General features: G+C 38.2%; 1 protein-coding gene and 1 pseudogene across 1 annotated transcript; one reads left to right on the forward strand and one right to left on the reverse strand.

Annotated features, from left to right (window-relative positions):
- Positions 1 to 24445: 24445 nt before the first annotated feature.
- Positions 24446 to 26516, forward strand: LOC116914618 (annotated as a pseudogene).
- Positions 26517 to 34957: 8441 nt separating this feature from the next.
- Slc10a2 (solute carrier family 10 member 2) lies at positions 34958 to 54004 on the reverse strand. Its single transcript, XM_032918974.1, has 6 exons — positions 53553 to 54004; positions 46120 to 46238; positions 42138 to 42226; positions 40874 to 41049; positions 38648 to 38805; positions 34958 to 35662 (listed from the first exon to the last, which is right to left on the reverse strand). The coding sequence occupies exons 1-6, from the start codon at positions 53927 to 53929 to the stop codon at positions 35535 to 35537; spliced, it is 1047 nt and encodes a 348-aa protein (XP_032774865.1). The 5' UTR covers positions 53930 to 54004; the 3' UTR covers positions 34958 to 35534.
- Between the last annotated feature and the right edge of the window lie 6236 nt (positions 54005 to 60240).

A 60240-nucleotide genomic window follows, 5' to 3' on the forward strand; every position in this document is an offset into this window, starting at 1 on the left:
AAGTTATTACGTATTGCTGAAAAGTAGTTGAAGCCTTCTGCACAAATTAAAGAAGGCTAACTCATCCCTCCAAGTAATTGTAAACCTACTGTGAGAACTTTTGAAAATGAAGTTTGCACCAATTTTGTCTTATTTTTCTTGGCTATTTAATGGGCTAACCTTTGAGGAATTTGGCTCAGACTGGAGATATCACACTTTTTGTGTGTCTGCCCCTTTCCTTTGACTTTTAATTTTTTGTATACATAAAAGTTTTAAAAAGTTAGATGTGGTGTTAGGTTATTAAGCTTAATGAGAGTGAAAGACAAAAGCAAAATATGGAAAAGGGCAGAATATGCTGACCTAACAACTAGACTACCAGGGACACAGAGTTTCCATTCTAGTTTAGCAGTTGAGCTGGATAATAATGGTTCATATCAACATAGAGGTTATTTGGAAGAATTCCCAAGCCTCGTCTCCACTCTAAAGATGAATGAATTAACACACATGCTTAAAAGGGCATGGCAGAGCAAGTGTTAAAGTAGGGATGAGTTGAGAGGCGCACAGGAGATAGGTACTGTAGCTAAGTCCAAAGACTACCTTTCTGTAGCTTCCTTGGGTTGAAGCTAGCAGGTTGCACGTCATTTCTGAGGAACTGGGCATTCCTAGTACTATGCATGCTTCCGGGAGACAGTATATCAAGACCAAGACAGGAATAGTTTTTAAGGTTGTTTTGCTGCTAAGATGTTTTGCAACTGTCAGCAAGTTTCCCTTGTTGTGAAGCTGCAGATTAAAACCCCTGATCACGGGGTTGGAGATTTAGCTCAGTGGTAGAGCGCTTGCCTAGGAAGCGCAAGGCCCTGGTTGATCCCCAGCTCCGGAAAAAAAAAAAAAAAAAAAAAAAAACCCTGATCACCAATGCAGTGTTGGCTGTATGGAGGCTGAAGAAAAAAATTATAACACTTGATTAACTGAGTACTTCATCAAATTGTGTAAACGAGGGCTTCCCACTTGAAATTCTTATGCATCTAACCTCAGGCCACCATCCCAATTGACCTCTTACAGACTTTCACTTATATAGAAAGATGATACTGCATGTTGGGGTGAATAAGTAAGTAATTATGTTTTTATCCCCCCCCTTTTTTTTTAGCAAGGCATATAGTTGAGAGGAATGCAAAGCCAAATAAGTTAAGATGCCATGTCATACCAACAGAATGGGAAAAGATCTTTACCAATCCTACAACTGATAGAGGGCTAACATCCAAAATATACAAAGAACTCAAGAAGTTAGACCACAGGGAGACAAATAACCCTATTAAAAAATGGGGTTCAGAGCTAAACAAAGAATTAACAGCTGAGGAATGCCGAATGGCTGAGAAACATCAAAAGAAATGTTCAATACCTTTAGTCATAAGGGAAATGCAAATCAACCCTGACATTTCACCTCACACCAGTGAGAATGGCTAAGATCAAAAACTCAGGTGACAGCAGATGCTGGGTGAGGATGTGGAGAAAGAGGAACACTCCTCCATTGTTGGTGGGATTGCAGACTGGTACAACCATTCTGGAAATCAGTCTGGAGGTTCCTCAGAAAATTGGACATTGAACTGCCTGAGGATCCAGCTATACCTCTTTGGGCATATACCCAAAAGATGCCCCAACATATAAAAAAGACACGTGCTCCACTATGTTCATCGCAGCCTTATTTATAATAGCCAGAAGCTGGAAAGAACCCAGATGCCCTTCAACAGAGGAATGGATACAGAAAATGTGGTACATCTACACAATGGAATATTACTCAGCTATCAAAAACAACGAGTTTACAGTTTATGAAATTAAGAGGCAAATGGTTGAACTGGAAAAATATCATCCTGAGTGAGGTAACCCAATCACAGAAAGACATACATGGTATGCACTCATTGATAAGTGGCTATTAGCCCAAATGCTTGAATTACCTAGATGCCTAGAACAAATGAAACTCAAGACGGATGATCAAAATGTGAATGCTTCACTCCTTCTTTAAAAAAGGAACAAGAATACCCTTGGCAGGGAAGGAGAGGCAAAGATTAAAACAGAGACTGAAGGAACACCCATTCAGAGCCTGCCCCACATGTGGCCCATACATATACAGCCACCCAATTAGACAAGATGGATGAAGCAAAGAAGTGCAGACCGACAGGAGCCGGATGTAGATCGCTCCTGAGAGACACAGCCAGAATACAGCAAATACAGAGGCGAATGCCAGCAGCAAACCACTGAACTGAGAATAGGACCCCCGTTGAAGGAATCAGAGAAAGAACTGGAAGAGCTTGAAGGGGCTCGAGACCCCATATGTACAACAATGCCAACCAACCAGAGCTTCCAGGGACTAAGCCACTACCTAAAGCCACTATACATGGACTGACCCTGGACTCTGACCTCATAGGTAGCAATGAATAGCCTAGTAAGGGCACCAGTGGAAGGGGAAGCCCTGGGTCCTGCTAAGACTGAACCCCCAGTGAACTAGACTTTTGGGGGGAGGGCGGTAAAGGGGGAGGGGTTGGGAAGGGGAACACCCATAAGGAAGGGGGGGGGGGATGTTTGCCCGCAAACCGGGAAAGGTAATAACACTTGAAATGAATATAAAAAATACTCAAGTTAATAAAAAAAAAATTAAAAAAAAAAAATGGATGAAGCAAAAAGAAGTGCAGGCTGACAGGAACCAGATATAGATCTCTCCTGAGAGACACAGCCAGAATACAGCAAATACATAGGCAAATGACATCATTAAACCACTGAACTGAGAATGGGACCTCTGTTGAAGGAATCAGAGAAAGAACTGAAAGAGCTTGAAGGGGCTTGAGACCCCATATGAACAACAATGCCAACCAACCATTGCTTCCAGGGACTAAGCCACTACCCAAAGAATATACATGGACTGACCCTGAGCTCCAATCTCATTGGTAGCAATGAATAGCCTAGTAAGAGCACCAGTGGAAGGGGAAGCCCTTGGTCCTGCCAAGACTGAACCCCCAGTGAATGTGATTGTTGGGGGGAGGGTGGTAATGGGGGGAGGATGGGGAGGGGAACACCCATATAGAAGGGGAGGGGAAAGGGTTAGGGGGATGTTGGCCCGGGAACTGGGGAGGGGAATAACAATCGAAATGTAAATAAGAAATACTCAAGTTAATAAAGAAAAAATAAGAAATACCCAAGTTAATAAAGATGAAAAAAAAAAGATGCCATGTCATAGTTCTACATGTAGGTTATGGCTGTTCTTTTCTTTTAATGTTAGAATTTCTTTTCCACTTTGCTGTTTCTAGGTGGGAAGTGGCATCCCTGACATCTTGTGATTTGATTAGTGATTTAATCCTAGGATTGAAAGCTGAGGAAAGGCTGTTTGCTGCTGTGGAACATAAGTTATGATTATGCTCTTGGAGCTTAGGAAAGGGCTCTCTAGATGTATCCATTCTAATCCTTATGCAGACTTTTCTTATCATCTTATAGCTAAAAATTATTCTCTTAAAAATTGGTTGGCAAGTTTACTTGACAGGTTCACACTGAGGTAAATGTTGGCAGGTGAACAGGCAGCTTTTGTTCCAGCTCCTGTCTGATTATGTTCCAGTTTGTTGTGGGTTTCTGGCATAATCTGAGGAGTGTCTGATGCCTCCTCCACTTCTGGCCCAGAAGGCCTCTTGTGGGCAGGGTTGGGAGGCAGTTCCATGCTGTCACTGATCTGTTTCTCCATTTCTTTGCATTGTTTAGCCTGAAAATCTGCCTTTCTTCTGTGGCATTTCTTGGAACTCTCATGTGTGATGGGAATTCCAAGAATAGAGGCTGTGATCTGTGATTTGAACATTTATAGGTTTTTGTTTATAGTTTTTTTATTTGTAGAAAGCTAGAGATTTCTTTGCTAAATGTCTTTGCTTTTAGTGTAGAACTTTAGAACTCAACTATAAAGATGCCTTTTGCTCCTCCAGCTGAGCAAGATGCCCAAAGGAAAGAAGGCCAAGGGGAATAAGGTGGCTGTGGCCCTCCCTGTCATCAAGAAACAGGAGGCCAAAAAGATGGTCAATCCTTTGTTTGAGAAAAGGCCCAAGAACTTCGGCATTGGGCAGGACATCCAGCCCAAAAGAGATCTCACGCGCTTCATCAAATGGCCCGGCTACATCAGGCTGCAGCGGCAAAGAGTCGTCCTCTATAAGTGGCTCAAAGTACCTCCTGCCATTAACCAGTTCACCCAGGCTCTGGACAGGCAAACAGCGACTCAGCTGCTTAACCTTACCCACAAGTACAGGCCAGAGGCAAAGCAAGAGAAGCAAAGGCTACTACAGGCCCGTGTTGAGAAGAAAGCTGCTGACAAAGGGGACGTCCCAACTGAGAGACCACCTGTCCTCTGAGCAGGGGTCAATACAGTCACCACCTTGGTGGAGAACAAGAAGGCTCAGCTGGTGGTGATTGCCCATGATGTAGACCCCACTGAGCTGATGGTTTTCCTGCCTGCTCTATGTCGAAAGATGGGGGTGCCCTACTGCATCATCAAGGGAAAGGCCAGGCTGGGGTGCCTGGTCCACAGGAAGCTATGCAGCACTGTTGCATTCACACATTAACTCTGACGACAAGGGTGCTCTGGCTAAGCTGGTGGAAGCTGTTAGGACCAATTGTAATGACAGATATGACGAGATCCGTCACCAGTGGGGAGGCAACTTTCTGGGTCCTAAGTCTGTGGCTCGCATTGCCAACTGAAAAAGGCAAAGGCTAAAGAACTCGCCACTAAACTGGATTAAATGTACACTGTTTTCTGTACATAAATATAATTACAAAATTATTTTCCAAAAAATAAAAGGCTCCTTTTAAGTGGATCATGCTATTAAATTACTAATTTTTTCCTTTTTCTTCTCAAACCACATGCAACCAGAAAGTAAATTTAATTCACAATTAAAATTAAACACAATTATGTACAGCATGATGTTTTGATTTTTATGTACTGTGTGAAATGATACAAATGGTATTCAACACTTGACTTTCCAGTTCAGCTCTCTTTTATCACATGTGACTTTTACATTCTACAGATGAGTGTATTCAAGTGTTGTATCAGTTTCTATGCCTGCTTGTTTCTCTTTGTCTAGTGTCCTCCAGGTTTATCCTTGTCACAAGTATGTCCATAATACACAGATACCACATTTTCCTTTCCATTGCCCTGTTGATTGACATCTAGATGGGTTTCACGTTTTAGCTGTTCTGAATAGTGTTGCAGTGCATGCAATTTGGTTTGGTTTTCTATCTAACACACCCAGCTCATTTTCTTTAAATGTATATCCTATACAGAATTGATGGGTCACATGGTAGTTCTATTTATTTTCCATGTATGTGTGTGTGTGTTGAGATATACATGTGTATGTTTAAGTATGTTATCATATGTGTAGGTGCACATGTGTGTATGTGTATATGTTGAGCCCAGTGTTGACATTGGATGTCTTATTTGATTGCTTTCCATTTTATTAAGACAAGCCCTCTTTGCTGAAACCGAGGCTCTCCAACTACACCTATTTTTTTCATTTTTATTGGATTTTTTAAATCTACATTTCAAATATTATCCCTCTTCCTGGTTTCCCCTCCAGAAATCCCCTATCCCATCTCCCCATCCCTGCCTCCATGAGGGTGCTCCCCAACTCACCCACCCACTCCCTTCTGCCTTCTTGCCCTGGCATTCCCCTACACTGGGGCATCCAGCCTCCCATTGATGCTGGACGAGGCTATCCTCTGCTACACATGTGGCTGGAGCCATGGGTTGCTTCATGAACTCTTTGGTTCATGATTTAGTTCCTGGGAGCTCTGGGGTGTATGGTTGGTTGATATTGTTCTTCCTATGGGGTTGCAAACACCCTCAGCTACCTCAGTCCTTTCTTTAACTCCTCTTTTGGGCACCTGTTCTCTCAGTACTTCTTAGAAGGGGGAACAAAATACTCACAGGAGGGAATATGGAGACAGAGTGTGGAGCAGAGACTAAAGGAAAGGCCATCCAGAGACTGCCACACATGGGGATCCATTCCACATGCAGTCACCAAACCAGTCACTCTTGGGGATGCCAAGAGGTGCATGCTGACAGGAGTCTGATAGCTGTCCCCTGAGAGGCTCTGCCACAGCCTGACAAATACAGAGGCAGATGCTCGCAGCCACTACACCTACCTTAATGAGCCTGCTTTCTCTATGAATTCCCTGTCTCTGTCTCTCCCGTAATGGGATTATAGGCACCTTCCATGACTGTCTGATACTGGGGATTTAGTTGAGAGCCCTCGCAATGTTTTCCATAATGCCTATATTAATTTATATTCTCATCAATAATGTGCAAGGGTCTTTTTGTCTACCCTCATAGGGACTTATTATTTTTTAGCTTCTTTGATGATAATCAGTCTAACTGGTATGAGATGATATCTCATTGTATATTTAGTTTGCATTATTATTAATGTTGAAAATTATTTCAAAATACTATTGACGTGTATTTTTTTTTTTGAGAAATGCTCATTCATACCTTTTGCCCATGTTAATCCACCTATTTGCCTTCTTGCTGCTGAAGTGTTTAAATATACATGATGAATAATGTACGAATATGTATTTTGGAGACTAACTTTACAATGTGTAATTTTAGATATTTTCTTTTTAAAAATTATTTATTTTTCTTTTTTTCTATTTATTTATTTACATTCCAGCCATCGACTACACACCCTGCCCTCCCCCAGTTCCTCATCCTGTTTCCCTCATCCTTGCCTCCAAGAGAGTGCTCCCCAGTGCCCTGGGGAATCCCCCTTACCTGGGGCTTCAAGCCTCTCATTAGGCACATCTTTCACTGAGGCCAGACCAGGCAGTCCTCTGCTACATGTGATGCCTGTTTGGTGTCTCAGTCTCTGGGAGCTCCCAGGGGTCCAGGTTAGCTGAGACTACTGGTCTTCCTATGGGATCACCCTCCCCTTCCGCTCCTTCAGTCCTTCCCCTAATTCCTCCATAGGGGTCTCTGACTTCAATTCAATGGTTGACTGAAAGTATCTGCATCTGTCTCAGTCACCTACTGGTAGGGCCTCTCAGAGGGCAGTCATGTTCCTGTCTGTAAGCACATACATCAGTGATAGTGTCAGGCCTTGGTGCCTCCCACCCACCAATGATGTCAAGTTGGGCTGGTCATTGGGCAGCCTTTTCTAAAGTCTTTTCTCCATTTTTATCTCTGCATTTCTATTAGGTGGATATAATTCTGGGTCAGAAATTTTGACTGTGGTTTGGTAACCCGGTTCTTCCACTTGGGGCCCTGTTTACCTACTGGAGTTGGACTCTTTGAGTTCCCTCTTCCCACTGTTGAGCATTTTGGCTAAGGTCACCCCATTGAGCCTTGGGAATCTTCCACATCCCAGGTCTCTAGGACTTTCTTAGAGGGTCTCTTCACTTCCTGCCCCCTGAAGCTGCATATTTTCACTCATTATCCTGGTCCTCTGGGCTTCTCTTCTATCCCTCTCACCTCTTACACCTCATCCTGTTCCCCATTTTCCTCTCCCCCTCCCCTTTCCCACCCAAGTTATTTTCTTATAAAATGGGTATTATGTCTTCACCTTATTGCTTTTTTTTTTAGTTTGATGTAATCTCACTTGCTAAAGTAATGTCTTGAAGACTCCCAGCTGACTTCTGTCTAATATTTTAATGTTAAGTCTTAGAATTAAGTCAGTGATCCATTTTATGTTGAGGTTTGACCTTTTGTTGTGTATTTTAATGCTGAGTGTGGACCCCTAAGACCTAGTTGCCTGAGAGACAAGAGTCTGTACATAGATCCAAATGACACTATGTTGTCTCTAAGTTATTTCTGATTGGTAAATGAAGATGCTGGACAGAAAAGACATAAATGAGTTTTAGGGTTCTTGGGCCTGGGGACTTGAGAGAGAATCATGAAGGGAAGAAGAAGGAGGAGGAAAAAGAAGCTGCTATGGATTAGGTAAGTTCATGAAAATATGGCCTTGAGGGATGGCCAACTGAAGTTAAGAGCAGCCCAGATGAAGCATAGTAAGTAATAACCCAGGGTTAATGATAGGAAGTAGATTCTAATAGCATAGAGGGTAGATATCTGCCTACTTCTTGTGCTGTTTAAGGATTATTGCAAATAATAAAAGTTGTGTATCCTATCTGGGAATTGAATGATTAAGGTGGGGTAGAAACCCTGGATTGGTATTAAATAATTTCTACAACAATTTTAAGATGATTTTTCCCTCTGAATGTATATATAGTTTATTTTTGTCGATTATATAAGGAATAATTTTAATACATATGTGATAAAGGTGTAATATTTTTCTGAGTGGACATCCTGTTCTGACACCATTTAGAGAAGAGACTGCCAGTTTCCATTGTGGATCAATCACACCCTTATTGAAAATTAACTTACAATAACGATATAATTTTAGATTTTTTTGTGTTTCTGTATGTCCTTACAGTAAGACTATAATTTTGAATTCTATAATTCTATAGTATATTTTGAAATCAAGTGATGTGATTATAGCTTTGTTCTTTTTGCTCAGTATTTCTCTGGTTACCCTAGGTTTTTTTTTGGCCTTGAATTTAAGTTTGTGTTGTTTCTTCTATTTGTGGTCCAGTTTAGGATTTTTTTAACTAAATTCTACAGGAGTTTTGATAAGGATTATGTTGATTGTGGTTTATTTATGATTCTTCAATTTCTTTCAATTCATCTTTTAAGATGATTTTTTATTGCTTAGCTAAATTTATTCCTAATCATTACAATTCTTTCCATTGTAAATGGGTTTGTTTTCTTCTTTAAGATTGTTTAAGAGTATAGAAAACCCATTGATTTTGTGCATTAGCTATGTATACTATACCTTTATGAAGTGAATTAAATAATTATAATTACTTTTGCCTAAGAAATTTATGTGCTACATACCTTATTCATTTGTTAAAATTTTTATACTTATTTGTGTGTGCATGTGCATGTGTGTGTGTGTGTGTGTGTGTGTGTGTGTGTGTGTGTGAGTGAACACCATGGCAGACATGTGGAAGTCAGGGGACAACTTGTAGGAGTTATTTCTCTCCCTCCATCATTGTGGATCCCAGGGATGGAAATCAGATTTTTAAGGCTTTACTCACCAAACCATGGCACTGGCCGTTTCTATTTTATTTACAGAGAGATCTTACTCATCTATAATTTGAATACTTTTTACTTAGTTTCTTGCCTAACTTCTCTCCTTGGACTTTCACTGCTTTTTAAACAGAAGTACGAAGCTGCCATAAGGTTTTCTCGTTATTTTCTAGGCCTTTCATTCTTTCTTCCAATTTTACTCCCTTCTTTCATGATTGAATGCTTCTTTCTATTGCTATTCCTAAATATTTTTAAACATTTTTCTGAGGCTACTATAAATTTTTTACTGCCTTTATATGAGGCTTATATAAGATAGCTTATAATTAAAATAGACTACTTTTACCTGATTAAATCTTAACTGTCTTTGAATAAAACTAATTACTTTATCTCCATACATATCTCAATAATATTGTAGTTATTATTATATTTAGCAATTTGACCTTTCACCTTTCCTTACAAACATGTAACATTCACATTAACATCACAGTATCAAATTATTTTATATTTGACTGTATACTTACAAAATTTTAAACATTATTTATAGTAAATGTACGTATAGCTGTGCATGCCACAGTTCAAATGTGAAGACTAAAGGAAAACTTGTGGGAGTCAGTTCTCTCCTTCTACCATATGAAATCTGGGGATTGAACTCATTCATCAGGCTTGGTTGAAAGTACCTGTGCCCTCTGAGCCCACTTGCTGACCCCCAAACAATTATGAATATAATGGAACCATAGACTTCTATTTGTTTCATATCAGCATCTGGTGTTCTTTTCAACTCGAACCCTCCTTGTAAATAAGATTTAGTGTCGATGAAATCTCTCAGCTTTGGTTTGGGAGAAATGTTTGTTACTCATTCAGTTCTAAAGTATAATTTTGGTAGATACTGTATTCTTGACAGCTTTCCTTCTTCTGTACTTCAAACTTGCCACTCTATTCTGGTCAACCAGTTTCTGCTGAAAATTCTGCTGCTAACACGACTGAAAGTCTCTTGTATGTGGCAATCTTTTCTCTCATTCTTACAGTTGCTACACCTATTCATTCAATCATGTGTCAAAAGTACTGAGAAAGATTACACCTATATGAAACATGTACAGACTTCTTTATTTTTTTAACCATTGCTCCTTAACAATGCAGTATAACAGCTACCAGCATAGTGTTTCTATCAGGCATTGTAAACAATCTAGAAAAGATTTGATATATTTTCTTGACCCTGTGAAGTTTTTGCAGGAGCTGCAGTCTCTCATTTGATAAGTCCCAGAAAGTACATCCCATGGGCTCAACTTCCTTAATGCTGTTAATGGAGTTTTAAATTTTGTAGTACTTTCTCTTTGTTATGGATCTGTTTGGTATGTTAAAATTTACACTGATACAGAACAATAGTAGACTGGAAAGACTTTTCATGTAGAGATGGAAAGCTAAAGGAAATTTTATGCATTCTATAGTTAATAATTCTACAGTTGCTGTGTGCAAAGTAAGTAATGACTGCATAGTTACCGAAGACATTTATATTTTAGAATGATGTAGGTCCTTTATGAAGTTGATTGGACTTCTATCTTCTATTTTGAGTGAGCATCATTATTGACATTGAGGGGTTTCTTGGGAGAGATGAATCTATTACTTGAATTTGAGGAAAATAGATTTACTTTATTAGGAACAGTATAAAGCACACTTTCTGAGGAGCAAAAAGATTGTAACAGTTTTAAAAGGCCCAATTCAAGTATGAATTTATAGCATGGACGCTTGACTAGCTAGGTTTATCTAATGCATTGTGTTCTGACTCATTAGATGATTTTGGAGAGGATCTATTGTGAACCACTGCTAGAAAATCTATGGTATAGCCTTGAATGGATAGTTCAGAGGTTGAGTTTACCTAACTCCCATTCAGGCCAATTGTAATAGATAAACCTCATTGTCAGTTGGGTGGGTTAATATTTCCCACAGAAACACACCTGGGAACCTGGGTGTTTCTATGAAAGCATTTTTAGAAAGATTTTATAGAAGAAAGAAGATTCACTGTGTGTGGGTAGTAGCATGTGTCTGACTATCTCATATTCCTGTATATGATTTCCCAGCCATGGTGGTGGATTGTATTTTTCAGATAAATTGAAAATAAATCCTTCTTCCTTAAGTTACTTTCGCTATGTATTTTCATACATACAAAAGAGTAATTAATAAATGAATCTTCTGGAGTGGCAATGATTCCCTCTTTAATTATGTTAACTAAGGATAATGAAAACTAACTATGATTTATATTGTTTTAATAAAAGTCAGTTGATCTATTTTCCATTCCTGGAGCACCCTGTTTGCCTAATAAACAGCTGATGCTCAGATGGATGAGAAGTCTAGATATGTTACCTTGTCATCATCTCAGGCATTTCTAAAAAGATTGTAGATTTATTTCTCTTTCATTGAATATTCACGTTGCAGTCTTAAATATTATTTCCAAACAATTCATAGAAATCTAGAAGCTTTTCAATATAGAAGCATCCTGGACTGTGAATATGGTATTAAAGTCTGTGTGAAATATATTCACAAAAACTGTGTTCAATTATGTCAGAATAAGAGAAAGGATTGATGATCGACAAAAGAGTGTTTTTGTGTATGTCATGTATGTGCATGCAGGTAAGATATCAGAGGAGTGTGTTGGATATCGTACTTTATCATTCTCTATTCTATTGAACTACAATCTCTCTCTGAACAAGGGTTAGGCTGCCAGCCATTCAGTTCAAGTAAGCAATCCTGTCCCCCTACCACCCAGGGCTGGGATCACTGATTCAGAGGTGCACAAATGCAGATTTTCATGTGAATTTTGGAATTTGAATTCAAATACTCATGCTTGAACATTGTACCTACATTTTGAACCATTTCTTTTGCCCCATATTGAAAATTTTTCGCCATATCCTGTTTCTTAGTTATGAAATTTGAAAATAAGAATCACATAAGCATTCAACTTTCAGTCACCAGAAGAAGGCTATCTATCACTTGGCTGCTCTGGGGTCCTTTTGGTACACCTCAGTATTATGAGCACATAAATATCAAGAGCAAGGAAATGTTATGTTAGAAATGACTAGGGATCCTTTTGAACTTTTTCCACTGCTGCAAGTGTTGCAAGTTAAAGACTTTGGCCAAGGCAGCAGTGTACCATAAAACCATCCTACAAACCAAGAATATTACTCATAACTATAAGGGGACTACTCATAAGGCTATAAGGGGACACATCAAATGTTATAAAGTAAATATCTTTGTGGTATTATTTGTGATGGGATTTAAGATAGAACATTTATATTATAAATATTTCTCTTCCTTTACTGTGTTCCCTTGTTTTCCTTTTTGAGTTTGGATGAAAAGCTTTCAAAAAAATACAGTGATAAGTGTTGATTCATTTTCTGAAGAGTGTTGAATAGAACAGTTGGAGGGTGGACCAGGAGGGGAATAAAATCTGGAGTGTAAAAAAAATAATAAAAAAATATATTTTCTTATCTTTATTAACTTGAATATTTCTTATTTACATTTCGATAGTTATTCCCCTTCCCGGTTTTCGGGCCAACATCCCCCTAACCCCTCCCCTTCCCCTTCTTATGGGCTTCCCCTCCCCATCCTTCCCCCATTACCGCCCTCCCCCCAGCAATCACATTCACTGGGGGTTCAGTCTTGGCAGGACCAAGGGCTTCCCCTTCCACTGGTGCTCTTACTAGGCTATTCATTGCTACCTATGCGGTGGGAGCCCAGGGTCAGTCCATGTATAGTCTTTGGGTAGTGGCTTAGTCCCTGGAAGCTCTGGTTGCTTGGCATTGTTCATATGGGTCTTGAGCCCCTTCAAGCTCTTCCAGTCCTTTCTCTGATTCCTTCAACGGGGTCCCATTCTCAGTTCAGTGGTTTGCTGCTGGCATTCGCCTCTGTATTTGCTGTATTCTGGCTGTGTCTCTCAGGAGATCTATATCCGGTTCCTGTCAGCCTGCACTTCTTTGCTTCATCCATCTTATCTAGTTTGGTGGCTGTATATGTATGGGCCACATGTGGGGCAGGCTCTGAATGGGTGTTCCTTCTGCCTCTGTTCTAAACTTTGCTTCCCTATTCCCTGTCAAGGGTATTCTTCTTCCCCTTTTAAAGGAGTGAAGCATTCGCATTTTGATAAAATTGTCTCTTGCCACAGACATGTCCTTCTTTTCTATAATAGATGCTTGAAAGAGACCACTAACATCATTAGTTTTACTACCGTACTGCCCATAGTTCTGGATATGTATATTCTACAGATGTGGGTGCAAGGTACATTGCTGTCATAGTTACTTTACCTATCAGTTTGATACATGTTAGAGTTACCTGAGAAGACAGTTTCTTTCTACCTATATCTACCTGCCTACATCTATATATATCATATCATATATCATATCATATCTACCATATATATATATGTTATTTTATTTGTTTACATTTCAAATGTTGTCTCCCTTTATGGCTTCCTCTCTGCAAAACCCCTATCCCGTTCCCCTTCCCTCTGCCTCTATGAGGGTACTCCCCCTACCCAGTCACTCTGACCTCACTGCTCTAGCATCCCCCATATGCTGGAGCAAAGAGCCTCCACAGAACCAAGGGCCTTCCCTCCCATTGATGCCAGATAAGGCAATCCTCTGTTACATCTGCTGGTGGAGCCACGGGGTCCCTACATGTGTATTCTTTGGTTGGTGGTTTAGTCCCTGGGAACTCTGGGGGATCTGGTTTGTTGATATTGTTGTTCTTCTTATGGGGTTGCAATCTTCTTCAGCCCCTTTGGTCCTTACCCTAAATCTTCTCTTGGGTGTCCCTGTGCTCAGTCTGATGTTTGGCTGAGCGCATCCTCATCTGTCTTGGTCAGGCACTGGCAGAGCCTCTTGGGGGACTACTATACCAGGCTTCTGTCAGCAAGTGCTTCTTGGCATCAGCTATAGTGTATGGGTTTGGTGTCTGCAGATGGGATGGAAGCCTGAGCTGGGCATTCTCTGGATAGCCTTTCCTTCAATCTCTGCTCCACTTAGTTCCTGTATTCTCTTCAGATAGAAAACAATTCTGGGTTAAAATTTTTGAGATGGGTGGGTGGGCACATCCCTCAAACAGGAGTTGTGCCTATTTACTGGATATGGTCTCTATAGGTTTTATCTTCCCTGTGTTGGGTTTTTGGCTAATATCTTCCCTGTTGGGTCCTGAAAACCTCTTGCTTCCATGACATCTGGGACTTTCTAGTGATTAGACCAAGATCCCCATCCGTTACTCCTACACACCTCCACTCAATTTCCTGACCCTCTGAACTTCTGTCTCTCCCACACCCGATCCTGTCCCCTTTTATCCTTCTCTTCCTCTTGTCCTCCCAGATCCCTCCCTCCCTAATTACTTCCTGTAATTATTTTATTCCTCCTTCTAGGTAGGATTGAAGCATCCACAATTTGGTCTTCCTTCTTGGGTCTGAGTTGTATTGTGGGTATTCCAAGTTTGTGGGCTAATATCCACTTATCAGTGAGTACATACCATGGGTGTTCTTTTGTGACTGGGTTACCTTAATCAGCGTGATATTTTCTAGTTCCATCCATTTGCCTACAAATTTCATAAAGTCATTGTTTTTGATAGCCATTGTATGAATATCACATTTTCTATATCCATTCCTCAGTTGAGGGACACTTCAACTGAGGATTTTCCTAGTTCAAATTGACTTGTGGGTAGATCTAAGGAGGGTTGTCTCTAATTGTTGACATATGGGGCTTAATACACTGTGGGTGGCACCATCATTTAGGCAGATGGTTCTGAGCTGTATAAGTACAGCTGAGCATGATAAGTGAGTCACAAAGAAACATTCTTCCATGGTTCTTGCCTTTGGTTTGGTGTATGCTTTGATTTCCTCTATTGATGGGCTCTGGTTTGGAATTATGAAATGAGATAAAGTCTTTTCTCTAAAAGTGTTTTAGGTTAGCACATTTTGTCACATCAACAGAAAGGAAACTAGAAAAATAACAAAACCAGTCACAGGAGGACATAGAAGTGGATAAACCATGATTTGGTTCCAACCTTTTCCAACTCAGATGACCACAGGTGTGCACTGAAGAGATGTTTATAAAGTTCTTTTTTTCTTCTTACTAATTGAATATGGAATAACACTGGTCACTGAGTCCTAAAATAAAAGACAATCCCCAATAGGAGAACTTGTGCTTATGTTCTCCTCAAGACGATAAGTCATTCTTAACCAAAACCTCATCAAGTTAGAGTGCTAGGGGCCTTTCCACATCAGTCATCAACTAAAACCTGTGCAGAAGTCTTGCCTGAAGACCAATCTGATGGGGGGCGTTTCCCCAAATATTGTTTTCCCAAGTTTCTATCTTGTGTTAAGTTGATACCAAACTAGCCAGCATAGTACCTAAGGAATAGCATAGCACTTCACTGCTTGTTACATCTCTGAGACCTATAACATGGACTAATGGATCAGAAAGGGACACAGCTGGTTCTGGTAAAAAAGGAACATAGAGTATGTATAAAAGGTGATTGTAAAATACTGAGTTATTTGCCTTATTAGGGAACATATTTAATGAAGAAATTGTTCAAGATAATTTAATAATCATAGTGAAAACCTCTCATGAAGAGGGAACCACACTAGGGCAAAGGGGCATTTGAAGTTCATCTTATATGTTGGCTTGAGTTAGGACTGTTCATGTAATCATGGTTTTGTCTAACATTTTTCTTCAAAAACCTCTAATTATAAAGTATCAAAGCTAAGTGAATACTGTAATAATTATGTGAAAGCAAAGCAAAATGAAACAGAGATTAAAACTTAGGAAAACATTTCCTTAACAGCCTAGTATTTCCTGTAGTTAAAAAATGTGGGCTATTTTCTTTATTTTCTTTAATATTTTTCAAACTGCCCACTAGTCTTTGGAGGATTAAAATAAACTTTTATCTTTGGCCATACTTCTTATCTTTGGAATGTATCCAATAGGAGTGCTTTCTACTTTCCCACTGCAAGAAAAAGCATTCTTAAAAAAGTTCTATGACTCATTCTTTACTACATGAATTTTATCACTGATGATTGTCTTTCTTTTGACTTACTATTACTGGATGCTTTCAAGAAACAGGTTGTGGAGAAATTTTATTCTTAAATGTATTAAAAAACCTAATAAAATAAGTCCATTAATTTTTTATATAAAATTTGGAGCAAAAAGCATGTTTTCTCTGATTGTAGCTAACTTTTAATATTTTGAGTTAGCAGTCGGTTTGAGTACATTTGTGAGGCAGGAATAGTAAAAAGAGAATAATATTCTATTTTAGATTCTAGTATTTGACTTCCCTGTCACAAATCTTGTAGCTGGAAATGTAAACACTTAGAAAGCACTGTTTCTCAAGGTCCTTGTGAGGCATGTAATCCATGTTAATTAATTGATATAGAATGTGTGGTTTTTCTCTCCTTTAAATAGTCTATTATGCACAGATATTTTTATGCCTTGAAGTTGGTTTCAGTTTTATTTCTTAAGAAACTACAGAAAGGTAAACTGAAGTATAAATTCAGTTAAAGAAATACTAAGGCATCTAAATCATTCAAGTTAGCCAAGAAAATACCTTGAGATACTGTTTAGGTCTGCTATGATTATACAGATCTCACTGATATGAAAAGATATTTGTATAAGAAATACCAAAGTGATAAGCAGATTGGAATGTCAAAATTGATTACTATTATGTGCAAAATGTTCCATAATTTAGAGAGAATGGAATCTAAGGAGGAGCAGTAGTCATTTTAGATATCTGCTAATAGAGACAATGGGGCATATCTTTTTTTTTTTTTAACTTGAGTATTTCTTATATACATTTTTTAAAGTGTTATTCCTTTCCCTGGTTTCCGGCAAACATCCCCTCCTCCTCCCTTCTTTATGGGTGTTCCCTCCCATCCTCCCCCATTGCCGCCCTCCCCCAACAATCTAGTTCACTGGGGTTCAGTCTTAGCAGGACCCAGGGCTTCCCTTCCACTGGTGCTCTTACTAGGATATTCATTGCTACCTATGAGGTCAGAGTCCAGGGTCAGTCCATGTATAGTCTTTAGGTAGTGGCTTAGTCCCTGGAAGCTCTGGTTGCTTGGCATTGTTGTTCATATGGGGTCTTGAGCCCCTTCAAGCTCTTCCAGTTCTATCTCTGATTCCTTCAACGGGGGTCCTATTCTCAATTCAGTGGTTTGCTGCTGGCATACGCCTCTGTGTTTGCTGTATTCTGGCTGTGTCATGGGGCATATCTTACAAGTGTAGAAAGAAAGGAGCATGCTTTCTAGAGGTTGTAAGCTGCAGTCTGCATTGCTTAGGGAAACTTCCTGGGACAGTATCTTAATGTGGAAATATATGGCAGAAGTTAGAGACATTGTAGACATATTTGAAGCCTGGGTTAAGACATATTAGAATCAAAGTGAATATGGAGAGCTCCATATCTAATTTACATGGTGCCATTGTTGCCTCTCAGTCATTATTTATTTCATACATTAAACAAATAGTATATGGCTCCTAATATTTGATAGACATAATGTCAAATATTGAGTGTACAAGATTATGTAAGGGACAGAAAGGGATAAGGGGAATTAGGTGGATGATGTAATTATCTTACATGAGGGCGACTGTTGGATTATAGAGAAAGAAAATTTCAACAAAAGATAACCCAGATTTTCATTCAATAAATATTATTGTTTGCCTTATACAGGTGAAGCATTTTGTTAAGTGTTAAGGTTGCATGAATGAGCCTACATGTAGGTGAATTCAAGAAAAAAGGAAATATTACTGTCTCATGTGAGATAACATTTTAACTAAATGTCAGGGCATGTTTTATGAACATTCAGAATAAACATGCAATAAAAATAATAATAAAAATATTTTAAATAGAACATTTTTTTCACTTGAGTTTATGATTCAGTAATACCAATGACAAGAAACTAGTTATAAAAAATGATATAAGGAAGTGAAGATTGTATAGAACTTTATGTTTATGACTGATATGTATCTCAACCATCATCAGATAGAATATGATTTCTTTACAAGACCATAAAATGCCTGAGACCTTGAAAAGGGCTGGTTATAGAAGGGGTGCGGCAGGGACAAGGCTTAACAAGGCTTAAGACAAGGTACTTAAGACATGCTCCCTTGAGAAATAAAGCTGTTGAGTCAGTTTTAACCACTAGTTTTGACCTCTAGTGATTTGTCAGAAAAGTGATAAACAAGGAAAACAATACGTAGGTAGCTGTATGATGTACTAAACTCATAATAGAGAAGTCTTTTCTTTTTTTATATATGCATTTTATCTCTGGAAGAACACTTAACAGGATCTTGTATATACTAACTAGACACATGAAGCACGCACCTGTGCACGTGCACGGCTATGCCTTCACAGGCACACTCACCATTCATTCATTGGTAAACAGCATCATACTTCATAGACTTTGCAAGGACTTTCCTATTCTAGAGCAGAGTCTATTATGGGTTTTATGTTATGTTTTTATAGTCCAGAAAAACTTGGCATAAACTGCAAGGATAACCATGCATGGCTTCCTGATTAAATATGTATAAAGCCAATGTATATTTTGTGTTATGTAATAATACGCTGTAAGGCTAATGATTATCTGAAAGACAAGAACCTTTTGCTGTATGTGATTGAAAAGAAATAAAGACAATTTAACTTTGAAATCTATAATTTTTAGCTAACTATAGAAATGATTTAAGAGTAGTATAAATAATTTACAACCTACGATACTTTAAAGCTGTATTTCTCAACCTGTCATCAAATGCCTTTGGGGGTTACATATCAGATATCCTGTTTATTGTATATTTACTGTATGATTTATAACAGTAGAAAATTGAAGTTACAAAATAGCAACAGAATAATTTTATGGTTGGGAGTCACCACAACATGAAGAATTGTATTAAAAGGCCACAGCATTAGGTTGAGAACTACTATTTTAAAGTATCCATTACTCAGGGACTATTTGTCAAACTTTATGACGTTTGGAAAAAGGGAGAGAAAACTAATAACACTTTGAGAAGTGTCAAAATGATTCTAAAGATAATAAAAGTTATGAGGGGTTTGGGTAGGTAGAAAATAATAGGCATCGCATTAACTTTCTCTGGGGAGACCTGAACAAACACCTTTTTAACCTAAAGAGCGTCTAGCTTGCTGAACCATTAAGTTTGCTGTGCTAACGTGTCGAACCATCATTAAGGGCTTGCTTGTGATTGCTGATGACCTCACAGTAGCTTAATCACTGAAAAGTTCCAATCCAGTGTAGGTGATGGTCCCCTCAAACTGCATTGATTTTAGATTCAGTTAATCTACATGCATATATGCCTTCCTGAAATGCTGGGCCAGCTGATAGAAAGGTGCAGAGGAAGGCAATAGCTGGAATCTTCGTGAGAAAGCTAATGACTTTCCTCATTCCTCTTCTTTATGTGAATGAATGCCAACAGGCTCTATTTTGTTAGAGTCTCATGTAGGTAACTATAGTAACTTTGATTAAGAAGTAACAACTCTGCTATGTGCAGAGGATAGTATTTCGTTACATCAGGAAATGGCTCAGTGTATATACTGTTGTTGTTGAAGATCTCAGTGGTCCCCAGCACCCATATGGTGACCCACAACCACCTGTAATTCCAGATCCAGAGGATCTGACAACCTCTTATAGTCTCTATGGTGACTGAACACATGTGCATATACAACCTCCATAATTATAAATAAAATAAGTCTTTAAAAATAAAATTGACCCCTGTGCTGTAGGGTGAAGAATTTCCTACTGCTTCAGAATCTTGAGGACCATCATTTGGCACAGTATTAAAAATCTCTGGTATAATGAACATATTACTTTGGTATTTAATAGAACTCTAATGAATCAATTTAACATGTGAGCCATTCCCAAAGACCCAGTGTAGATTCATTTGATAAATTGGATAGACTTATTGTTAATGGTCTTGTTCTGGTTGGCTGAGCTTATAATAATGAGTGCTTGAAACCTACACCTAATGCAAATTAAGTGTAGGTTTACACTCGTCCTTACAAAGTTGAAAAAAAAAACCCATGTACAGAAATTTAAAGTATTAAATGAGCATTTTAAGTTTTGAAGAAACAAATCATTGGGAATTCATCATTTTTATTTTATTTTATTTTTTGTGTTCTGTCCCATCCTCATCTAGTTGCTATTTGATAGTTACTTAATTTTCCCTATATCAAATAAATTGTGTATTTATCCTTGAAAGAAATGTGTATAGTTAGGAAAGTGGTAATTAAAGACATGATAATTGTTCTTTATCAATGTGAAATATTAGCTGTTCAGAAATACAAATTAATTCCTGTGTTAATTACCTTCAAATCTGTGTTAATTACCTTTAAGTGCAGGTCTATGAGGAGGATTGTCTTGAAAGTGGGCAGGATTTGATAATCTAATTCAAGACCAATATTCTCAATTTCACAAGTGCAATTAAACTCCTTTTGTGATAATGAGAGATAAGGCGAAATAAATGTCAATCATTGTCTTTCTGGAATTTCTCATCCTGTTCCTCAGACAAAATGTTTTATAGGAAAACTTCGTTTTCAATTACCTTCTACATTGTTTTTACTCTTGTCAGTCTTCACTGATTCTTCAAGCATTTGTGAAGGTGTATGATACTTAAGGAAACTCTGGTTATAAGAGATCAGCAGATTTTAAGTGGAATTGACTCTGGGCATCTACAACTTAAGTAAACATATGTTTAACTTGCTCTTGGGTCAATATAGTTAGAGGTAGTTACTGGTTATGATTCTATGGTGACTCATTTGGTAGGGGATATTGTTTCTGTCCCTCCCTTCTTAACCACAAGAAGGCATCAGCAAGAAACCTTTTACCTTAAAAGCAGAAGGTAGAAAGAGATCAATACTAGCATATATTGCCTTTTAATAGCATCAACACAAAGGTAGCCAAGGATGACCTTAAGCTTCATATCCTGCTGCTTTCTCTTCCTGAGTGCTGGAATTGCAAGGGTGTGCCACCATAGTTGGTTTATGTGGTACTGAAAAAGTGTTTCTTGCCTGGTAGATAAGCACTTTATCAACTGTCATCCATTCAGGAAAGAATTTCATTCTATTGCAAGCTTTGACATTTATTTGCCCGTGGATATTTCACAGTTTAGTATTTTGGTCAATCTACAGAATGCTGAGCCTGATTTATTTAGTTCAAGTTTTGTCACTTTTCAACTAAGAGATCTTAAAAATGTTGCCTAGCCTTCCTGTGCTTAAATTAACCCAACTGTAAAAGGGGATAATATGATATGGAATTATTGTGGGAACTAATTGAATTGGTCTATGCAAATAACCTAGAAGAAAGCAGGGACAGTGGTAATATTATGTTGAAATCCTCTGTTGCTGTTAGATGGTGATGTATTTTATATTTAATTAAGAGCGAATTTTGTTTACATAAAGAATTAGATGGTATGGAATGGCTTATAAAATTCTATGAACAATTTGATGGTACTTTTTTTTTTTTTACCATTTTTGCTGAAAATATTGAATTGGAGCTTTCAAATTGTTTCTCTAACTGAAGGTATTCATCACTTCAATTTCTGAGAAGTTGGCAGTCAAAGAATTTACTAGTTTTTGTTTTTAAAAATAGCTCTTAGTTCCTGCTATTTTTTACTTAGAGGCTCCAAATTTAGTATAATGTTCTTTGAAAGTGCTGGAAAAATATTGAATAAATTTTTGCTGCTGTGTCTTTGCCAATGAAGTTTTCAGTCAGTTTTATTATGGAGAAACGTATATAAAGCAAGATTCCCCAAGCTTAAAAAGTATAGTTGTTCTAGGTGGTAAGACATTATGACTGAAGATACGATATGCCTCTCCATCATGTGAAATAGAGAAATCTAGCTTTAACTATGAAATTTTCTTCTTCATGCTAGCTTTTATACCACCAAAAGGTGTTATGCAGGGTCTTGGGAAGAATTGTCACCAATACTCCTACTTAGCTGTGGACCTTGTATGCAGCATTCCTGATAGGCCAGTCAAGACGACTGCACTACTGAAACAGTGAAAAGTTATTTATTGGGTAACCGATCACATTATTATTGGATTTGAGGCTTGATTTATAGGAAGGATTCATGTCTGGAGCTATAAACTCAGTTAAAATCTCTAGATAAGGAAGGTGTAGGTCATTACTGGGGAAGCTCCTGCTAGTGTCTTGCCAAATGGGCATGATGTGCCTGTCAAATTGGCTTCAAAATAACTGTTTATGCCCACAGAATAGTGTCAATGCCAGCTTTGGACAGGGAAACTTTATTTTGCTGTGGTGGGTGGTGACTGCAGAGATTTCTAACCAGTCAAAGTTCAAAGAATAAATGACTATTGAAGGCACAGCCATAAATTGGGCATTCACGCTATTCCCTCAAAGGCCCAGAGAACATCTTGGAAGATAGTGCCAAAAGCTGAAGGAAGGGTAAGGGTGTGGTATGAAATGCTGACTTCTGGGCATGACGTAGTTGTACTCTTGAACTCACAGTAGCTGTGATTACCTACCCAAGACCTTCACAATATTGGGCCTGTCAACACCCTGTTGTAGAAGGGGGAAGAGTTCATAAGACTTATCTCCTCCCTGAAGATCCATACAGAATTAATATTTGATGAGGAAGGGAGAAACATTTTCTTTAGTGGTATTGTATTAATTAATTTTGGTTGCTGTGAAAAATGCCATGATTAAAAATGAGTTATCAAAAATTTATTTGGCTTATGATTCGATGGTGTAAGACTCCATAATAGTTGGGAGGCATGGGGTCAATGTGCTGAAATAAAAAGCTGAGAGATACCATCTCCAAATCACACAAAGAAACCAGAGAGTGAACATGAAGATGAATGAAGCTATAAATTCTCAAAGCCCATACCAAGTGATGTATGTTCTTTCTTGTTTTTGCATCTGAAAGGTTCTGTAACCTCTCTAAACAGCACCACCCTCCTGGGACCAAATTCAAATGCCTAAGCCTTTGTGGTACATTTTTCAGTCAAACCACCATGTATAGACATTGGTAAGACTCCCATATTCTTCTATACAACTATAATAGAAGGTATTGGGTTTCACACACAGAAAAGGCATGAAAGCAGATGCACTACTTGGAAGAGGAAAGATATCAGTAGAAGAAGAAAGGGAGCAAGAGAGGTTAAGGGATATACTCTGAATATATATGAAAGTAGCATAAGAATACTGATTATTATGTATAATTAAGATGTTGATAAAAATTAAAAGTACATTTTTATGAATTTGTAGTTTATATTCACTATACAGAACAATGAATATCATTGTGACATTTATATATTCCTATCATGCACTGTGCTTTGCTCATTTTCCAACCTCCTTCTCCTCCCTTGATTCTACTCACTTCAGTGAATGTCCTTTCATTCTCCCCACTTCTACCATGGCTCATTATTATTTTAAAAATATAAATTATGAGAAAACATGTAATAATTTTTCTTTCTGAAATTGGCCTATATTCTGTAACAAAATGATTGTTAGTTTTATCCATTTTCCTATAGATTACAGTCTTTTCATAAACTCTACTGCGTGGATGGATACTACATAAACTGTGACAAATACAAAACTCCTTCCAAAGTCAACATGATCTTAAATTGCTCTTTCATGTTTCCTTGCATTCAATATCTTCTATATGCCTAGAAGAGTGGATTTTTGTAATAATGTTTATTTCAGGTGATACTGCTTGATTATAAAGAGTTGAGATTGCTGGCTTGTTTTACCTTTTAAAGAAACTGCAAAGTGTTTTTTAAAGCACCACCAGGAGTCTATGAGAATAGCTGTTTGCTTCTTGTCACCTCTGTTGTCTTATCTTGCTAGCAATTTTTTTCTGGACATGCAGTGGTTCCTCACTGTGATTTAATTAATGCTTACCTAACTGTCATGGTATCTTTTCATTGTCATTATCTTCTGCTCATTGGCTCCAGTTGCCAGTATTTGATGAAATCAAAGGATCTTGTCAGAACAATTAGCCAAATTAGATCTTTCTAACAGAAAAAAAAATTGAACTCAGTCTTCAGCTGAAAAAAAATGTGTCATTGTAGAATGTTATGGAAAACATCTTAAATTTGAATGCTGAGTCTAAGAGAGATAATCTTCAGCCATTTGTTTAGTGTATTTTATAGGAAAAAAGAATCAATATGTCTTCTTTCGATGTCTCAGTGATGATCCAATGTTTTTGGAGAATTACAGCAGCTATGCTCTGGTTGACAAAAATATTTCCACTTCCACCATTAAAAATATTCCAAAATAGAGGGCTTGCCTCCACCAGCAGGTCCCAACAAGTCTCCACCATCACTGCACAGCAGACTTGCTGAGGACCCATGCAGAGCCATCAGCCAGCCAAGATGCCCAAGTCAATCAATGTCCAGTTAACCACCATGCGTGTGGAACTGAAGTTTGTCATCCAGCCAAACACCACCAGGAAGCAGGTCTTTGATCAGGTGATAAAGATTATTGGCCTCTGGGAAGTGTGGTACTTTGGCCTACAGTATGTAGACAATAAAGGATTTCCTGCCTGGTTGAAACTTGATAAAAAGGTCTCTGCATAGGAAATTCGAAAGGAGAACCCTGTCCAGTTCAAATTCTGAGCCATGCTCTACCCTGAGGGAGTAGCTGAGGAGCTCATCCAGGACATCACACAGAAGCTCTTCTTCCTGCAAGTCAAGGAAGATCTACTTTCCCCAGAGACATTCATGCTCCTGGGGTTCTATGAGGTTCAGGCCAAGTTCGGAGATTAGAACAAGGAAATGCAGAAGTCTGGGTACCTCAGGTCTGAATAACTGATCCCTTAGAGAGTCATGAGCCAGCTCAAGCTTAGCAGGGACCAGTAGGAGAACCAGATCCATGTGTGGCACATAGAACACCAAGGGATGCTCAAGAACAGTGGTATGCTAGAATATCTGAAGATTGCCCAGGACTTGGAAATGTATGGGATCAACTATTTCGAGATCAAAAACAAGAAAGGAACAGATCTTTGGCTTGGAGTTTATGTCCTTGAACTTAACATTTATGAAAAAAATGACAAGTTGATCCTAAAGATTGGCTTCCCTTGGAGTGAAATTAGGAACAAGAAGTCTGTCATCAAGTCCATTTGTCAAGAAGGCACCTTATTTTGTGTTCTATGCTCCCCACCTGAGAATGGGGAACCATGGGCTGTATATGAGCCACAGGAAGCCCGATAACATCAAGACACAGAAGAAGGCCCAGGCTTTGGAGGAGAAGCACCAAAAGTAGCTAGAGTGACAGCAGTTGGAAACCAAGAAAAGGAGAGAAATTGTAGAAAGAGAAAAGGAACAGATGCTCTAGAAGGAGGAGGAGATGATGCTTTGGTTGCAGGACTATGAGCAGAAGACCAAGAGGGCAGTGAAAGAGTTCTCTGAGCAGATTGAAAAGGTCTTTCAGAGGACTGGAAGAGCTTGAAGGGGCTCGAGGCCCCATATGAACAACAATGCCAACCAACCAGAGCTTCCAGGGACTAAGCCACTACCCAAAGACTATACATGGACTAACCCTGGGCTCCAATCTCATAGGTAGCAATGAATAGCCTAGTAAGAGCACCAGAGGAAGGGGAAACCCTTGGTCCTGCCAAGACTGAACTCCCAGTGAACATGATTGTTGGGGAGAGGGTGGTAATGGGGTGAGAATGGGGAGGAGAAGCTTGTATAGAAGGGGAGGGGGGGGGGTTAGGGGGATGTTGGCCTGGGAATAAAAATCGAAAAGTAAAAAAGAAATACTCAAGTTAATAAAGATGGAAAAGAAAAAAAAAAAAAAAAAAAAAGAAAAGGTCTTTCAGTTGGAGGAAGAAAGGAGGCAAGCTCAGGAAGAGGCTGAACATTTGGAGGCTGACCCAGGCCAAGGAAGATTTGGAGAGATAGGTACAGGATCAGATAAAGAGTCAGGAACAGCTTGCTGCAGAGCTGGCAGAGTAGAGGGCCAAGATTTCACACTGGAGGAGGCAAGGAGGTGCAAGGAGGTCAACATGGAGGAGTGGCAGAACTGGGCTAAAGCAGCCCAGAATGACCTGGTGAAGATCAAGGAGGAGCTGCAGCCATTGATGAAAACCCCCACCCTTACCACCCCCAGTGTGTGGGCCGTGATTTCCATATGCAGGAGGGACTGCAGGATGAGAGAGCAGAGACCATGGGCTACAGGGTTGAACTCTCCAGTGAGGGCATCCTAGATGACATCAAAGAGGAGAAGCAGATCACTGAGGCAGAGAAAAATGAACATTTGGAAAATTTGCAGCTGCTAATTCTGAGCAATGAGTTGTTCTAGGCCTGGGATGAGAATAAGAGAAGCCACAATGACATCATCTACAATGAGAACATGTGGAAAGGCCATGACAAGTATAAGGCGCTCTGGCAGATCAGGCAAGGAAACACCAAGCAGCACACCTGCCAGTTCAAGGCCATGTAGAGCCCAGGCTGGGACCAAAAGCATGGGGCACCTCACAGTAGGCAGGTGTCACACTTGGTTCTTAAGTCTAGAAACTCCCTTGCCAGTCTGTGCCTGGAGCTGACCTGGTGCCACAGCTCTCTGTGCCCAGATCCTGTGGGGAGAGAGCTGTTATCTCAGAGGTGTAGACTATCTGGGAGCACAGGTCAGAACACCACTTCTGCTCACATACCTGTCCCAAGAAGAACCCACCTGGAGCCCTCTGGACACAGGAACCAAGGAGCAGTCTGGGAGAGAATCCTTCTGGTTTCTGTCAGCACTGGAGCTGACCCTGTGGCACAGCTCTCTGTATCCAGATCCCACTGGAGTGCTGAAATACAGACTTACAGGAGGGTCAAACCACTGTCAGAGACAGCAAGACCAGCTCACACTAGAGATAAAAAGATGGCAGGAAGCAAGGGCAAGAACCTAAGCAACAGAAACCAAGACCACTTTGCATCATCACAACCCAGTTCTCCCACCACAGCAAGCCCTGGATACCACCAGCACACCTGAAAAGCAAGATTTGGATTTAAAAAGCACAACCCATGATGATGTTAGAGGTCTTTAAGAAGGACATAAACAACTCCCTTAAAGAAATACAGGACAATACAGGTAAGCAGGTAGAAGCCCTTAGGGAGGAAACACCAAAATTCCTTAAAGGATTACAGGAAAACACAACCAAACAGATGAAGGAATTGAACAAAACCACACAGGATTTAAAAATGGAAATAGAAACAATAAAGAAATCACAAAGAGAGACAACCATGGAGATAGAAAACCTAGGGAAGAGATCAGGAGTCATAGATGCAAGCATTACCAACAGAGTACAAGAGATAAAGAGAGAATCTCAGGGGCAGAAGATACCATAGAAAACATTGACACAACAGTCAAAGAAAATGCAAAACTCAAAAACTCCTAACCCAAAACATCCAGCAAATCAAGGACACAGTGAGAAGATCAAACCTATAGGTATAGAAGACAGCAAAGATTCCCAATTTAAAGGGCCAGTAAATATCTTCAACAAAATTATAGAAGAAAACTTCCCTAACCTAAAGAAAGAAATGCCCATAAACATACAAGAAACCTACAGAACTCCAAATAGATTGGACCAGAAAAGAAATTCCTCCTGTCACAAAATAGTCAAAACATCAAATGCACAAATCAAAGAAAGAATATTAAAAGCTGTAAGAGAAAAAGGTCAAGTAACATATAAAGGCAGACCTATCAGAATTACCTGAGAATTCTTACCAGAATCTATGAAAGACAGATGATCTTGGGCAGATGTCATACAGACCGTAAGATAACAGAAATGCCAGCCCAGGCTACAATATCCAGCAAAACTCTCAATTAACATAGATGGAGAAATCAAAATATTCCACGACAAAACAAAATTTACACAGTATCTTCCACAAATCCAGCCATACAAAAGATTATAGATGGAAAACTCGAATAGACAGAGGGAAACTACAACCTAGAAAAAGCAAGAAAGTAATCTAATTTCAACTAACCCAAAAGAAGACAACCACACAATCATGATTCCAACCTAATGACAGAAAACAACAATCATTAGTCCCTGATCTTGCAAATCAAATTGAGTCCTGATCAATGGACTTGATTCACCAATAAAAAGACAGACTACCAGACCTAAACCACACAAAGACCCAACAAAGAAAGAGAACTTCAGACCAATTTCGCCTATGAATATAGACACAAAAATATTCATAAAATTCTAGCAAACCGAATCTAAGAACACATCAAAACAATCATCCATTATGATCAAGTAGGCTTCATTTCACGAATGCAGGGTTGGTTCACTATACAGAAATTCATCAACATAATCCACTTTATAAACAAAAATCAAGGGAAAATCCACATGATTATCCCATTAGATGCTGAGTAAGCATTTGACAAAATTTAACACTCCTCCATGTTCCAAGTCTTGGAAAGATCAGGAATTCAAGGCCCATACCTAAACATAGTAAAGCAATACACAGCAAAGCAGTAGCCAACATAAAACTAAATGGAGAGAAATTTGAAGCAATCCCACTAAAATCAAGGACTCGACAAGGCTGCCCACTCTATTCCTAGTTATTCAATATAGTACTCAAAATCCTAGCCAGAGCAATCGGACAACAAAAGGAGGTCAAAGAATACCAATTGGAAAGGAAGAAGTCAAAATATCACTATTTTCCGATGATATAGTATACTTAGGTGACCCTAAAAGTTTCACCAGAGAACTCCTAAACCCGATAAACAACTTCACCATAGTAGTTGGATATAAAATGAACTCAAACAAGTCAGTAGCTTTTCTCTACTCAAAAGATAAACAGACTGAGAAAGAGATTAGGGAATTGAAACCCTTCACGATAGTCACAAATAATATAAAATACCTCAGTGTGACTATAGCCAAGAAGGTGAAAGATCTGTGTGACAAGAACATCTTGTCTTTGAAGAAAGAAATTGAAGATTTCAGAAATGGAAAGATCTCATATGCTTATGGAATGAAGGGATTAATATAGTAAAAATGGCCATCTTGCCAAAAGAAATCTACAGATTCAATGCAATCCCCATGAAAATTCCAACTCAACTCTTCATAGAGTTAGAAAGAGTAGGTTGCAAATTCATTTGGAATAAGAAAAAACCAAGGAGTGCCAAAACTATCCTCAACAATCAAAGAAATTCTGGGGAAATTACCATCCCTGACCTTAAGTTGTATTACAGAGCAATAGTGATAAAAATGTATTTTATTTGTACAGAGACAGGTAGTTAGATCAATGGAATAGAATTGAAGACTCAGAAATGAACCTACACACCCATGGTCACTTGATCTTTGACCAAGGTGCTAAAACTATTCAGTGAAAAAAAGAGCATTATTAACAAATTGTGCTGGTTCAACTGGTAGTCAGATGAAATCTACACATTGAATGAAAATCTATACATTGTTATGGCCCTTTACAAAGATTGAGTCCAAGTGGATCAAGGACCTTGACATAAAATCAGATGCACTCAAACTATTAGAAGAAAAGTTGGGGGAGAGCTTCCAACACATCAGCACTGGGGAAAATTTCCTGAATTAAACACCAGCGGCTTATGCTCTAAGATAAAGAACTGACAAATGGCACTTAATAAAATTTCAAAACTTCTGTAAGGTAAAGGACACTGTCATTAGGACAAAATGTCAAAGAACATATTGGGAAAAGATCTTTACCAATCCTACATCCAATAGAAGGCTTATATGCAATATATACAAAGAACTCAAGAAGTTAGACTCTAGAGAATCAAATATCCCTACTAAAAATGGGGGTACAGAGATAAACAAAGAATTCTCAATTGGGGAATATTAAATGGCTGAGAAGCACCTTAAGAAATGTTTAATGTCTGTAGTCATCAGGGAAATGCAAATCAAAACAACCCTGAGATTCCACCTCACAACAGTCAGAATGGCTAAGATCAAAAACTCAGGTAACAGCAGATACTGGAAAGAATGTGGAGAAAGAGGAACACTCCTCCATTGTTGGTGGGATTGCAAACTGGTACAAATACTCTGGAAATAAGTCTGGAGGTTCCTCAGAAAATTGGACATAGAACTACATGAGGATCAGGTTATATCACTCCTGAACATATACCTAAATGATGCTCCAACACATAACAAGGACACATGCTCCATTATGTTCATCTCAGCCTTATTTATAATAGCCAGAATCTGGAAAGAACCCAGATGTCCCTTAACAGAGAAATGGATATAGAACATATGGTACATTTGCACAATGGAGTACTACTCAGCTATTAAAAACAATGACTTCATGAGATTCATAGGCAAATGGATGGAACTAGAAAATATCCTGAGTGAAGTAACCCAATCACAAAAAAACACACATGGTATGCACTCACTGATAAGTGGATATTAGCCCAAAAGCTCTGATAACCCAAGATGAAATCCATAGACCACATGAAGCTCTAGAAGGAGGACAACCAAAGTGTGGATGTTTCAGTCTTTCTTAGAATGGGGAATGGAAATATTCATAGGAGGAAATACGGAGACAAAGTTTGGAGCAGGAATCGAAGGACAGGCTATCCAGAGACTGCCCTACCTGGGGATCCAGCCCATATACATACAGCCACCATACCCAGACAATATTGCTGATGCCAAGTAGTGCATGCTGACAGGAGCTTGATTAAGCTGTGTCCTGAGAGGCTTTTCCAGCGCATGACAAATACCATGACAGATGCTGTTTGCAGCCAACCATTGAACTGAGAATGTAGTCCCTATTAGAGGAGTTAGAGAAAGAATTGAAGGAGCTGAAGGGGTTTTCAACCCCATAAGAACAACAGTACCAATCAACCAGAGCTCCCAGGAACTAAAGCCCCATCCAAAGAGTTCACATGGACAGATCCATGGTTCCAGCTGTGTATGTATTAGAGGATGACCTTCTTGGGCATCAATGGGAGGAGAAGCCCTTGTTCCTGCCAAGGTTTGACCCTATCCCACTCCCCCTGGTGTAGGGGAGTGTCAGGGTGGGGAGGCGGGAAGGGGTGTGTAGATGGGTGGGAGAACACCCTCATACCTCATAGATGAAGGGGGAAGAGGAATGGGTTAGGGGTTTATGGATGGGATACCAGGAAAGGGGATAACATTTGAAAGTTACATAAAAAAATTCAATAAAATAAAGGAAAAAAAGAGGAAAATTTAAAGGCAAATTTCAAGAGAGAAGAAAGAGAGAGAGAGAGGGGGGGAGGGGAGAGAGAGGAGAGGAGAGAGACTCCTTCTCTTTTTCAGTCTTGTGGAGGCTTGTTTCCCCAATATAGGGTAATGCTGTGGTGTTGTTGTCGGAGTGGCTGGATGGGAGGGAATGGGAGCATCCTCATAGAAGCAGGGGGAGTGGGGAAGGGGTTACTGGGCCAGATTTTTTTATGACAGCTACTGAATCACTTCCTGTGCTGATGGCTGGCCTTTATGACACAAGATTCAGTGTCACTTGGGACAACACTGTGGATCACACATTGGTGCTATACTTTCTCTAGTTTTACAATGAGCTCAAATTGAATTTGTTCTTGATTTGTATGAAGGATTCATCTCTTTCTGTTGAGGGGTGAAATGATTTTGAAATTTAAGTCTAAATCAGACCCCCACACAGTCTCTTTCCTCCCAACCTCTGGCAGAGTCTACGTCAGTCCTTCAGAGTTTATGGTACAGGACTCTCCTATACAAAATTCTCATGATTAGCTGTTAGCTCTAGTGTTCTGCTAGAGAATAGTATTTATATATGTGATGATATGGGTTTGTAACATCAGTTTTAAAAAGGGAAAGTTTTGTTTTGTATATTTTGTTACCTTTTACAGAATAAAATAATTCAACATTAAAAATAAATTCCAAAATAGACCCAAACCGTCTTTTTTGAAAATCAAATCTTAAATATGTGTAAAACTAGAAAAAGATATGAATCTTTCTCTCAGATTATCAATATGTTGGATGGATTGGTTGATATTAAGTTTTTTCTTCTTTGGGCCAATACCTTGTAGTAAGACTAGGAATGCTGAGAGCTGGCTGTGGACAGGAGTTGAGAAAGGATAGAGGTTAACTCAAACACTGAACATATCAGACGGCAGATTTATAAAACATAAATATGGAAAACATAAAAAGTGAAACTCTATATTGTTTCATGTGTACATACTCCTTGGGCAATCCCAAGGAGTTCCTTGAGTTCCTGTGAGTACCTAAGGTATAGTTTGAGGACTTGTGTTTTAAATGTAAGCCCCAATCAAAAAGTCTCATTAAGAGATATTCAACATCCCACTGTCTTTCTATGGGTGCCTCAGTGAGATATTAAATATTCCAAGGAAGATACATTTTTTGTTAGAAGAAAATGAGAGTCTCCTACATATTAATGTATAATATAGAATAGTTCGTTTGAGGAGTTGAATAAGGTTGAGACTGAATTTTTCTCATTGGCATTGATTTCAATACATGAGAAATTGAGTAATTGATTCTCTCTCTCTCTCTCTCTCTCTCTCACACACACACACACACACACACACACACACACAGAGAGAGAGAGAGAGAGAGAGAGAGAGAGAGAGAGAGAGAGAGAGAGAGAGGCATATGTCTCTCATATAGGTGGTGGTTTTATTAACGAGTCCTTGAAGTACTTTTATTATTTTAAATTAGCAATCATTGTCACATCACTCTTAAGAACCTTTGATTAATGTTTCTCCTGCATTATTTTCTTGTGGGAAAACCTTAGTGTCAGTGGGAGATCCAATTATTATTGTATTTAATTAAGAGTTTCCTTATTTCACTTTTCAAAGAACAATTTAAGAACTCAGAAACTCCACCTTATTTATATCCCTAGGATTGTGCACTGAGGACCTCTTGACAATATTCAGAGACTCCACTAACCAGATATTACAAAATAATTTTTTATTCATGCCTTTAAAATATAAATATTCATTTAATATGAAACAGAGGCAATAATATACATGAGTTAATCAGCTTTTCAAAATCATTTAAAAATAGAGATTTGTCATTTTAGAAAGCTTAACTACTTTTCTTCCTTCTAGAGTATTAGGGGAAAAATAAACACAAGCCACCCCATCTGGTAAGAAAACAAAGATCTATGTCACTCACATTCTTTAATCATTAGGGAAGAAAACCCAGCTGAATCAGCTGCTGGCATTCAGGCACATTGGGTATGTTGAAAACTTGATAGAAATTCACAGGGTGTCTTTAGTGTATTTGTCTGTTTTCTTCTTGATGAGGAAAGTGCACAAGGTATTTTAACAGCTAGATTTCCTTTTGTATCCTTGGAGGTACTTTCTTGACATTACTGAGAAGAAAATCCAGTCTCTTGTATCCCAGTCAATGTCCAGTGCCTTAAAACATTCTGAGTTCAACTTACTTCTTTTGTTTAGTGATGGAAGATGCTCCGTGTGTGTGTGTGTGTGTGTGTGTGTGTGTGTGTGTGTGTGTGTGTGTTTGTGTGTGTGATGTATATGTGGTCAATGGTAAGCATCTCCCTTTATAGCTGTTCATTTTAGTATTTGCAACATGGTCTCTCACTGAACACAGAGCTCACTGATTGGCTAGACTGGTTCTAATCCTCCTGGCTTCTCCTTTCTAGCACTGGGATTATGGCTGCACGTTATCATACTTAGCATTTTTATATGAGTGTTGATAGTCAAGCTCAGACCCTCATGCTGTCGGAACAAACATGCTGTACAGACAGTGACAATATCTCCAATTAAATATGTTGCAATATTTTAGGTCTACAACCAGAAGCCTTGATCTAAAGTTATGATCTTGATCATGATCTAAAGTCAGATCACTCAAATGTAATATACTCTTTGAAGGCAGAACATTATAAGTTAAAGGAATCCACAAGAATATGGGGGTATCAAAAGTTTCCATAAGACCAACCACGAAAGGCTAGTTAAAAACATGTATCTGCTCCAAAATGAAGAAAAGTAAACCAAGTTGGGTCTCAAGACCCAGCACTTGACAAATTCCTTCCCTATGACAGTCATAAAATCTTGCTGATTTTTACCAAATCTTATTTGTTTTCTATCATTATAGATAGAGACAGGCACATTGATAGGTATATCTGTGACATCTGAGGGGTGCTTTTCCTGCTTTGCTGCCTGGAGACTTCTCATCTTCTTCAAATCTCATTTTCAGACATGAATCTTCCTGTACCTACTTCCTGTCACACATCAGTTTTGCCATATTAAGTTTTGGCAATATTTCTTTTATCTTTTTCTTTTTCTTTATGCTTCTTTGTCTTTCCATTGTATTATGCCATTTTCTAGACTGATACCTTTTTTCCTTTGTAACTTCTGACATCTTCCTGCTCGTGGTGGCTGAATAGCTATCATATTGGCCCATTTGGACCTGCTTCATACAGGTCATATTTGAATAAACCTCTCCAGAGTTCCAAAAATTATTGTCAAATTCAAACTGTATTGAATTAGCCCTATTTCTGTACAGTGGACCCTAGAGGTATGCGAATGGATAAAAAAAGCTTGATAAGTTAATCCAATTCTAATTTGTTATTGAATTAATTAGTAATGCTTTCTCTCATTTCTACTTCTAGAATGTCATTTGAAGCTACTTTTCTAAAATATAAATATAGACAGAGTATAGTCCAAAATCACAAGTAAATATGTTGCAAAAATTTAAAATTCATAATTAAAATTCATTCACATCAATCTTCTTACAATCATAAGCACTCAAGAAAAAATCATTTTACAGTAATAATATGCTATATTTTTACATACCAAAGTATTTAACTCTGAATTTAGCTTACATATGACAAAGTTTCAAGTTTGACCTATATCAAGTTAGGTCTATAGATGTTTTCTGATAATATATTAATGATAATCAGTTATCTCTGTCTGTCTATCTTCTGTCTATCATCTATCTATCTATCTATCTATCTATCTATCTATCTATCTATCTATCTATCTATCTATACATTCTATGTACATGCCTTTGGCCTCCCAAAGATGTTTGACATCTATGATTTTAACTATGGCCAAAATATCTGAAAAATGATATCTGTACTAAACATAAAACAATCATTTTCTAAACAATACAGTGAAACAACTATTTACACAACATTTACATCATGTTAAATATTTTAGTAAGATAATATTGATTTGAAGTATATAGGAGATTAATACCAACACTTTGCCTTTTTATAAAAGAGGCTTAAGCTTCTGTGAATTTGGAATCAAGGAATATCTTGTGACCAATCTGACCATGGATACAGAAAAATGACTCCTGTACACACACACACACACACACACACACACACACACACACACCTTTGTCACACAAAAGAATGGATCACTAGTCCCTTTATACAAAAAACCCCAATAATTTAAATTTGAATTTAACTTTTAAATTTGTTTTTCTGCTGCTTATTCAACCAAAAGAAATAATTTTAGTTTTAGTTTAATGAATGGTGTTCCAGAAGCTTTCTTCTTTTGCCTCCTTAGTGTCTATTTCTCATCTGGTTGAAATCCCTTGTTTGTCTCCTGGAATGATGGCATGGGGTCCACATCATTGTCTGTTTTCTCTAGAAACTCAGCATCATTTTTTCCATAACATTTCTTGTATGTGACATACACTGTAAAAGACAATATATGGAGGGGTTGTCAAGTAAATTTCAGAACGGCACCTTGAAAACTTATTTCAAACAGTGATTGCATTGTATAGCTCAGAAAGCAGTTTGCATTTTCTACAGACTGGAGTTATTGTGACAAACCAACTTTCTTTCTTTCTTTCTTTGTTTTTGTTGTTGTTGTTGTTGTTGTTGTTGTATGATCACTGGTATGGCAGCAATGACTGTCCTCAAAAAGTATGGGTGAGAAGCTTCAGCAGATGTTTGCTTAGTACATGATCTTTTCATGACTTTAAGTTATATATGATACTTAACAGTAAGAAAAAATTATTTTGTGTTTATTCTACTCCAGTTAATGTAGTAGTCTTCAAATATATATATATATATATGTAGTATACCTATGTGCAATGCCTTGGTTTGATCATTCTCTGTGGAGAGACTTGGTCAGAATAACATGCCTGGTCTTATGTCTTCACCTATTCCTTCCTGTTGTTGATCAGACTTCCTTTCTCCCATGGTGCAAGTTTTTCTGAACATATTGTTTTGTCTTTCTTTGTATCAGTTTGAACCTGTGTGTACTTGTATGTGTATATATTGTATTCAGGTAATGTGTGAATTCAGATTCATTTCCATGTATATGTGTAATTTGTAGAGGTCAGGGGTCATCCTTGAATATTGCTCCTCGAGAGCTATCTATCTTGCTTGTTGAAACAGGTGTCAGAAGTCATCTAGAAAAGACTGAGGCCTGTAAACGAGTTTTCTAGGAATGGGCCACCATTTTGGATGGCCTGTGTTGGCTGAGCTCTGAGATGCAAGGTCACTGGAGACTTCATCTCTGGATTGTTTCTTGCTACGGATCTGCCTTTCCTGTCACCATTACAGAGCCTAATGATTTCTGGGCATTATTAGCCCCACCCTATTGGGCAGATTTCCTGCAGATCAACATAGCAATGTACTCTCATTTAATAATTCTGTATAGATGAACTGATGATGTCACAATTCTTGATAACGGTTTTATAGAACTCTTAAATTGGTACAAGAAATACCAAGCCCCCTGTAGAATAAAGCTGTAAACAGAGTTCTGTAAACCTTCATGTGTAATGAGCTAATTGCACTAAAATTAGAAGGCAGAGTTGAAACAAGTTTGTGATCAAGGAAAAACATTCATTGTAGGTTAGTTCCAAGGATGAAGCCACAAGTATGCACTGTGATAAAGCAGGGACATGCCAAATTGTTGCTTTGAACTTACATCTTATAGAATAAAACACTGCTTTGAACTCTGCTTTTGTGTAACTTTTTATCTATGAGGTAATTTTTAAAATTTATTTTATTCTATGTATGTGAGTTACACTGTAGCTGTCTTCACATACACCAGAAGAGGGCATTGGATCTCATTACAGATGGTCGTGAGCCACCATGTGGTTGCTGGGAATTGAACTCAGGACCTCTGGAAGAGCAGTCAGTGCTCTTAACCGCTGAGCCATCTCTCCAGCCCCCTATGAGGTAATTTTTTTTTACTTAAGTACTAATTTTTATTTTTTGAAAGTTTCGTTCATTTATACAATATATATTGATCATACCAATTCACTACTACCCTCCTCCCACTTCCCCCAGAGCCTCCTAACCCATCTCCCTTTCAACTTCACATCCCTATGAGGTAATTTTATAAAGAACTTTTTGTCTAAGAAGGTATGAGGAAGCCAGAGAGAAGAAATAAATGTGGCTTATTCTTATTATTATTTGGGGCTCTTCCTCACTCACATGATACCTTTGGCATTTGGGGCAATCCACCAACTGTATATATGTATATGTCTGTCTATATGTATGTATTTACATATGTATATATTTGTGTGTGTGTGTGTGTGTGTGTGTTTGTGCATGTGCATGTCTGACTTCTTTTTCTTTTTCTGTGAAATTGCCAAAAGTTATCAGTTCTTGTCTCCAGAACAGTAATAGTTATATTGCCAGAAGTCAGAAGCTTTTGGCTTCTGGGTCAGTGAGAGAGAGAATTACAAGGCCAGAGATCATCAGTCTTTGGCTTTCATTCAACTCGATGCCCCACCTCAGTACCTGACCCCTGCCAGGGCTGGTCACCACAGACAAGTTTTCCACTCACTCGTTAGGCTAGGTTAGGTGACCAGAAAGCTCAAGCCACCTACTTATCCTCCTGCATTTCCTCAAAGACAGACCCTTAATGAATCCATGTGATGTTTGAGATATTAACATGATGGGCTACATACTAGAGCCGAGGAGAAAAAAAAAAGATAAGTGAAACTATCTCTGGGCAATTCACAACTTAATCTTCACAGTGTTTTTATCATGTACTTCTTTCCATTTCCTATTAAAATGTCATGAAATGTTAAAGGAAAGTTTCTTTGTTTTAAATAGGACTTTAAAAATGAGGGTTAAGTAACATCAGGCTTTGGATAGTCAAATGAAAGGAAAATTTCAATTTGGTGAAGGCCAGTTGGTATGGGCCAAATGAGGATGAAGCTATGTTATAACAGAACAAAATTAAAAATTGTGCAATCTATCTTTGGTACATCTTTGCTTACACATCTTTAGTTATATCAATATTTAAAATTGATATACATGAACTTAAAAATACATCTTCTGACATATGATTTCCATGATAAATATGGTTTGCTATTTTCTGATAAATGCCCTATTTATAAAACATATCAAGACAAGGCTTTGGAGAAAAACATCACTAAAGCCTGAGTTCCTTGAAAGCATCTAGAAGGTTAATATGCCTATATGACTACTGAGGAAGATTAAGTCACCAAAGAGAATCCATTTCCTTTGCTTTTCTCTTTAAAAAGCCCCACTAAGACCTTCATCAGCATAGATGAAGTCATGAATCATTTTCTTTCCATTTGTACAATTTGCTGCCTGAAATGGAAAAATCTTAAACAAGTCCATTTTTTTATCAAATCCAGAATTTATCCAAAAAGTACATCATCACAGAATTTGATTAGCATTATTCCTTACTTCCTAATATTATTGCTGCAAAGACGAGCTGGAAAACAGTATAGATGAGTGGGAAGGTGAACACAAGGTTGAGATCCTCAGGGGAAAAGGAGAGTTGTACAATGGTGGAACACAGTTGAGTGTTCTGCATTCCAGTTTCCAAGGCAACTGTTCGGCACCTGGGAATAAGATGTATATGTATAATATAACACAAAGGAAAGGTATGATAAGAGCATGTACACAAATTGTGATTTTTGTCTTCCCTCCCTCCTTCCCTCCTTCTCTCTGTCCCTTCTTTCAGCCCTTCTTTCCTTTATTCTTTTCCTACCTTATTTCCTTTCTTCTTACTCCTTCCCTCTCTCTACTTTTCTGTTTTCCTTTTCTCTCCTCCTCCTCCTCCTCCTCTTTTCTTCTTCTTCTTCTTCTTCTTCTTCTTCTTCTTCTTCTTCTTCTTCTTCTTCTTCTTCTTCTTCTTCTTCTTCTTCTTCTTCTTCTTCTTCCTCTTCCTCTTCCTCTTCCTCTTCCTCTCCTCTTCCTCTTCTTCTTCTCCTCCTCCTCCTCCTCCTCCTCCTCCTCCTCCTCCTCCTCCTCCTCCTCCTCCTCCTCTTTCTCCCCCCCCCTTTCAAGATAGGTCTCACCAAATCAGGTTTTTCTAACTTGTGGCAATCCTCATGCTTCCGCTACTCTGTTCTTGAGACTACAAGCACATACATAATTTTTTTCTCTGCTTTTAACATACATATTTGGTGCATATTTTTAACATATAACTTTACATTGAGTAAGTACATTAATATATAAAACTATTATATATGTTATTTTAACTTTAATGTTGTGTATGCATGTGGGTATATTCATGCATGTGCAGGTGCACATAATGACCAGAGACATTGGGTACCCCTGAAGTTGGAGTTTCAGGTGGTTGTGATGCTAGAATAAAAACTCAGCTTCTTTGGAAGAGCAGCACATGCTCTTAACTACTGAACCTTTTCACCCTTTCCAATATATTTATAACGTGAAAGGTAGGTTCATTTCCAACAACATTCCATAGGCTGCAAAGGAGGTTCTTTCACCTTTTCAAATTATTTCCTTAGTAAAAGTATATGAGAGAGATCAGGGCTCAGAAAATATTGAAGTATGGTATTTTTCATAGGCATTTATTTTAAAATAAATTTTGTTTATTCAGTCTTGATTAAAAATATGAAAGATAAAAATTAATGGAAGAGGGGTGATTGAGGAGGGGGACACCCTTATTGAATGGGAGGGAGATGGGATAGGGGGTTTATGGTGGATATGAAACTGGGAAATGGAATAACATTTGAATGAAACTTATTCTGCTTATTAAACTAGAGTATATAGCAAAGAAAAAGCTTTGCTTCATGGGATAAGGACTAATGAAGAATATCAGGGATTTGAGGACAAGAGCAGCCAGTACTTTTTGAAGATTTGTATAATTTTTGAACAAATTATGCTATTTAAATGACGTAATCAGTGATTGAAGGTAAAGGGTTTTGAACTTGGCATCAATAGTTTCAGCTCCTATGAGCTGAGTATATCTCTCATCCAAATTTAAGTATTTCCAACCTGTATCTAACCCTTAGTATCTAAGAATGTGACTTTATGTGGAAACAGGGTTACTGCAGGTATAATTAGTTAAGGCGAAGATATTAGGCTGGCCTGTAATTTAATGTGACTCATGTACTTATAAAATGGAGGTAATTTGAACTCAGAATGCATGCATAGAAGTCATAAAACATGATGGGACACAAGGAGAAGATAGACATTGAAACCTGTTTATTGGAAGTGAAAGACTTCCAATAAATCATCCTCCACATATCTCAAAAATCAGCTCCATGCTGCCTTAATGATTTATGACTTGTGAAATGGTAAGAATGTGCCTTTTTGTTGTCAAAATGATTGACCTTGGGGTAGTTTTCTTATTTTTTAATTAAATATTTTATATGAATGAATATTTTGTCTGCACATATGCTTAAGTACCACATATATGCCTGGTGTCTGCAGAGGCCAGAAAATAGTGTTGAATACCCTAGAACTGGAATTATAGGTGATTATGAGCAGTCATGAAGGTGCTGAGAAAAAATTTTGAGTCCTCTTAAAGATCAGCCTGTCTTCTAAATTGCTGAGCTATTTCTCTATGCCCCATGGTTGTTTTGTAATGGCACCACAGAAAACTATTGCATCAACTGTTATCAACTAAAATGGTCAAACTCATTTATCTAAACCTCATACCTGTACCAGGGTTGACCAGCTAGTCTAGCCAGGAAGAAACCAAGGCTGTAGCCAGCTATAGGAAATATTGTTCCTATAATCCATAGTTTGGGTTCAATGATCCAGGCACTTTGGTACAGTACTCCTCCAACCACAGCTATGAGCACAATGAGAATTGCACCTGCGATGGATCCAATCTGGAAGAAAAGTGAGACCAGAGATGTTTGTTAGGTATGAAGGTTTGGCAGTCTGTTCCTTTGGGAAAATGAAGATGGAGCTTTGTATGTCCCTTCTGCTTCATAGGAAGAGATGAGCTTCTTCTGTATTTTAGAGACTAAGAAAACATCAGGACAATGTATTGTCCAGGCTTAATTGGCCCAGGGAAGATTCCTGAGCTTTCAAAACATCCTGTACTCCTGGGAAAAAGCCTTTTCTAGCAAGAGCCTATGTTTTTCTTCCAGTTGGACTTCTTTCTATTATATGTCCTTTAGTAAACCATACACCATTTTCAATTTTGACTTATTTTCACTTGTTATTGGGGATAAGATCTTTCCTCAGTCACATTTTATGCTTTTATCATAAGAGAAAAATCCAGTAAAATTAAAAATAAACTATTCTCCTTATTTTTCTTTAAAAAGGTTTTATTTTGCTATGTGTCTGTCAATGTGTATTTAATTTTGCTATATGTATATATCCACAGAGGGCCTTGATCACTTGGAGCTAAAGTTACTGGTGGCTTTGAACAGTCTGATGTGGGTCCTTTGCAAGAGGAGTACAGACTCTTAATGGCTGAGCCATCTCCATTTTCTTCTTTTTTAAAATTAAACCTAAAAAAACCTGGAGATGAGAACTTTGTTTTTTTCCTATAAAGCAAGAAATGTCAACTACTTTATCTCTCCACAACCCACAAATTAGTATCTACCAGTTTTTGAGCACTGAGTTCTGTGTTATTCTAGGTATGAAAAAATATGCTATATCTTCTCAAAAAAGCTGCCTCGATATATTTTATACCATAAACTCAACCTCTATAACACCAAGTCCACTTGAGAATAAATTAAAACTAAAAGATCACACTTGAATTTGTGGCTTAGTGACTGGGTAGAAATTTGTCTCTCAGATAGGATCAAAAAGGGTCTCTAAGCAAAGACTTTATGTCTGACAATGGCAAGTCTTACAGAAGGTAGTGTGAGAATAGCGCAGCTGAGGAGATGTAAAGACCAACTCATTCCAGTTCTGACTGCAGAGCACTGAATTGTGCAGACTACTCCATGCATGGAATACTTACTTTAAGTATAATCTTCGCTTTTTGGGGCCATTTGTGATTTACAAACATTCCAATGGAAACAGGAATAACAAGCGCAACCAGAGAAATGCCTAACAAAGATGAAAACAACATTAACACATGAAAAAGAAAATGGAAGTAGCTAGGAAAAAGCTTAGCAGTGTTTGTCTTCTTGAATACTGCAAACAATGTAGAATTATGTGCACACAGATACATGCATGCACATAATCACACACAAATTCACACATCCACATATTTACACACCCCTCCTGCTCTTCTGTCTCTCTCCATCCCAGTTAACAGTTGGTAGACAAATGATAGTATAATTTATCTGAATTTCAGGATGATTATTTCCTTATATTAACAACCTACTTTCATTCTATTTGTCAAAATTTTTGCTTCTTTACTCTATTATGTCTTTTTTTCTGACAATATAGTCAGAAAAAGTACCTTTCCATACTTTGTGTATATATGTGTTTATATATGTTCTTGAGGTATAAGTAGATTATATTTTACAATACCCTGTTACTTCATGGTGGTATAAGTAAACATTTATAAATTTTAAAATGGAAGAAAATATATAAAAGATTACTTAATAGCCATAAGATATTTGAAGGCTAACAAACTCTAGTTAAAATTCATTTTAATTATTCAAATTTATGACAGAGTTGTGAGAGAATAAGATGAAAAACCATACCCTAAATTTTCTGTGAGATAATATATTTGGCAACCTCTCATGTAATTATAATTCTTTGCAGCTCAGTGTTCACCCAACCTGATAAAAGAGTCACACTTTAACTTTACCATGGGAGATTTACTGCTTTTCCTGTGACATACGATTTGTGTCTCTATGTTATTTAATACTTGTTTGCCCAATAGTCCATTTGTTTAACAGACCACTGGAGACTTCCAACTTCTCATAGGCAAATACTCTTTTAAGCAAGTATGAGACAATGAAACCGAGTGGTAAAATTTTGAGAATAGGTATCTTCCTAGTATTGGAAAGTTTGACCCAGGTCTGGCCAACAGACTATAGGTTGAAAGCCCGTACATATTAAGGTAAAATGAATCTAAAAACATAATTTTCATAGCATCTTAGCTCTCCTGTCAATATATCAACAATTACTGTTGCTCACAAATCACTCAGAATTAAAAAAATAACTAGGAGAAAGATAGAAAATAAAATAAATGAGGGACAATAAAATGGATAAAATTGCTCTCACATAGGAGAAAGGGTACAGGAAGACCTATGGGAAAGGGTGTTAGATCTAGTGCTCTGGTCTTCTACAAGGTTCCTTTGGTTATTCCTGCATCCACCATTTGGAAGAGATTTTATTTCTTAGATATGTAGACCACAGTATAAATTTTATTGTTTCTAGGCTTTGAGTTAAAATTATCTTGATATAACTGGTTGATTCCTTTGGCCTAGAATCCTCCCATCTTGGAGGAGTGCCTGGTGACAGGGCAGCAAGACCATTTTGGTTCTTCTTCACACCCAGGAGTATGGCCCCTGTCCATGGAGGGAAGGTGCTGTAATGGTTACTCTAAGAGACTGGGAAGCACGCTTTCTCCTCTCCAGATTTTTGGATTTACTGACTTGTTTATGCTTTCTGTGTAAGATGCCTGTCTGTACATATACAAAGGAGAGATGTTTACACATACCAAACCATCATGTGCTTTTCATTTATGACACAGTGGAATAGGAAGAAAGGGAAGGAGAAGAGGAAGGATGAGAAGATAATGCGGGCTGAGAGCTGTAGCTTTCATAAGATAATCTCTATAAAATAATGGGATGGAGTAATGCCTGCATCACTGTGCTGTGGTGATATGTGTAGTAATGTTAACATCAGGCACTCACTGACTGACGCAGTGCAGCCTCAAGCACCACAGGGATTGATTTTCAGCTGCATGTCAGCATCGTCAGGGTTCAGCAGCACTTGTAGAGTGGTAGAGGCACTCCGTGTAATGTGGAGGCTGTCAAAGCACAGTGCCTGCCGAGTAGGCTGGACTGGAGAGCTTGCCAGTATCTATTCCCAGCTACCCAATAATCTTTGGCAAATTAAATTATTACCCAAGCCTCAACAACCTCATTTATAAGTGATAACAACATCTTATGATGCTGTCAGTTCATTTTTATACTCATTAAAAGATTGAAAACCAACAGGAAAAAGGCCAGTTTAGATAACAGAATGCCTAGGAAGATATTGGGAGCAAATAATTTTTGTGTTCAAAACTCCATTTTTCCTCTTTTGAGGTCATTCCTCATGCATTTGAAATCCATTCTTTATTTTATCCTTTCGAAATTTATTTGACTTGCTGGTCACCATGACATACACCTTGAATCACAGAATTCAGGAGGCAGATCTCTGTGAGTTTAAAGACAGTCTATTCTACATAGAAAGTCCCAGGATGACCAGAGAGCTACATGACGATACTTTGTTACAAAACAAAGAAAATAAAATCTAATTCAAAGTTTATTTGGCTTAAAATATATAGTGTAAGTCATTTACAGATTCCTGTGGGACATTTTCCAGAAGGGTCTGAACAAGAAAAAAATGAATATTTTAAGGCTTAAATTATTTGTTTTAGCACTGAATAATGTACAATCAAAGTTGTTTAATCAGCTCTGAGATGCCTAAAGTTCAGTTTAGTGTTTAAACAGCTGGGATTATTTAACTCTAGGGAAGGTTTTCAATAAAGGAAGAATTTGAGGTGCAAGCAGTAGCATACACACTTGAGCTTGGGTGTCACTCTAAACCCATTTGAAGGAGATTCTATTGTTACTTAGGAGCTCCTCAGGAGCCAATAGGGGGATCTTATACAAACAAAATTCCCCAATGAAATCAAGGGGAATCCACAATTTAATGTACATAATAGGGGTGGGAGAAAGCAGAAACTGAAAAAACTGCAGACAGATGTTTACCTTATGGCCAGTCCTCACAAAATTTATTATCACTTGTCTCTAGGTTGAACCATATTTAATCACTGAAATAATCTTTCTTTGAAATAGAAGAGTCTTTTAGACTAGTTTCCTACTACAGGAATTTCTTTTCTAAATAACTTTGAGAGTTCCTATTTGACCTTGGATTTGTGCTTCTTTCTGTTAATAGTAAAACCCAAGCCTTTCTGAGACAGTTTTGGGAAGAATTCTTTGCAAAGTCATCTTAAAAACAACTGTCATGCATTATTATGCCTGATGACTGGTACTAGGTGCTATATTATATAACTCATTTCTGTCAGGGCATTTCTGAGAGCTTTGCACATACTTGTAGTTCTTTCAGCCTGTCCCTGACCCCATCTCCATGTTATACCAACTGCTTCATCTTTTAACATTTCTTTTCTTCCCAAAACAGAAAAGAAGCTTCTTCAAAATGGCATGTAGGGCTTTAAATGAGTAGATGTAAAGTTATAACTAGAAAATTTGACTTCCAGAACATGAAAATAGGAGAGTATCATTAAATTGACTTTTATATCAAGAGATGGCTCACAGTTGAGGATAGAGAACTTATGCATTTTATTCAGGAGTGCCCATTTTGCCACTCACAACTACTTAGTATTCTGAAGTTTTCTTATGATTTTGTGTGTGTATGCATTTCTTTAATATGAATGTGTGGTGCAAAAACCCTTTTCCATAAACTCACCACAGGAAAAAATGGTGGCTGCTACCTGCCAGTAGCCTAGTCTTCCTCAGGGCAGACTGTTAGGTAAAAGCTACATTTCTAACGCTGTTTCTTTCCCATGTTAATTTGAACTGAGACAAATTTAGGTTTTCTTCATGGAGTCGAGTTTTGGAATTTATATTCTATCAGTACTCTTACAAACTCCAGAGTCAGTTCATAAAAAATTATATGTGCGAAAATATCTACCCCTAGTTCAAAGGGAAATAATGCTTAGATGTGAGCATAGAGTCTGACCTGAGATCCTAGCAGGAGCTAAGCAGATAACTTGAGGGTAATAAGAAATATCCTGCAGAGGAATTACTTACCAATGCTATCATAGGGGATCACAATCGTTCCTGAGTCAACCCACATCTTGGTATAGATGAAGAGGCAAAGGGGCATCATTCCAAGAGCAAGCAGTGTGGAGCAAGTGGTCATGCTAACACTGAAATGAAAAACAGCTTGAGGTATGTACTTGTATTTTCTGGGGAGATGTTCTTTCATTTTTAAGTTCTGTGAGAGTCGGACTCAACCAGTACATCATTCTCTGTGATAGAAATACACATTGGTTATGTTTCTAAAGTGTTTGACTTCAGGAAGGGTCACCTGCACTTGGCGTTGTCTCATGTGGTCTGTACCATTCTTCTCAGTATCTGTTCTGATAGAGGGTAGTTAATGATGCTTAAAAATAATTATTGAAAAAGGTACCAGATATTTGGGCTTGTGAACTCTTGTACATAATTTTTTAAATTTAAACATAACTTATCATACCAGGTTGTCTTGGAATAGAATTACATTGGCTTAGTAGCCATGACAACAATATAAGAAGATGAATATGATGCTAATTAGTCTATGGTAATGGTAATGGACGTGGTGATCATTTTCCTATAGAAAGGATATGGGGAGGGTCACAGGACCCCATCTAGAATTCTAGTCTGAAACCCATGTCCTTTTGTTTGCCCCATCCCTATATCATAGGGATATTGGGAGCTACTTCAATACACAGGAAGCGGAAGGTTGATTGCAGGTAGGAGGACTCTGACCATAATGGGGTGGATTTTGTGGTGATGCATGTTTTGGAGTTATTGACACTTCTAGCAGTAACTTCTTCCCCATGATTTATAAGTAAGTTCAATAAATTCATTGATTCACAAGTGTATTTGGGTGAAATCCTTAGCTTATCAGGATAAGTAGGTGTTTGTTCTCATCTTCCCTGGGAAAGTTAATGTAATATCACTGTTTGAATTATTGACAATCAAAGAACTGTAAGCACTTTTTTTACTATGGGTGCCTGACTAAGTAGGAAGATTATAGCTTTTGATCTGGAAGAATGTCTTACTTAAGCTATTTTCAGAGAATGGTAAAAAGGTTTTGAGCACTGGGTATTCTTTAAAAGTTCTGGACAAAGGTGTACTTTCTCTTCTTGTAAAATAGAGGGCGTAATACCTGTGCTTTGAAGGCACACATTGGATTGGAAGATTGTGATGTCTCTTAGTTTGTAAGTCTGGGCAACACATTGGACTTCTCTTTGTCACTGTTACCTCACAGACCACAAGAATTAAACAGCCATCTGGTGCAGTTTGGTTTCTGAAACACTATCAAGAGGAAAACCAATTGTATTTGCAGTACATATTTCCTCCATAGCAAATAACTGTACCATGGTAAGGAAAGTAGATGAAGATAAATGATTTTATCTCAATGCATCTGTTAATAAATTTGCAAAATTTGGGCAAAATAATGGGTTAGAAACAAAGTCTATTAGGGGTCTTAACTTCTTTAGAAATCTTTTTTAAATGAATGAATTTAAAATGGGTATAAAAGATTCCAATTAAAATGTTTGTGTTAATAGAGCTAAAATACCATAAAGTAAACCAATACAAAAAGATGCATTTAAAACACTTTCTGGAGATGGGGAGAAATAAAAAACTAATTTATGTTTTTGCCCACATATAAAACCATGTTTACCTGCCTGCCTGTCTGTCTGTCTGTCTGCCTGTGTTTTAGTCCCTGTTTGTAGGTCTATCTTCTCTCTCTCCCTCCCTCCTTCCCTCCCTCTCTCTCTCTCTCTCTCTCTCTCTCTCTCTCTCTCTCTCATCTATTTATCATCTATCTATATCACCTATCTATTTTAGACATGATGTAGCCATATCTTTCTTGAACTTACCAGAAGGAAATATATATATATATATATATATATATATATATATATATGAATGGTTGTGCCTATTAACTTTCTATCATGTCTGGGATATGTGTGCTCACAAAGCTGTGAATCTCCCAAGGATTTATACAGCCAATGGTTGTTTGATGATGGAAGACATTCTTAATTAGGGTAACTAGTTCATGCTCCTGTAAGTAATGTTTCACTCATGCTCCTATAAGTAACCCCAGTTGAACTTCTAGGTTCCTTTAGCTAGATTTTCATGAAATCATCTCTGCTTCTATTGTTGATGTCCTGTGGTGTTTAGTTGTTTATTCACATATCCTCTGAAAAATGTCACACTATGATATATAACAACCTCAAAGCAGAGGAACTGTAAGCACGAGAGTAAAACTGTGGGGGAAAATATTGGGCAGTGAATCTTAATGGAGCACAATGATAATATATGAACTTTGATGTCACAATGAAATGTGTTGCTTTACATACTAGCTAAAATGAAATAAAAAAGTTTCTCATAAGTTTATTTGTTGTCAGAGATGAACTTAATATAGACAAATAAAGTTTTACATTTAATATGAGCAGTTCTTCATCCTGTTTGTAACTAACACAATGGAATTTGCAAACCTGCCCCACCTGCTTCCTTCTTTCATCGTTCTGACATTTTTTGTTTTAACCTATTCCACAATCCCCCCCCACACACACTTTTTTTTTTTTGCTAGGCATCTAGTACATCCTCATAGTGAGGAGGGAGTTCAGGGTGATAGGACTCCTTATCAGCTCATGGTAAAGAGGAGGAGGCCAACTATAACAGATATTAGAAGGAAATCAGAATTATTCTTTTGTTTCATAAAAGTTTGAATGAGAATTATTGTCCAACTTAAGAAATTATATTGTGGTATTGAGTTCTTTGTGAGACAATTTTTAGTAAAACTTTATGGAAGAGAAAAGATGAAAGTGGTAAAATGAAGCAACTAGGTATAGTAGGACTCTTGTAAATAAGATATTGAGAAATAAATGAAAGGAGGCTAGAAGTTGATGTTATCTGAGTTAATAGCAAAAACAAAACAAAAATTATATTGAAATCGTCCACAGAGAATTTTCATAAAGAGTAGGGAGAACAATAACTTCATGGAACAAAAATACATTTTATGTGAAAAATTTAAGTTCTATAAAGGGCATAGGTGTAGAAAATATAAATACTTCTGAGAGATCACATTGGAATGATAAAATCTAATAAATTTCAAAATTAAAATATAATTTGGTTTTAATTTTTCTCAGGTTCATCTATTAACTGCTAGAAAAAAACTTTGTATTTTGGGGAAAGACATTCATAAATGAAAATCTGGTATGTGATGAGGAATTGGGTGTAATCAAGGATAAGGAAATACAAAGACTGCAATCACATCTGAAAAAAAACCCCACCTCTGAAATATCAGCAGAAGTGTGTCTGACTCTGTAGACTAGATAGGTGATAGATGCACTATGATCAGAGGTCAAGAGCTAAGAAGAATACAGTAGATATTGTCTGTCTGGAACCCAAATTTGGCACTGACAGTCACCAACCTAATGATGTTGGCAAAGGTTATAAACCTTATTTTTTTTCATGTGTCAATGCAGAGGACCCTAAGATTCTTTGGAGAGTTAAATACACCAATGTTCTTTAAGAACTTAGCCTTATATTTAATGGCTCCAATGTCTAAAGAAAAATAGCTAGTAAAAATAAATTTCAAGTGGAGATGGAGCAGGCAATGTTCTAAGAATACAAAATTAAAAAATATAAATGGTAGATAATGCTGCATCTATAGAAATTATTCTGAGACTTAAGTTGTACAATACTCACTCCAAAAGAATTACATTTTAGAGGGCTGGTACCTAGTAGCTGTTGTTGTACTTTCTTTTTTTTTTTTTTTTTTTTTTTTCGGGGCTGGGGACCGAACCCAGGGCCTTGCTAGGCAAGTGCTCTACCACTGAGCTAAATCCCAAACCCCTGTCATTGTACTTTCTTTAAAGAAGTGTTTAAACATGTTTTCCTAACTTAAAATATGTAATATCATCTTTTAAAAACATTTTCTTTCTTTCTTTCTTTCTTTCTTTCTTTCTTTCTTTCTTTCTTTCTTTCTATCTTTTTTTCTTTCCTTCTTTCTTTCTTTCTTTCTTTCTTTCTGTCTGTCTGTCTGTCTGTCTCTTTCTTTTTTCTTTCTTCCTTTCTCTCTTTCTGTACTTGTGTTTGCACTTATATTTGTGTTTTTGTGTGAGTGTATACTTGCGTGTGTATATAGGTACATACAGAGACCAAAGAGGCCATTCTATGTCTTGGAGCTGGAGTTACAGCTTTGATCTACCTCAAATGGGTGCTGGGAGTGAAACCTAGGTCATAGGCAAAATCAGCAAGTAATCTTATCCCCTAAGACTTCTGTTTAACCACTAATGTTATCTTGCATTATAACATGACCACATGTTAATGACAGAGGTCCATTATAATCTCTGTGTAGAACATGGTGATATTGTCTGCACTATACTACAGAGTGATTTTACCTCAGCACAAGTGATGTAGGGGAATTAATATGGTACCATATTCAACTGACTTTATGTTCAGCAAAAATGTATGGTATTATGTTCAGGTACAGGTTGTACTGTTATAAGACTATATTGCTTAAAACTTACAAATATTAAGAAGCTATTTGGTGTAGGTCAAAGCCTCAGTGTCACTTCCTGAAGACTGGTGGTTATGAGTTCCTGGAACTCTCATTCTCTGTGCATGTACAGGTCAATGGTGTAGAAGTCTAAAAAGTTCTAATTACTATATTGTGGTTCACAGATTAACTAAATGTCAATAGCACTTACTATTCTGTGTTCTTTCACAGGGTTTTTCTTTAAAAATAGTAATACTTGTTGCTAAGCAGTAATTCTATGTCTTATGCAAAAACGAGTAATGCATGTTCTTTGTTTTCTAAGGCTTCAAAAAAGTAGCACCAATTGGGAGTTGGTGGCTAGTTCCCAGCTGCTCACCAGGCAGCCAGGGACTAACAAAACTGATGGTAGGTTGTCCAGCATTTAATGAGCAGAAACAGATGCAGAGACCAAAAGCCAAATAACAGGTAGAGTTCAGGGAGTCTCCCAGAAAAGTAGAAAAGTGAGGGATAAAATTGAGGGAGCCAGAGGGGTGAAGGACACCATAAGAAGATCTACAGAGTAAACTAACTGGGGACCATTGGGACTCACAGAGACTGAACCACCAACCAAAGACTATACAGAGGCTGGACCTAGACGCCCCACATTTGTGGCAGATATGAAGCTTGTTCTTCATGTGAGTCCCCTAACATTGTGGGGGCTGTCTCTGACTCTATTGCCTGCCATTGTATTCCCTTCTCCTACCTGTCCTACCTGGTTGTGCCTCAGTGGGAAAAGAAGTATTTAGTGCTACTGGGACTAGATATTCCTCAGTAGGGTGGTACCCAAGTGGGGCTTCTCCTTCTCTGCAGAGATGGGGAGGGGTAATGGGGGGAGAAATTTATAAGGGCTGGACTGGGAGGAGAGGAGGGAGGGACTGTGATTGAGATGACATGTGAATAAAAATATTATGGAAAAAAAAAGAGCTTTGTCCTGGAACGACTCAATGCTTAACTGAAATGCATGTCTTCCACAAGAGAGGAGGAAAATGACACTTGGCTATCCAACTTTCAGCATTAAAACTCCCACTTAAAGCTGACTCAGACAGATGCAGACACCCACAGACAGTGGATGGATGTTGGGGGCTCTCATGAAAGAACAGGAGGAAGGACTACAATCTCTAAGAAGATAGAAACTCCATGGGAAGACCAACAGAGTCAACAAACCTGGACCCTTGGGTGTCTTAGAGACTGAACCACCAACCAAAGAACATTCATGGGGTGAACCTAGGCCTCCAGGCTCATATGTAGTATATGTGCAGTTTGGTCTTCATGTGGATCTTGTCCCAAAAGCTGTTGGGCAGGCTCTGAATGGGTGTTCCTTCTGCCTCTGTTCTAAACTTTGCCTCCCTATTCCCTGCCAAGGGTATTCTTGTTCCCCTTTTAAAGAAGGAATGAAGCATTCGCATTTCGATCATCCTTCCTGAGTTTCATGTGTTCTGTGCATCTAGGGTAATTCAAGCATTTGGGCTAATAGCCACTTATCAATGAGTGCATACCATGTGTGCTTTTCTGTGATTGGGTTACCTCACTCAGGATGATATTTTTCAGTTCCATCCATTTGCCTATGAATTTCATAAAGTCATTGTTTTCATAGAGAATGGGGGGGAGGGGTTAGGGGAATGTTAGTCCAGAAACCGGAAAAGGGAATAACAATTGAAATGTAAATAAGAAATACCCAAGTTAATAAAGATGAAAAAAAGAAAGCAGCTGTTGTCTGTATGTGGGATAAGTTGTTGTAGATGAGGAGGAGGGATTAGGGAAGGATTGTGGGATGGGTGACTGAGAGTAGGGCAGTGATCAAAATAGAAATTGATTAAGTAAAAACAAAACAAAACAACAAAACCCCCAAAACTCCTGCTTTAATTCCATTAATGTTTCTTGTTTCTATTAGTCACCAATCCTCCCTTGCACCCAGTGCTAATTAAAACTGGCACAAGTTGTTTGGACAAACGTTACAGTTAGATTACTATTGAAAAAGAGAGAAATTACTTTCTCCTTATTTTATAAAGAAGTAAGCATAACTAAAAAATACCACTGAAAAAATTTTCTTTTAATGTCAGCAGATATAAAATGAATTTATGAATTCTTCATTAGATTTTTAACTAAGAAGTGTTTGTCCAGAGAACAACTCTTTGGTGTAGCTGATGTTGACCAGAGTTTAACATTTGATGAGAAGTTTGAGTTTGTATTTGCACTCAGACCAACTTGGCATCATACAGAAAGTTCATCCTTATTCCATTGCAACAAGACTTTCTCAGTCGCAGTTTGTGGATTAGGGAAAAATTACTTAATAAAAAACTTTGAATCTGTCCCAGAGATAATACACCTTGTTAACTGAGATAGAATCCAAAGTGCAAGCATAGTAATACAGACTAAGAAAGTGAAATACCAAGTCTTCCTCTCAGAGGCTGATCTTGATTTAAATGTATACATATATGCATAGCCATACATACATACAGGACTTGAAAGAGAGGGAACTATCAGGGCAGAGCATGGAGGGAATAGAGAAGATAATGGAATTTATATGACATAAAAGCAGTATAGGGAGTGGACCAGCAGGAGGGAGAAAAGGGTGCTAGATGGTAATGAGGGATGATTAGGAACAAAACACAATGATATACATGCATACAAATGTCGTACAGAAGCCTGCTACTTTGTGTGCTAAAATATTAAACATAAAAAATTAAAATCTAAATTACTGTTTGGTTTAGGATGAAAACTACAAAAAATACACAGGCACAAAATAAAAGTTCATCATTCTAACAGCAAAGCAGCTGTCTCAACAGGCACACAAATGCACTTACTCTTCCCATTTAACTCCTTAGACATTTAGTCAGCTCAATAGATCAAATAGATGCTGAAAAAGATACAAATTTCTAAGTATAACCCAAGCTGGCTGTAGCGGTTACAGATACCTACATCTTACCTGAGGTCCATGTCACCATCTATCCAATAGGCCAGGATATTGGAGCCAGTTCCTCCAGGGCAGCAACCCATAATTAGCACCACCACAGCCTGCACAGGAAGGATGCCAGAGGCCACAGACAGGATAAATCCTGTGAGAGGCATGATTCCAAACTGACAGAGGAAGCCCACGAAGATGCCCCATGGCCGCTTTATGTGTCCTAGGAACTTGTTGATTTCCACATTGCACCCCATAGAAAACATCACCATGGCTAGGAGAATGGTGAGCACGGTGCTCATCACTGTGCTGAGAATGGCATTGAAGTTGCTCTCAGTTACTAGGCAGGAATCACCTTCGCAGAAAGTTGCATTTGGGGAACAGACGGAGGAGTTATCCATCACTGCTTGTGCTGTGCAAATGGCCAAGTCCACAGAAGCACCAGTCCCCTGGTTCTGTCTCTATTGCCAGCTGAGTAATGCTTACTTTCAACACGCCAAACTTTTAAACCCTTTCTAAACATGTGGGACTTGGTGTCTCTTTCAAGAGCCACATTAGAGAAGCAATAAAAAACAATAAATGCTAGTATGTCAGTTTCGAGAGGCTGCATTACAACATAGCACAAATAATGAATCATAAAAAGTCCAGAAAAACTACTGGCCAAGACAGAAAGTTATAATTAATCATTTATTGGCATGATAATGAACTGTGCCACACAGAAATAGCCATGTTAATGTTTAATGCCGGGGAAGTTTGCTGGGAATAATTTTAGTTAAACTCTGAATTGCATAGACCATGCTAAAGGTTGAAGTGTAGGAAAGTGTATTATTCCCTCCTCCCACATTAAGTAGGGAGGACAAGAGCTTTGAAAATTACATTAAAAACAAAAATCAGTAACCCTGTGCCAAACTACATTACAAGTTGATAACAGACTAAAGATTTCTAGATTTTTACAATAGCTTTCAAGTGGTCATTCTTCCTTATATTAACTATGGTGTCACAACACATATGTGTGTTCACAGACTTCTAGGGCTTGAAAGAAAACTTAGGGGAGAGTGGTTAATCCTTGAGGGTACAGAATGTTTTCTGCTGGAGTCTATCATATAGAGCCACACTTAATTACTTACACATGAATTATATATATATATTGACATGGCAACAAAGTGTTTTATAGATAGAGACAATACAGTTATTTAGAGGCATGAACTCTAGGTTAGGTCAAAGTGACAGTATATCTCTTTGTGCTTAGAGTCAGGGATTAAAAGTGTGTGTGTGTGTGTGTGTGTGTGTGTATGAGAAAATGTGTATTATAAGAAGTTGTTGGAAATATCAAGTAGTTAATTTTATGGTGGATGCACAGAACACAGTGGTTAGGTATGTAGGGTAGACACAAAAACAGGCAGAAGGCAAATGGTGCAGTTCTCAGGTGTTTAAAACCCAATATTAGAACAGGCTGGGTTGTAGCTTATGTCTGTAGATGCAGGAGTCTGAAGAGAATGAAATATGAGGATGTGAAGTTTAAGACTACCATGTACTAAAAAATGAGACCCTGTCTCCATCTCTTTCCTCTAGGAAGACGAACTTACTACACTAACACAAACAATTTAAAACAGTTTCCTAGAACTCAGTATGCTCAAGATCCTCAGGGGACCTTACTAAAATGCAGGTTCTGACTCTGGGCTGAACTTTGTTTTCTATGGAGCTCACAGTTGAAGGTAATGATGATGAACAGGGTACCCCTTTGATATTGGGCAGGGCTTTGATTGTGTCACTAGTTGTATTACAATAGTGAAGTCTGACTACTCACACTCAGAAACTACCTGTGAAGAACAACTCTGCATAGGAAGAATGGCCTTCTTATCACGACTTATCGCCAGGCAGAAGACACGTCCCAACAGCTGGAGGACTGGGGACACTGTCCCTTTAATCTATGATTGAGCTAATGTCAGGATCAGGGCCATTTCCTTGACTGATAACTGATTAATTCTCCCTGTTAATATAACTTCTGTCTCAGGAATGCCCTTTTAAGCTGTTAGGTTTGTGCTTTCTCCTGTGGGTGGGTTATAATTGGCGCTGCCATATCCAGCCACAGATTGCCTAAGATTGTAGTTAGTTGGCTGGAGGCAAGAATCTGGAAGATCCTTTCTTTTCTCTCACTACCTGTCCTGCCTTGTGGCTAAATGATTAGCTAGGTTTCCCAGCAAGGTCTCTCCTCCCACTCCTGGCTGTGCCTTTCTAAGCATCTTCCCCTGATTGACCTCTGGTTCAGTCACCTGGTGCCAGTCAGCCCCAAGGCCTCTGAGTAAGGTGCGCCCCCTGCTGCTGCCTTTGTGTACCAGCCAGCCCTAGTTCCTTTATCTTAAAGTATAAGTCAGAAAGGTAACCCAGGATCTGACTTCATATAGCCTATTTATTTAATCAGGTCTCATCTGCCAAGAGATATTTGAGCTCTAGCCTGGAAGGATTTAGATTTGTGAATCTCTTCTAAGTTGAAAGACTTCACTATCAGGTCAAAGCACCTAACTTTCAGAGTTCCTCCTTTGAATGCCAGGGCAGCAAACTTCATGACTGAGGACTATGTTTTTGGTTAGGCTGGTCATCTGCAACCAATCCTATCCTCATCTTTCTTCTTTTTTATATAAATGTGTTTATTTGGCTTGCTAATCATGTAAAATGGTCAGACTATTTCTAATAAAGAAGTTCTCTAATTGTGATTTTTATGACTACACATTTGGCAAAATATTTTTAATTGGTGTATATATGTTGTCTATGCTGACAGATCTCATATAGACTTTTTAAAAGTTGATTAAGAATGTTGGTTGCTAACACCCCTCCCCCCATTTCCTACAATTTCTTCCAATCTAGCTTTGATTTTCTGTCATAAGAATAGATGAGTATATGTATCTGTATAGACTCCAGGATCTGCAATGAGAAGAATATGTGGTGTTTGTCTTTCTGAATCTAAAATATTTTATTTAGTATGATAATCTCTAGCTATATCCATTTTCTGGCGAAAATAAGTAATTTTATTTCTTTTCCTGGCTGAATAAAACTCCAATGCTAATTATTCTACTGTTTCTTTGTCCATTTCTCTGTTGACCTAGACTGATTCCATAACTGGGGCATTGTGGGCAATGCTGCAATAATGATGGGTTGAAAGTGTCCTTGTGGTGCGTTGACTCAGTCTTCTGGATACCCACACGGGAGTGAACAGCTAGGGTATAAAGGAATTCTATTGATAGCTTTTGGAGGAATCTCCTGCTGATTTTATATTTTTTGCCACAGTGTTGGAAGCAAAGAAGAGAAAATGAAGAGTTTAGAAAGCGAGGCCAGAACAAAGCTGTTATCCAATTCGAGATGACTCGATGAGGCGATCTTAAGTTTTCAAGGGCAGAATGCTTTGCATGTAGACAGCTTGCAAATGAGCAGTCTGTTTGACTAGACAGAGTGCTACAATTTTGACTTTTTTAAAAAAATGTCAATGCACATCTAATTTTCATTGTTTTTTTTACATAAATTTTCACATTAGGGCTTGAGAGGCCATACTCAAGTGCTGGAATAATTCACAATTAATGAGTATCCTTAACTTTAGAGACAGTTCTAAGACACTGCAAATGTTTAAACACAGAGAAATAACTGCTCTTGCACAGAATGGTGGGGCAGGTGCACATTTGACAGGGGAGGGTGGCAGGTTGAAGCTCGATTTCCCATTGTCATGGTTCCTCGAAGCCCTTATATGTAGCTCTGTTTCAGTGTGGTTGGGAAGAGCAGCACCTCAGATCATTGGAAACTGCCCACAAAAGTTAAAAGCACTGGATGCTATTCCAAAGATCTGAGTTCTAACTCAGCACCCAGTGGCAACCCACAACTCATTCTGTAAAATCAGGTTCCAGGGGATCTGAGGTTCTATTCTGGCCCCTGGGGCACACACACACACACACACACACACACACACACACACACACACACACACACACCACGAGAGAAAGTGTATGCATGCACGAGAGAAAGTAGCACTTCACTGCCCTAGCATCATCCTTGGTAGGGACATGGAAGTTGTGCTTTAACTTGACACTTAAGGTTTCCCATCTTGGTCCCCTTCTCACGTGTCAGTTTTCAGGACCTGGGCTTTAATAGCTTGCCAGTGTGTCTGCCCAAAAGTTCAAAATTTTTTCTTTTTTCTGTTGTTCCACCAGGCAACTTATAGGAGCCCAGCTCACCTCAACTAACCTGGTCCCAGGATATCTCTCAGGATACTGAGAGACACCAACCAGACAGCATATACTAGCTGATAGGAGGCCCAAACGCATATATAGTAGAGGACCGTTGAGTCTGACCATTCAAAGAAGATTCTAACCCCTCGAGACTTGTCCCAGGGAGTAGGGCAGCCTGGTGGCAAAAGTTCATCCCTTGAGTTTGGGGTGGGAGGAGGAGGGAGGATGCTGAAATAGCTGAGGGTGGACCAGGGGGATAAAAGTCTAAACAAAAGATTTAGAATAAATAAAATTTAAAAAGATTTTATTAAAATAGGTTTTGAAAAACCAAAGTTTTTACTTGCAATATCTATCTCTCATTGAATTGGAGTGATTTCTTTTAGTTTCAACCTAACAATGGTAAGTATTCATCTTCATTGAATTGAGGATTTTTAGTTTCAAATTTTTGTGTTCTGTTGGAGGCTTGTTTCAGACTGACTATGTGGTCAGTTTTGGAGAAAACCATGGAGAAAGTTGAGAAATTATATTCTTTGTGGTTGGGTCAAAACATTCTGGTAGATATTCATTATCCATTTGAGTCACAATCTGAGCAACCCCATTATTGTTCTATTTAGTTTTTTCATTGATCTGCCCATAGATGGTAGAATGGGACATGAGGTTCTACTATTATTGTGAAGGGTGTCTAAAAGCGTTAGTAATGACTTTTACAAACATGGGTTCTTTTATGTTTGGAGTATAGATATTCAAATTGAGAAGTTATCTTGGTAGATTTCCCTAGATGAGTATGAAGTATCCTTCCTAGATCTTTTGATTATTTTTGGAAGTCTATTTTGCTAGATATTAGAATGGCTTCACTGCTTGTTTTCATTCCATTTGCTTTAAGTAACTTTTTCCAACCCTTTTATTCTGAGGTATCGCTTCATCTTGATGCTGAGGTTTTTTTCTTGTATATACAGAAGCGTAATTCTGAGCTACATTTATTCTGTTAGTCTGCATGCTTTATTAAGGAATTAAGTTGGTGATATTCAGAGATATTAATGATCAATGATCATTAACTGCATGTTATTTTGTTGTTGTTGGTAATGGCGATGGTAAAGTGTGTGTGTATGTTTCCATTCTGATTTTTATGGTATTATTAATTACTATGTTTCCATGGGTATGGTTACCTTCTTTTGGTTGGAGTTTTTCTTCTAGTACCTTCTGTAGGACTGTATTGTTGATGGATGTTATGAAAATTTGGCTTAGTCATAGTCTTGTTTTCTCCATCTATGGTGATTCAAAGTTTTACTGGGTATAGTAGTCTGGGCTGGCATCTGTAGTCTCTTAGAGTCTGCAAGACATCTCTCTAGGTCCTTCTGACTTTCAGTGTCTCCAGTGAAAAGTCAGGTATAATTATAATAGGTATGACTTTATATGTTACTTGGAATTTTTCCTTTGTAGATAATTAACTTGGTATATCTTATGTACATTTCAGTGTTATTCCCTGCCCTGCTTCCGCAAACATCCCCTTCCTCCCCCTTCCTTTTTATGGGTGTTCCTCTCCCCACCTCCCCCATTGCCGCCTCCCCTGACAGTCTAGTTCATCATGGGTTCATTCTTACAGGACTCAGGGCTTCTTCCACTGCGTTTTACCAGGAGGTTCAGCTTGCTACCAAGGAGGTCAGAGTCCAGGGTCGTCCATGTACAGTCTTTAGGCAGTGGCTAGTCCCTGTAGCTCTGGTTGCTTGGCATTGTTGCATATAAGGGGTCCAAGCCCCTTCAAGCTCTTCCAGTTTCTTTCTCTGATTCCTCAACGGGGGTCCTGCTCAGTTCAGTGGTTTGCTGCTGCATACGCCTCTGGTGTTTGCTTTTCGTATTTGGCTGTGTTTCAGAGAGATCCACATACAGCTTCTGTCAGCTTCTTTTTGCTTCATCCATCTTGCTTTAATTGGGTTTGTATATATATGGGCACGTATGTGCAGGCTCTGAATGGGTGTCCTTCAGTCTCTGTTTTAAACTTTTTGTTCCTATTCCCTGCTAAGGGTATTCTTGTTCTCTTTAAAGAAGGAGTGAAGTATTCACATTTTGATCACCGCCTTGAGTTTCATGTGTTCTAGGCATCTAGGGTAATTCACATTTGGGCTTATTATTACTTATCAGTGAGTGCATAACATGTATGTCTTTCTGTGATTGGAAGTTAGCTCACTGTGATGATATTTCCAGTTCCGGGAACCATTTGCCCACAAATTTCATAAGGAAAGTCATTGTTTTGATAGCTGAGTAGTATTCCATTGTGTAGATGTACCACATTTTCTGTATCCATTCCTCTGTTGAAGGGCATCTGGGTTCTTTCCAGCTTCTGGCTATTAGAAATAAGGCTGCTATGAACATAGTGGAGCATGTGTCTTTGTTATATGTTGGGGCATCTTTTGGGTATATGCCCAAAAGAGGTATAGCTGGGTCCTCAGGTAGTTCAATGTCCAATTTTCTGAGGAATCTCCAGACTGATTTCGTGAATG

The sequence above is a fragment of the Rattus rattus genome, chromosome 13 (genome assembly GCF_011064425.1).
Source record: "Rattus rattus isolate New Zealand chromosome 13, Rrattus_CSIRO_v1, whole genome shotgun sequence".
Taxonomy (NCBI): domain Eukaryota; kingdom Metazoa; phylum Chordata; class Mammalia; order Rodentia; family Muridae; genus Rattus; species Rattus rattus.

Excerpts from the sequence above, each read along its gene's own strand:
- Slc10a2 (XM_032918974.1), bottom strand. The coding sequence starts at position 53,929 with ATGGATAACTCCTCCGTCTGTTCCCCAAATGCAACTTTCTGCGAAGGT. Across the intron at positions 42,227-46,119 it reads GATCCCCTATGATAGCATTG|GCATTTCTCTGGTTGCGCTT; the intron begins GTAAGTAATTCC and ends CATCTTTGTTAG. Across the intron at positions 38,806-40,873 it reads GCTGGTCAACCCTGGTACAG|GTGCCGAACAGTTGCCTTGG; the intron begins GTATGAGGTTTA and ends TCTTATTCCCAG.